General features: G+C 37.6%; 4 protein-coding genes and 2 long non-coding RNA genes across 6 annotated transcripts; 4 read left to right on the top strand and 2 right to left on the bottom strand.

Annotated features, from left to right (window-relative positions):
• Positions 1-2,629: 2,629 nt before the first annotated feature.
• On the bottom strand, positions 2,630-5,954 carry LOC141541355 (uncharacterized). The gene is made up of 3 exons (XR_012481760.1): positions 5,821-5,954; positions 4,733-4,798; positions 2,630-2,801 (listed from the first exon to the last, which is right to left on the bottom strand). It is a non-coding gene; the product is annotated as an uncharacterized LOC141541355 (long non-coding RNA).
• A 4,536-nt stretch (positions 5,955-10,490) lies between these two features.
• On the top strand, positions 10,491-22,060 carry LOC141540814 (keratin, type I cuticular Ha4-like). The gene is made up of 7 exons (XM_074264765.1): positions 10,491-11,006; positions 13,720-13,802; positions 16,788-16,944; positions 18,192-18,353; positions 18,445-18,570; positions 20,217-20,437; positions 21,698-22,060. Exons 1-7 carry the CDS (start codon positions 10,491-10,493, stop codon positions 21,831-21,833), a joined length of 1,401 nt encoding a protein of 466 aa, XP_074120866.1. The 3' UTR covers positions 21,834-22,060.
• A 7,780-nt stretch (positions 22,061-29,840) lies between these two features.
• Positions 29,841-35,213, top strand: LOC141539160 (keratin, type I cuticular Ha7-like). Its single transcript, XM_074261486.1, has 7 exons — positions 29,841-30,422; positions 31,099-31,181; positions 32,319-32,475; positions 32,924-33,085; positions 33,180-33,305; positions 33,868-34,088; positions 34,796-35,213. Exons 1-7 carry the CDS (start codon positions 29,928-29,930, stop codon positions 34,929-34,931), a joined length of 1,380 nt encoding a protein of 459 aa, XP_074117587.1. The 5' UTR covers positions 29,841-29,927; the 3' UTR covers positions 34,932-35,213.
• Positions 30,311-46,328, bottom strand: LOC141539163 (uncharacterized). Its single transcript, XR_012481213.1, has 4 exons — positions 46,223-46,328; positions 36,307-36,367; positions 33,734-34,212; positions 30,311-30,432 (listed from the first exon to the last, which is right to left on the bottom strand). It is a non-coding gene; the product is annotated as an uncharacterized LOC141539163 (long non-coding RNA).
• Positions 41,166-52,506, top strand: LOC141539162 (keratin, type I cuticular Ha7-like). The gene is made up of 7 exons (XM_074261488.1): positions 41,166-41,513; positions 46,245-46,327; positions 47,313-47,469; positions 48,764-48,925; positions 49,020-49,145; positions 50,751-50,971; positions 52,036-52,506. The coding sequence occupies exons 1-7, from the start codon at positions 41,166-41,168 to the stop codon at positions 52,151-52,153; spliced, it is 1,215 nt and encodes a 404-aa protein (XP_074117589.1). The 3' UTR covers positions 52,154-52,506.
• Positions 52,507-63,445: 10,939 nt separating this feature from the next.
• On the top strand, positions 63,446-67,147 carry LOC141541354 (keratin, type I cuticular Ha1). The gene is made up of 7 exons (XM_074265494.1): positions 63,446-63,837; positions 64,032-64,114; positions 64,427-64,583; positions 65,354-65,515; positions 65,609-65,734; positions 65,958-66,178; positions 66,740-67,147. Exons 1-7 carry the CDS (start codon positions 63,490-63,492, stop codon positions 66,894-66,896), a joined length of 1,254 nt encoding a protein of 417 aa, XP_074121595.1. The 5' UTR covers positions 63,446-63,489; the 3' UTR covers positions 66,897-67,147.
• The last annotated feature ends 1,026 nt before the right edge of the window (positions 67,148-68,173 follow it).

Raw genomic sequence — 68,173 nt, 5'->3', positions numbered from 1 at the left:
ACATCTCACCCCATTTTTATTTTTCCCTTAGATTCCACTGTCACCCAGGGACTTCCAACTTAGATCTACAAATAAGATGCCTTATTCTTAAGATATGCCAGTTCTTTCCTGGGGAGGTGACTAGCTAAATATGTGCTTAAACTATGTGAATAAATATATATTATGTGCTAGTCACTGTGTAAAGTTTTGGGGGATACAAATGCAGGCAAAACACTCCTTTCCCTCAAGGAGTTTATATTCTAAGAATGAAAAGCAACACATAAAGGAAACTTAGAAGATGGAGAAATGCAGATGAAGGGTATCTATGTTGGGGCCAATTAGCAAGCTGGAGCAGAAAGAACAGGACAGAAGACTAGACAATTGAATTATGAGTGAGGCAGAGCTGGGTGGGAGGTCTTAGAATATTTTTAAAGAAAGTAATGAAAACTTTAGTTGCCTTAATTATTCCCACCTCCTCCAGACAATGGTGAGAGATTCAGAGCTTTTCCAAAGTAATTAACAAGTCTGCTCCAGCAGGAAGCTGGCCAGAGGATGAATGCACAGCAATGTTTCAGCCCAAGGTTTCTCTATCTCTGGATAGTGAGTCTTTCACATTTCTTCCTGGTCTGTAGGCTCTTCAACTTCAATCTTTGTCACCTGTCTACTTGCCAAGATTTGCCTAATGCCTAAAGCAGCAGTAATATCATTTTATTGGAAGATCAAGCAGGGTCATCCTAGGGATGTGGTGCATCCTGCCTCCTACTGGAAGCCAATGGTGACCTGGGCAGTGAAAGAAGTATCTTAATATTACAGACTGTTAGAGGTAGAAGAGACATTTAACACCATCTAGGTGTACTAATTAATTTTACAGTGAGACTTGTCAAGGATCACACCCTGAATTATTTAAGAGAGGGTAAGAGAGACAGCTCAATACGGTGGAAATAGTATTGCCTCTAGAGTCAGAAATCAATAAGTATTTATTAAGTACAGAAACTTTGAGTGTCTTCCATATATATATATATTTGTGATGATAAATTAGGCCACCTTTTGTTTTAGTTCTTACCTAACCCTTACTCATTGGTCCCTCACACAAACTGAGTTCTGGAAAAGTCCTTAATTTAGAAAAATCAAGATCACCCACTACATCCTGGGCCAACATTTGTTGTCTTAACTTTTACTCTGGAGGAGAGAATGAAGCTGATGACTTTGCAAAGCTTTGCTTTATTTATATCCAATTCAAGAATAAACTAAGACATAACCCTTGGGATACCATTGACTTTCAAGAATGAAGGATGAACAACAAATATGTATTAGGCACCATGTTAGGCACTGGTGATATAAAAGCAAGTCAAAAAAGGACAGTCTCTGCCCTCAAGAAGCTCACAATCAAATCACCAGGATTCAAATAGAAGATAGGTGACTTAGAATTTAGAGTACTGTGACTGAAGTCAGGAAGGACTGAGTTTAAAACCTAACCCAGGTGCTTATTAGCTGTGTGACATAGTTTTCTTCTCTGAACATTCAGGGGGTAAGTCAACCAAAAAAACCAAAACAAACAAACAAAAAAAAAACCCCTAGCAAATGGATCTCCCTTTCTGCCCCCTAGCCCTCAAAAGGAAATCACATGTTTAAAACTTCTAGATACATAATCTTGGAATTTAGAAATTTCAATAATAAACAACAAATTCTTTTAGCAGTTAAGGGAAAGAACTTTTAAGTATAAAGGAAAAGAAATTCAAATGACATGAGACTAATTTTCATCCACCAGAAATCTTAGAGGGAAATAGAATATATTCTAAAAAGCAAAATAGCTTATACTCTGAAAACCTGAGCCTAGGCAACAATGAAAAAAAAAAAAAAGATTTACTCCTCTCAGTCCCCTGAATCTCTCCTCAGCAAAATGTATTCAATTCCATTTTGATACATTCCCCTCTAATTTATTTCTCTTCTCTACATTTCAACACTTCTTAGATAAGACCACGTTCCTTATAGTAACAGATCACTGCAATCCTTCTCTGTTCTGGACGATTGCCTTTGGGAGTTGCTATGGCCAGTCATTTGTCATACTGTAGCTATCTTGGGTTGGGCTTCTTTGCATGTAGCTGGGCTGGTCCCCAGATGATAGATGCATAGTCCATTTCTTGGCCCATTCTTGAACCCTCTCCAGCTCGGGAGTTCATGCTAGAGCCTGCATTCCTCTGGCATCATTCAGGACCATCTTCACCCCATGATGAGGCATGATCAGGGGGCTTTACTTCTTTCCTCTCCTTCCCACTTAGTAATATATATATTTTTCCAATTACAAGAGAGTTTTCAACATGCATTTTATAACAACATTTTGAGTTCCCCTCTTCACAAGCAAATTGATTTAGATTATACATGTACCATCATGTTAAACATATTTCTAACTTAGTCAAGTTGTGAAAGAAGCAATCAGAACAAAAGGGGAAAACCACAAGAAAAAAACACAACAAAAAAATGAAAATAGTATACTTTGATCTGCATTCAAACTCCATAGTTTTTTCTCTGTATGTAAGTAGCATTTTCCATCACAAGTCCTTTGGAATTGTCTTGGATCATTGCATTGCTGAGAAAGGCTAAATCTGTCATAATTGGTCATCACACAATCTTGCTGTTACAGTATACAATGTTCTCCTGGTAGTGTTCACTTTACTCGGTGTCAGTTAATCCTCCAGGTTTTTTTCTGAAATCCACCTTCTCATCATTTCTTAGAGCACAATAGTATTCCAATTATTCATATACCATAACTTGTCCAGCCATTTTCCAATCCATGGACATCTGTTCAATTACCAATTTTTTGCCTGTACAAAAAGAGCAGTTATAAATGTTTTTGTACATATGGTTCCTTTTTCTTTCTTTCTTTTCCTTTTTTAAAATTATCTCTTTGAGAAATAGACCTAGTATCGCTAGAATCTAGGATTGCTAGAAGTGTTGCTGGTTCAAAGGATATGTATAGTTTTCTAGCCCTTTGACTATAGTTCCACATTGCTCTCCAGAATGGTTTGGATAGGTTCACATCTTCACCAACAATTCATTAGTGCCCCAATTTTTCCACATCTTCTTTAACTTTTATAATTTTCTTTTTTTCTGTCATATTAACCAATCTGATAGGTATGAGGTAATTCCTCAGAGTTATTTTAATTTGCATTTCTATAATCTATAGTAATTCAAAACATTTTTTCATGTGACTGTAGATAACTTCAATCCTCTATCTGAAAGCTTCCTTTTTATTTCCTTTGATCATTTGTCAATTGGGAAATGACAGAGGGCTGTATTTCTATATAATACAATGAGACCTAGGGAGATCAAGATTGACTCAAATTGCTCAAATGAATTCATAACTCTTATTTTATGTGAGATAGAGTATTTGTGGTAAACATAAGAAGAACAGTTTTTTCTTCAACAAATGCTGGCTAAAGAAGAGGTTGTAGGGAAGAAAAGGTAGTATAGATGGGGTACTGGAAGGCATGGGTTCAAATTCCATTTTATACACTGCTAGTTATGTGATCTTGGGCAAATCATTTAATCTCTCTGAGCGTCAATTTAGTCATCAGTAAAGTGATGACCTTGAAATTTTTCTTTAACAATAATTATGATTCTGTGATCCTACATTCTCCCAGACTGATGAGATCCTGTAGACAGGGCCCTTGATTCTAAAATTCCTGAGATCTTAAATAATCAGGACATAGCCTAGGAACTAACTTGCTTTCAGGCATAATCACCTCCAGTGCTATTTCTGTCCAGGGTTAAAAAACAATTGCTAAGCTGATCATTTCTGCCTCAAGTCACAGAGAAGTCAATAGACATATTTAATATTTAGAAGGGGACATAATTCTCATTCAGGTAGGGAGCTCACAAGCATTTATAAAACACCTACCATGTGATTCTAGCAGTTCCAATAGACTTGTGATGGAAAGAGCCATTTGCATCCAGAGAGAGAAGTATGGAGACTGAATTTGGATCAAAGCATAGTATTTTTGCTTTATTTGGTGGTGGTAGTTGCCTGCTTGTTTGTTTGTTTGTTTGTTTGTTTTATCATGTTTTTTCCCCCCTTTTGATCTGATTTTTTTTAATGCAGCATAATATGGAAAAATGTTTAAAAGAATTGAACATGTTTAATTTATGTCAGATAACTTGCCGTCTAAGGTAGTGGGGTAAGGGAGGAGAAAAACTTGGAACACAAAGTTTTACAAAAAATGAATGTTAAAATTATCTTTTACAAAACTGAATGTTTAAAACTATATTTATATGTATTTAGAAATATATATATATATATATATATATATATATATATATATAAAGGCTGACTTCAAAATTATGAGGCTGATGCAATAAACAGAGAGTTAGGCCTAGAGTCAGAAACATTTAAGTCCAAAGCTAGACTCAGACACTTACTAGCTGTATGACCTTAGGCAAGTTACTTAATCTCAATTTTCTCAACCTTCCAGTGCTGTTACTAAGATTAAATGAGAAAAAATATGTAAAGTGCTTAGCAAATGCCTGGCACATGGTAGGTATTCTATAAATGCTTATTCCTTAAACATCCCTTCCTTTCCCTAGACCAACAGTTCTGCTTTCAGTTTGGCCCCTCAATAGTAAAAAAAAAAACACATCTATTCAGTTTTTACCACATGCCATTAAAATACTTCATTATAATGTCTCAGCCATTATTGAGGGAAACAGTGATTTGACGACTGCAGATTCTAGGGCCCTTACCTCCTAGGGCCCTTACCTCCTCAGTAGGTACACAGCTAGTTACTGACAATCCCCAAAGTCCTTGACGCCAAAATTCTTGGTACTGTGAGATGGTTCAACATTGGAAAAAGATCTGGTTTTAGCAGTGGAAACAACATGAAAAAAGATGCATTGCTACCTGTCTTACCTCACCCTCCAAGGATCATGGGAATTTTCCATCTGACTTATTGCTGAAATCTATATATGTCGTTCCCCTGTCCCTCCCAAATTTGAATGTGACCTCCTTGACAGCAGGAACTATCTTATATTTTCTATTTGTATTTTCAGCATTTAATTAATGACTTTTTTCTTCCTCCCTCCCTCCCTCCCTCTCTCCCTCCTTTCCTTCCTTCCTCCTTCCTTCTCTCCCTCCTTCCCTCCCTTCTTCCCTCCCTCCTTCCCTCCCTCCTTCCCTCCCTTCTTCCCTCCCTCCTTCCCTCCCTTCTTCCCTCCCTTCTTCTCTCCCTCCTTCCCTCCTTCCTTCCTTTTCTCCTTCCCTTCCTCCTTCCCTTCCTCCCTCCCTTCCTCCTTCCCTCCTTCCTTCCTTTCCTCCTTCCCTTCCTCCTTCCCTTCCTTCCCTTCCTTCCCTTCCTTCCCTTCCTTCCCTCCCTCCCTCCCTCCTTCCCTCCCTCCCTCTCTCTCTCTCTCTCTGTCTCTCTCTCTCTCTCTCTCTCTTTCTTTCTTTCTTCCTTCCTTCCTTCCTTCCTTCCTTCCTTCCTTCCTTCCTTCCTTCCTTCCTTCCTTCCTTCCTTCCTTCCTTCCTTCCTTCCTTCCTTCCTTCCTTCCTTCCTTCCTTTCTTTCTTTCTTTCTTTCTTTCTTTCTTTCTTTCTTTCTTTCTTTCTTTCTTTCTTTCTTTCTTTCTTTCTTTCTTTCTTTCTTTCTTTCTTTCTTTCTTTCTTTCTTTCTTTCTTTCTTTCTTTCTTTCTTTCTTTCTCTCTTTTTCTCTTTCTTTCTCTCTTTCTTTCTTTCTCTCTTTTTCTCTTTCTCTCTTTCTTTCTTTCTCTCTTTCTCTCTTTCTTTCTTTCTTTTTCCTTAACCAGCCAACAGTCTGCCAAATTCTTTCAAACTGTTTTCATGAGTTCAACCTTGGCCTAAGAAAGGCAGAGCCCCAGTAACATTGACACCTAAGGATGACTCCTCAGCATCATTTCACTTTGTGAAGTCCAGGAGATTCCTTGGGTCAATGCCTACTGGAACTGCTGTCCCAGAGCAATCCTTTCTTTACTCATGTGAAAAGTCACAGATGTAGCTGCTCAGAATTTATAAGAAATACTTACTAGGACCCTCCCTGAGTGGGAGATTAGGAAAGGACATACATTTCAAAGGCAGAACTTTCTCCCAAAGAGATCAAAGTCTGAGGCATTTATTCCTCTCACCCCAAGGGAGTGAAGGCCTAGCTTCCTTCTGATAGGTGATACCAGTGAGTAGGGTGTACCTTCTGAGGCTTGTAAGGTAGAAAGCTATTGACCACCAATCACTGGGCTATGGGAGAGCAAGCAATTTTTTCTTAATTAAAAATTTTTAATAATATTTTATTTTTGCAAATATATGTAAAGATAGTTTTCAACATTCATTTTTGTAAAACTTTGTGTTCCAAATTTTTCTCTCTCCCTTTCCTTACCTCTCCTTTCCCCAAGAAGCAAGCAATCTAAGTTTAATATATGCATTTCTTTTAAACACATTTCCATATTTGTTATGTTGTACAAGAAAAATCAGATCAAAAAAGAAAAAAGAGAAAGAAAAAAACATACAAGCAAAGAACAACAACAAAAAGTGAAAACACTATTCTTTGATCCACATTCAGTCTCCAAAGTTCTCTCTCTGGAGATGGATGCCATTTGAAGAAGCAATTTTTTTAGGGTGTGTAGGATGATAAAATTTTGAACTAGCGGGAATATTAGAAATCATGTATTTACATTAGAATTTCTTCTGGCTTATCTGGATCTATGAAGTTCCAACTACTGAAACTGATGATCTTCTATTGGCTATTTCTGTTTTTAATTTACTGAAGTCCATGGGACTTCTTAGGCGTTCATGAACTTGAATAGAAAAAAAACAACACTTTTTTTTTTTTTCTGAGGCAATTGGGGTCAAGTGATTTGTCCAGGGTCACACAAATAGGAAATATTAATTATCTGAGGCCATATTTGAACTCCAGTTCTCCTGACTTTAGGGCTGGTGCTCTATTTACTATACCACCTAGCTGCCCCCAAAATATTTTTTTTAAACATTTTCTAAATGAAATTTGACATTTACTTCAATTTAAAAAAAATATTGCTAAAAAAAAAAGAGGTTCACAGACATTTCAGATTTCCCAAAGGGGTCCAAAACACTAAAAAAGTTCTGAACCTTCAAACCATAGTGGTATACAGTTCCAGAGCTGGAATTGTGCTATCTTAATTCTTTACTTTTCTTTGGTTATGAATTCATTCTTGCATTTTACAAAATCTGCAAAAAAAACCCCCAATTGTTTCAGTTTAAAAGGCATTTATTAAGTGGATAGGAGCAAGCTGCTATATAACATATAATAAAGAAAGAATATTGAAGAACAGAAATAAAACATGTTGTCAGGTAAGTGGATGATAGGAAGATGAGATAAACTGGTCATATGGTGAGGGTGAGAGATGATAGTTTTAGAGTGCTATACTGATATCGTGAGATGTCCATGGAAAGTGAGGAAAGCCTCCTCCCTGCACATTGAAGAGGTGCCCCTTTCTCTCCCCGCCCCATTCCAAATTGATGGGAGGAATGAAGGACATTTATTAATGTCCTTCAAATATTTATTAAATACGTACTATGTGCTAAGCACTTTATAATTATTGTCTCATTTGATCCTCACAACAACCTTGGGAGGTTACGATAAGGAAATAGAGGCAAATAGAAGTTAAATGACTTGCACACCATCACATAGCTAGTAAGTATCAAAGAATGACTTTAGACTCAGATTTTCCTGATTCCAGTCCATGTTACTCTCTATTCACTGCTTCATTCAGCTACATGGTAGGCTACATCTTAGGAGGTGGGAATACAAAGGCAAAAATGAATGGCAGTCCCTGCCCTCAAGGAACTTTCATTCTTCTGGGGCTACAATATTTAGTTCAATTCAATTGATTCAATAATTTGTGTTCTTCACCAGGATACAAAGTCAAAAATGGAGCAGTCTTTACCTTCAAAGAACTTATATTCTACATCTTTGGATGGAAGTTGCATTGGGAATCTTCTGGTTATTATCAATTTTTTTTACAAGGCAATTGAGGTTAAATGATTTGCCCATAGTCATATACCTAGTAAGTGTCAAGTGTCTGAGGGCAGATTTAAACTCAGGTCCTCTTGATTCTAAGGTTCTCTATCCACTGCTCCATCAATCTGCCTCCTTTCTTTGGCTATTGTTAAGGATCAATATTTTACTAAATATCATGATTCCTATATATAACTTAGCCATTTGATGAAGATGTGTACCCCTTCTGAGTAGCAGCCTTCCTTATCTATTTTTTGGGGGGCTCAGATAATTTTGACAATCTGTCCACTTCTATTTTCATGCTTTTCCTTTATAAAGATAACATAGAAAAAGAAAAGCAGATTTTTCAGACCATAGTGGAAGATATTTAAATTGATCATCTCTTCAGCAGGCAGAAAAGAACATTTAAGAAGAAAATACAAGGCAATCTGTAATTTCTGGGGTTTTGTGTTTAAATAAGAAACATGGTAGAGTGGAAAAGAGCTGGCTTCAGAGTCAGAAAAATTGGATTCCAATTCTACCTCTCTCTCCTGGCCGTGTGACCGTATGCAAATCATTTAACTGTCTCAGTACCCTAGGCAGCTCTTTAAAATGATCAGATGTTGTGATGTGGATTTTTAGGAATTTCCTCATCTGGGAGTTCCCTAGATCAACAAAATCACAGCTCTATTTGCTTTTCATGATTCCAGAGAGCATCCGAGGAGAGCCCACACCCATAGTGGTCCTTGTTAGAGTTGAAGGTATGAGGTGCTGGTGGCAATTCTTTGTGTTGCTTATGGGCTCATCAGATAAGTTTCTCTTCTAGGTTTTAAAATTGTGAGTAAAGATGCTTTCAAGGATGATATATTTAAAACTAAACAACTACACTCAGACACATTGTACCTTGACTCCAACATAGAGATATCATTTTGGTCCTCTATGAGAACTAAAGACAACAATTAACCAATATTTAAAACTATAAGGGATCTTGGTGGGGGTGGGGTGGGGGCAGGAAAAATAACCCCTCATTTTACAGATAAAGAAACTGATACCTGGAGATATCTAATGACTTGTCAGAGATCTCAAAGTAGCAGAGGTAAGATTCAAACCCATGTCCTTTGATTCAGATGCAGCAGTCTTTTCACTGTATCATCTTCTTCATTCTTTAAATTCAATTTATAGCCATTAGTTATTTATGTATTGTAGAGGAAGATGGGTAGGACTGGGCGTCAGTCAATCAACAAGCATTTATTACTGTAGCTAAGCATTGTGCTATAGTCATACATTTAGGGCCACCTGGGACATTTTGTTTCACTTCTCTGATACTCAATTTCTTCACTCCTCTATCAAATGAGGTAAGTAAGCTGACCTTTATGTGATTTCCAAAGTCCCTTTCAGCTTTGGCTCCTTATGATTCAGCCAGAACAACTCATTACATAAAAGAGGTAGTTTGTCTGTTCCCAGGTCTAGTTTATGGTTGGTTTATGGCATGTGTGGGTTCATTGGTTCCTGTTGCTTATTTATTCCAGTGTTTGATTTATACCTCTTTTTGTATCCTCCCCATCCCCATTTCTCCAATATGATATAGATGACATAGAAAATCATTTCCGATTACTATCTTGATGAGTCACCTTCCATGTCCTGGAATTGAGTTTTATTTGAATTTCATCTTTATCCTTCTCCCAGTTGGATCTGACTTGGATTCTTCATTGATGTGCCATAAGATTGAATTTCTTTATTGTTCTGTGGGACTATAAATGATACATCTTTCTCTTTTCCTTGGTATACTGATATTCTATTCATCATTTCTTTTATTTTCACAGGAGACTTGATGGGTCTTGGAGCATCTATAGTAAATTCAGCCCTTCAGGGGATAGTTTCATTCCTAGGGTGTGTCTCCTCTGAGACAAAGTTAGCAGCCTTTGTTTCTATCTCTTTGACCAGAGGTTTGCCCAGGATGCTGAAGAACTGAGAACAAAGTTCAGATTTGGGGGTTCCCTCAGTGCTTCCTTGGAAAATTCTTTCCTTCCTGTTTCTCTTCCTTCATTCTCCAAATCTTTCTAAGCTTTTTTCTTCCCAAGGATCCTAATGCAAGCAACAGATCACCACTCCATGGGAATACACCCCACCTTCTCTGGAAGCTTAGAAAGACAGATGAGTGGGTTGTTTAATCTGAAGACAATGCCACACCCAGATAGACACTGGATAGTCATGCAGGGAAGCGGAGCTCATCTTTGGGCTTGGGTGATATGTCTTTGAAGAGATAACATGAAACATTTCTTTCAGCAAGAAATGCCAGTAATAGGGAGTCCCCAGGTAGTTAAATGGCCCTTTTATGAGATAGGGAACTGCTCATGGGAGACTAAAAACTGAGTAATAGGATGTTCTGATGACAATAGAAATGAGGATTAATAGGGGGAAACCTATTGTATTGCATCTACACCCACGATAGTGTATAAAAGGTCAGTGAAGGAAGTCCAAATTTCACACTTGGGTAGCTTGACCTTGGAATCCAGTAGAAGTACTATTTCTAAGACCATGACTTCTAGCAGCCGTGGAAACAACTCTTCTAGGGGTTCTCTTAAGAGTTGTCTGAAGTCTTCTGGCAGAAAGGCTGTTTCTATAGCTGGTCATCCTGGAAGCTCTGTGCCCAAAAGCTACCCTTTCCCTAGCATGAAATCCAGTCCATCCCTGGCAAAAAGCTATCGATCCAGTGACAGTCTACCCCAGACCTTTGGGTCCCCTTCAGAGCAGTCAAGACTCCGAATCTTACCTAGATGCCACTCAATGCATTCTCCTCTGGGAGCCCACAACATCCCTGCCAATGTTGGCAACTGTAGCTGGTTTGGTGATGTTGCTTTCAATGGCAGTGAGAAAGAAACCATGCAGTTCTTGAATGATCGCCTGGCCAACTACCTGGAGAAAGTAAGGCAACTGGAGCGGGAGAAGGCAGAACTGGAGGGAAAACTCCAGGAATGGAGCCAGTGCCAAGACCCTAACATGTGCTCCAAATATACCTCTTATTTCAAGACCATTGATGAGCTTCAATGCAAGGTAAGGAGAGAAGTCCAGAACCAAATGGGAGAAAGAAAAGATGAGAGGAAAATTTGAGGATGGGGCTGGGGATCCTCTGAGCTGATAGAGAAAGGAAAAGCAGCATTGCTTATACTTAATATACTTAAACTTAAATAATGTTTCTTTACCTTTTTTTAGTGTCATAGACTTCTTGGGTTGGGGAAACTTGGAATCATGTTTTTAAATTTATAGAATAAAATATAGGAGAACTAAAAAGGAAACCAATTACACAGGATATTCCCAAAGTCTGAGTACAGTAGTGATCTTTGTACTAAACTTTTGGTCATCTTATATTGATGAGATGACAACTACATATACATATATATGTATGTATGTATATGTATGCAATCTAATATATCTATCTACATGTGCACATATATATGTACATACATTTATATATAGATATGTATATGCATATATACACAGATGCATGCACATAATGAACATATGGATATATTTATTGCATATATACATTTAATTTATATATTTATATGTGTACATATGTATGTAGATATATATTGTTTATGTATACATATACACACATACATAAATATGTGTCTCACAAAGAGGGTCACAAAGGGCCCATTTCAATCCTATCTGACTCTTTGAGTATACATAGACACATGTATATACATTATTATTTGGTTGTTTCAATCCTGTTTTTCTCTTTGTGACCCCATTTGGGGTTTTCTTGGCAAAAATATTGAAATGGTTTATTATTTCATTCTCCATCTCATTTTATAGATGAGGGAAATGAGGTAAAAAGGATTAAGGGACTTGCTCAGGGACACACAACTAGTAAGTATCTTAGGCCAGATTTGAACTTTTAAGATGTAGTGGAATATTCTGCCCCTTCTTACCACTCCCTCTGCTCCATTTAGTCATTGCCCTCTTCAGTTACTACTATGCCTTTTTAATTAGAGGAAATCTGTCTTATATTGACAAGATGACAGCATGCATTTATTTGGTTATAATTGGAATCTTATATTATTTAAGGCCACCACATCCATTCATTCATCAAGTACTTCCTAGGCACTAACATGTTAGGATTACTAAGTGAGAACTGAGGTTGTCTGGACAGTGACAAGGTGAGAATTCAGGTTTTCTGGACAATTACAAGGTGAGAACTCAGGTTGACTTGATAGAGGGGGCAAGCTCATTGGCTGGGGTGGTTCTTCCCAGAAGCCCTTGCATTATCCCACGCTCATTCTCTGGGAGAATAAAAGAGAGGACTCTCAGAGAAAGAAGAAGACTCTCTGCATTACATCAGGCCTGACGGGGCTCTCTGCAGGAAGGGAAGTCACTTCTAAGGACAAGAGTTAACAGCAACTGCCTGGAGACAACGGTTCACTACAGGAAGAAGAATCTGTCTGAGAGATTTGAGTAGACACAGCAGATCTGTGACACAGCAGATCTGTGACACAGAGACGACAGCTCGTTACACTAACATATGCAGACCATTTTTGCAAATACAAAGATAGAAGAGACATGTTCTCTCCATCCTCAAATTTTCCTCACTATGGTATCCGGATCTTTGCTTTTTCCCACTGCAGATCTATTTAGCATATTTATTTGTATACTTGGTGTATTTTGTCCTCTTAATCGCCATTAGAATATAAGTTCCCCTAGGGTTAAGAATTGGATAACTTTTTATCTTTACTGTCCTGGTCATGGTGTTTGGCATAGAGTAGGAACAAGTAGGTGGTACGCTCCTGTTTGATGGACATGCCCAATGGAGAAATTTGCTTTGCTGAACTCTGCATATTTGATGTGAGGGTTTTGTTTTTTGTTTTGTTATTGTTTAATTTGGGGGATAGGAAAAGTGATATTAATACATATTTTAAAAAATAGTCTTGTTTCTCATTTACATGGAAGCTATGTTAGAATAATTAAAAAAAATCTTCATTCCATTAGTTTATACTTTGATCTTGTCGGTATATCAGCAGCTCAGTAGCATAGATAGAACACTGAACTTAACACTGAGTACAGAAGCCCTGAGTTAAAATCCTGCCACTGATACTTATTAGCTCTGTGATGGGGGCAGGTGGGTGGCACAGTGTATATAGTGTTGGAATCAGGAAGACTTGCTTTCCAGACTTAAACCTGCTCTCAAATACTTATTGTGTGACTCTGGCGAAGTCCCTTAATCCAGTTTATCTCAGTTTACTCTTCTGCAAAAATGAGCTGAAGACAAAAATGACAACCTATTGCAATATCTCTGTCAAAAAACCCCAAAATAAGGACATGAAGAATTGAACATGACTGAAATAACCCAACAATACACAATATACATACATATGCATATGTGGCTGCCATTTTGTCAGTCTAAGATACTTCTGTCTCAGTTTTCCCATTTATAAAATGGAGATAATAAGAGCACCTACTTCCCAGAGTGAAGATGAGATGCTATTTGTAAAAACATTTTGCAAATCTTAAAGTATTATATAAATGGTGGCTATTATTATAATTTGGGGTCATAGTAATCCCTTTCTCTCTCAGCATTGCTTAACACAGATGTAGGGAAAATCTTTGGAACTAACTCATGACTAATAATGGAAAAGCAAGGAATTTTAAAATAATGGCACTAATTATGCAAGAGATTTTCCTCTATTCGTAACAAATACCTTGTTAGGGAATTAGAATGTATTCCCCTCAAAATTTTATCTTCAAGTATGAACCTTCTCATTTCTAGATTCTGTGCTCAAAGGCAGAGAACTCCAGGTTGGCTGTGCAGGTTGACAATGCTAAACTGGCTACAGATGAATTCAAGACTAAGTAAGTGTGCCTGGAACCAGGCTGAGAATGAATTACCAGTTGTTGACACTCTTAGAGATAACACAGCGTGGTTGAAAGAATACTGGCCTTGAGATCCAAAGATTTCAGTTCAGACCCTTGCTTTGTCACTTATTAGTCATGTAAATATGGTTGTCATTTATTTCTCCAGCCTCTGTTTCATCATATGTAAAGTGGGAATTATAACACTGACACTATGCAGGAAGGTGCTTTGTGAAGTCCTATATAAATGTGAATTATTACAAATCCCTTTGAATTTGTTTGGCATCAGGAAAACTAAGTATTTATAAAAAGAAAGATGAGAAAAAAAGAAGAAAAGAAGGGAGGGATGAAGGGAGGTTGAGAGAAAGGGAAGAAGGAAGGAACAGAATTTCAAAAATTTATGCACATAGTATCCTCTAAGTATATATTTTTTTCTTATCAGGAAGTTAAAAATTAAACTCAAGAAATTTTCTTAAGTAGAGCTATTTGGAAGATTTATTGTTGAGTCAGTCATTTGTGTTTGATGCTTTGTGATCCCATGAACCAACTGTTCATGGGGTTTTCTTGGCAAAGATACTGGAGTGGCTTGCCATTTCCTTCATCCAATGGATCCTTTTGTCAGCTAGAGGTTAAGTGACTTGTCCCAGGTCATATATCTGAGGCTGGTTTTGAACTCAAGTCTTCCTGACTCCTGGCCTAGCACTCTATTTCCTGAGTCATCAACTGACTCACTTAAAAGATAACTGATAAATCAAAAGTATCATAATTTTAGAGCTAGACCCTTCTAGTTTTTTACATTAAACTCATCAGAACCAAACCTCTCATTTTATAGGAGGGAAAGAAGAAAACACTTATTAAGCATCTATTATATGCCAGACACTACTAAGTGCTTTACAAATATAATTTCTTTTGATTCTCACAAATTATATCGGGAGATAATTGCTAGTATTATCTCATCTTACAGTTGAGGAAACTGATGTTAAGTTACTTTTTCAGTGTCAAACAACTAGAAATTGTTTAAGGCAAGATTTGAACCCTGACTCTAAATTTGGTGCTATACCTACTAAGTCATGATGCTTCTTTTGAGGCTTCAGACGTCATTAAATTCAATTCTTCATAGAAGCAGGAAAGAGTTTCCATAATATTCCCTAGTCATCAAGAAGACACCACAGTGATGGGAAACTCATGAATTGCTTCTAAAGGCATCCTGTTTTATTTTTGGATAGCTCTCTCTGTGTGTCGCTCTTTTTGTCTTTGTCTCTCTGTGTCTTGTCTATCTTGTCTGTCTCTGTTTCTCTTTGAGTCTGTCTCAGGGTCTCTGTCTCTGTGTGTGTCTCTCTCTCTGTACCTGTCTCTCTTCCAAACTGAAATCTCTCTCTGCAATTGTCTCCAGGAACTTCTGATTCTGGCCTCTGTTTTCTCATTATAACTATTTGTATACTTAAAGACTGGCAGTTATGTAATGGATAGAGCACTGAACTTGGAATCAGGTGTTTAAATCTGATCTCAGACACTTCTTAGCTGTGTAATTCCATGCAAGTCTCTTAATGCTGTTGCTTCAGTGTCTTCATCTGTAAAATGAGCTGGAGAAGGAAATGCCAAACCATATTGGTATCTTTTTAAAAAATTTATAATAATAACTTTTTGTTTTTCAAAATAATGCAGATAGTTTTCAACATTCACCTCTTGTGTTCCATATTTTTCTTCCTCCCCAGTTTCCCTCTCTGCTATACATCAAGCAATCCAATATAGGTTAAACATGTGCAATTCTTCTAATCATTTTTCTAAACATATTTTCACATTTATCATGCTGCACAAGAAAAATCAGATCAAAAGAAAAAATGAGAAAGAAAAAATCAATCAAGCAAACAAAAACAAAAAAGATGAAAATATTTGTGATCCACATTCAGTCCTCTTTCTGAATGCAGATGGCTCTCTCTATCACAAAGTCTATTGGAATTGGCTGTAATCACCTCATTACCACTCTGGTATCCTTGCCAAGAAAACCCCATATGGGGTCATGGATAGTTAAGTATAACTGAAAAACAATAGACAACAACAATAATACTTAAAATTTGCTCTCATGTCTATCGTATTTCTTCTCTTCTCTAGGCTAAACCCTCCATTGTTTCAGGAAATCCTGTATCTGGTTAATCATCAAGTCAGTCAGTTAAAAAGTATTTATTAACATTCATTTTGTGCTAAGCACTATACTAAGCTCTGGAGCTACAAAGAAAGGCAAAGGACAATCCCTGTTTTTAAAGAGCTCACATTTGAATGAGAGAAACAACAACAACAAAAAATACTGGATATCTACAAGATACACATATAGAAGATAGAAGACAATCTGAGATAATAAGACAGTTGGTGTATATGTGTGTAGGGGTTGAGAATTGGGTTTAGTTTTGAAAGAATCCAAGGAAAGTAGATGAGGAGGAGGGGAGGATGTCATGGACAATTCAAAACATAGGGGAGATACAAATGCAAAGGCATTGATTCTGGAGATGTATGCATAAAGTAGTAAATATAATAAACCAATGTAGTTGGATCATGGAGTGTGTGGAATGGAATAATGTATAAGAAAACTGGAAAGGTAGGAAGGAGCCAGGTTATGAAGAGATTTAAGTGTCAAATAGGAGTTTATTATTGATCCTGGTGGTAACAGGAGCTACTGTAATTTATAGAGCTGGATTTGGGAGGGGTCATTGTATGTTCCTTGATAATAAGAGCTATAGTTCATCCTTCTTGGTTTTCCCCATCATTCGTGACCATAGTAGGAGCTCAGTAGTTATTTGTTGATTTACTTTTTTTCTTTCAATTTTTGAAATATTTATATTTAAAAGTTTTCAGTTCCAAGGTTCTTTTTCAAATAAAGAAAACATCCCCCCTCCCACACACATGGTAAGAGATAGAGAATAAATTAAGCAGTTATTTGGAATGGTTACCATTCTAGATTCTGATCTTTCTTTATAAATATATATATAGGTACAAGAGTGAACTATACCTTCGTCAGTTGGTTGAGGCTGACATAAATAGCCTTCACAAAAATTTGGATGATCTGAGTCTAGCTAAGTGTGACTTAGAACCCCGGGTGGAGTCCCTGAAAGAAGAGATTCGATATCTAAAGAAGAACCATGAACAGGTATGAGATATTCAGGAATGATACAAATTAAGAATGTATTAGATACCAAAACCAGTGTAATTCAGTTTAGCTCAAGTCAATCCAATTCAATCCAATCTAATCCAATCCAACCCAGTCCAGTCCAGTCTAGTTCAGTCTAATACAGTCCAATGCACAAACATTGATGAATTAGTCACTATGGATAAAACTGTATTAAAGGCTGGTGATAAAAAGAAAAGATAAAAAAATCTCTGTCATAAAGGCACTTACTGTCTACTGGGGTGATGCAACATGTAAACAAAGAAATACCTACATAATAATTTGAGGAGGTTGGATTACCAACTAATAGAGTAAGAGAAGGCTTTCTATAGGAGGGGAGTTGAACTTTGAAGTTGGGATGTTAAGGAGTGGAAGTAAGGAAGTTGTGTATTTCAGATTGGGGGATAGGGGAATAAGCAACTCTGTGTAAAGGGTTGGAAACATGAAATGTTAGGCAGTACTATTTAGGAAGAGCAAGCTCTGTTTACCTTCTATGGATGAAGTGATTGGTCTCTATAATGGGGATTTTCCCCCTGACCCCCAGTACTTGTATTTGTATTCCTCAGGTATAAATTGTATTGACTAAGTATCCATTTGTATATGTTGGCTGCCCAAAGGGAGCTGTGAAAATAATAGAGGGAAGGGTGAAAGGACAAGTTATGATTCAAGAAAGACACATGCATGCATATACATGGCAAATAACATTCCTTTATCATAAACATAGAACTAGAGGAAACTTATCAACTATCAAAGTTATCTAGGAAAAAGAAATAACTTGTCCAAAATATCACTGCTGGTAAATAGTAGATCTGCCATTTGGATCCAGATCTTCTGAATCCAGACCAAGTGCTTTTCCTACTGAATCATGCAGTCTCTTATATTAGGGCTGGAAGGCACCCTTGAAAACATCTAGGTTGACCCTCACCTTTTACAGATAATGAAACTGAGGTCCAGAGAGTGAAAGTAATTGTCCAAGGTCACATAATACTAATTAATGGCTGCAATAGGACTCTGGTTCCCCCAACTTCAAGTTCAATGAAGAAAAGGGAAAATAAATGAAGAGTGCAATATTTACATTATGCAGAGGAGGGTAATGCTTTCTTTATGTATTTGGGGACTATGTATATTGAGGACTGGCTTACTTGATAGGGAAATTAGATGCTTCTTCATGAAACAGACAATCTGTGAAATGTTGGCTAAATCAGTGCTTGATCTTTATGCTTCTCCAGGAAGTTCACAACCTACAATGTCAGCTGGGAGACAAGCTCTGCATTGAATTGGACACAACCCCACCTGTGGACCTCAACAGGGTGCTGGGTGAGATGAGGTGCCAGTATGAGGCCATGCTGGAGACCAACAGGAATGATGTGGAGCAGTGGTTCATCACTCAGGTGCAGGCAGTGTTTTCAGAGTCCAGGAGGCTGCTAGAAGCTTCCTGCAGGTGCTCCTACCTAATTTTATCTTTATTCTTCTGTGTTTCAGTGCGAGAGCATCAGTCTGCAGGAGATGTCCTGTTCAGAGGAGTTACAGTGCTGCCAATCTGAGATTCTGGAGCTGAAACGCTCTGTGAATGCTCTAGAAGTTGAACTTCAGGCTCAGCACAAAATGGTGGGTCAAATAGCACTAGATTGTTTTAATTTTTTGGAAATTCTAGGTAGAAGGAAGCTCTCTGGAAGAAAAGCCTTTGGCTTTCTGGATGAATCAATTATAAAACTGCTAAAACAATATCCTTTCTCCTTCCATTCCTCAGGGCTGTTTTGATTTGCTTTTCTCTTTTGTACAAATTGTTGATTTGGAACAGTCCTTCATTAACAGTTTGTAATTCTTTTGAGAACTATTTGTTTATATCACTTGACTATCAACTGGGAAATGGTTTTTGGTGATATCCATCTCTTTCTCTATCTCTGTCTCTTTTGTTAATTATTTATATATCTTGAGAACCAAACCCTTAGCAGAGAAATTTAATATAAATTTTTTCCCTACTTGACTGCTTTCCTTCTTAATTTAGCTACATTTTTTTTTTTTTTTTGTCTATAGGGAGGATTTTTCCATTTCATGCAAAATTATGTTTTATCTTTTGTGATTTCCTCTGTAATTTGTTTGGTTATTATTATTTTTTTTTTTACTTATAGCTGTGAGAAGTATATGATTTCCTGCTATTTTTTAAAAAATGTATGATTTTAAATATTTGGAAACATATCCATTTAGAATGTATTGTGTAATATGCTATAAGATATTGGCATAAAAGTGGAAGCTATGTGGATAGAGCACCAGGTCTGGAGTCAGGAAGACTCATATTTTTGAGTTCAAAATTGCCTCAGACACTTAACTAGCTGTGTGACCCTGGGCAAGTCACTTAACTTTGCCTCATTTGTTTCTTCATTTGTAAAATGAGCTGGAGAAGAAAATGGCAAATCATTCCAATATCTTTGTTAATAAACCCCCAAAAGGAGTCACAAAGAGTCAGATACAACTGAAAAATGATTGAAAAAGGCATAAAACTAATTTCTGCTAGATTATAGTTCCTCCAGTAGTTTTTATGAAATAGGGAATGCTTTCCTAAGTAATTTATATTTTCCTTTTTATAAAAAACTAGATTATTGATTTCAATTATTTCATTGTTTGGGATTCTTCTTTATCTAATCTGTTTCATCTATTCTGCTTTTTATTTTTAACTAATGTTAGATTTTTAAAAAATAACTGTTGCATTATAATATAATTTGAAGTGTGGAAATAATATTCCTTTTTGTTCCTATCTCTCTTTATCACTTCCCTTGATATTCTAGATCTTCAGTTTTATGAAATGAATCCAAAGCATCCCTTTGTAGTTTGCTTAATACAATGATTAAAATTATAATCTGATATTATTGTAATCTTTATTATATTGGTGCCACATTCTTTCTTCCATTTCTTTCCCCTAGTCACTACCAAAAAATGGTCTGGAATACTCACTGTATCAGCCAGAGACTTTTCTAAACAACCTACTTATTTTAAATTTTGTTTACACTTCTCATTTGTTAAGCTTTAAAGGGTAGCATACTAGGGTCTGAAGTCAGTCTGAAGTCTCCTATTTTGATACTTAGTAGTTGTATGACTGGACAAATAATTTAATTTCTATGGACCTCAAGCAAATTCCTAGGACTTATCTTTTCAATTATAGGTGAGCTCTGATCTGGAAAGCATTCTCTTGTTGAGAGTCTTCCATGTTGGTGAAATCATAGAGTCTTTACATGTTTGTATACTTCTCATTTCAGAAAGATTGTTTGGAAAATTCATTGACTGAATCTGAGACTCGTTATAGCACTGAGCTGGCTCAGATGCAGTACCTGATCAGCAATGTGGAGGAGCAGTTGGCTGAGATCCGGGCTGACCTGGAGCGCCAGAACCATGAGTACCAGGTGCTCCTGGATGTTAAAGCCCGACTGGTGTGTGAGATCTCTACTTACCGAAATCTGCTGGAGAGGGAGGACAGAAAGTAAGACTTTTTTTGTTGGTTTGTTTGTTAGACATGCACTTAAATAGATCTTGATGGTTCACACTTTTTAGGCAGAAGTGAGATTCATATGAGTTCTTCATCAAATTGATGTAGTGAGAAAGACCTTAGCTTAAAAAGGTCAGGGTCCACTGCTTCATCTGGGGCCATTGCCAGTTTTCCTGATCTATGACTTGGCTCTGGATTTAGGTGATTCTGGAGAAGAGACTAGGGCTAATGACTTTGTGCAATTCTGTCACACTTAAATACAATTCACTTTCAACTCAAGACATCACCTTTCTGATGTCATTGGTCCTCTTCGAAAATGAAGTAAGAACAACAACAACCATTATAGGAAGATAGGTTTATAAAGAGAGGTAAGTGAGGGACATCAGAGGATATCTTCTGGTCCAGCCTTCTCATTTTACAAACAGGGCAAATGAGGTCAAGGAGGTTGTATGACAAGGTCATAGTAAAACAGGTGGGAATTGGACTATATAATAAATACTCATCTACTGTACCACACCATCCTCCAGGAACTGATCAGGTTATAGATGCCTTGTTAGTTTAGGAAAATGTTCTACTCTTTGTGACCACATTTAGGGGAGATAAGGGTTTAAGTCCTGCTTGTAACATATACTGGCTGAGTGACTTTAGACAAGTCACTTAAGTAATTAATTTTCCTCAACTGCAAAATGTGAATAATAATAACACCTACCTCCCAGGGAGGTTATGAGGATCAAGTATGATAATATTTATAATGCCTTTTATATAGTACTTGGGCACACATAAGGCATTAAATAAATGCTTGCTTCATTCATTCCTGCAATTTTAGTTCCAATCTTTCTTCCTAAATTTTTATTCTGTCCAAAACAGAGCAATCCCTGTATTGCCCTTTCTCTGTGCCTCAATTCCTCTTCTTTTTGAAATGGAGTGGGGTAATTTATTCTTGTACTTATCCAGGGAGAAGTTTTCTTTAGAAAGCAATATGGTGCATATCAAAGCGATTCAACACTTTCATTCTTTTCTTGAGAAGGATATATTGAGAGTAGAAAGTGTGAATTGAGCTCCTGGACACTGTGCTTGGAATCTTAAGGTCAAAGATTTAAAATTGGAAGGGGCCTATGGAATCCTATCTAAAATCTATCTTCTTTTACATTATATACATATTTAGTTCATTGGATTATTCTTGGTTTCTTTTTTTAAACATTTGGGATTTCCATGCCAATAGCTAAAAAATTTCTTTCTTTTTATCTCCCACAGGCTTCCATGTAACCCGTGTGCAACTTCCTCATGCCATACCTTGGGAGTTCCTGCTTTGAGCTCTTCTCCTACTTTTCCAAAGAGCCAAGGAGCTGGAATGACTAGCAATAGAGCCTCTATACAGGGGCAGTTCTGATGTTTTGCCATTTCAGAAGAGAAAGAGCAAGAGGAAGAAAGATTTCTTCTGTTGTTGCTATGGTAGAACATATCCTGTCAGGAAGTGTGCTCTTTTTGAATGCTTCACAATGAATCTGTGTTCCCTCCATGTTACCCAGTCTCTAAATCAGCCTATATTTTGGCCTTTGAGGAGTTTTCTTTATGGTGTTATCTTTCATCATTCCTGCTTCTGAGGCAAGTCATCTCTCCTGCCTTAATCTAATAAACAATTACTGTTGCATATATATCGTGAGTTTTACTGATGTTTGTTTGCTTCAGTGTATTGAGCTGTACCTAGATTGTCAAAAGCTCTTTCACAGCATGTTGGTAGTTATTATAATTAGAGCAGAATTCTTAGGCCAATCTAGACAAATACAATTCAAGAGGCTTTGATTAAGTGTTTATTATAAACACCAAAGGTCAATTGCTTGCAATCAATGGGGCAAGTAAGACAAGCTGGCTGAAAGAGTAAGGCATCCTGAAAAGGGTTGAGAGTGACATGTACCAGATGCATCAGGCTATCCACCACTTTAACCACTACATTCCTTCTGATCTAAGTAAAAACATCCAGAGTCTTGCTCCTCCAAGAACTGTATTATTTTTCTATTTGTGTCTCTAGCATTTAGCATAATGTTTTGTGCATAAAACATATTTAATAAATGTTTTCATCAATTCACTAATTAATTAGTTAATTTCAACTCTTAATGATAACTGGGCAGGACATAGTTATGTACACATTTATCAAAAACAGTTTTTAAATGCAATAGGAAAAGAACCTGAAGAGATACCAAAATAATAAGATAGAAGGCTCGAGCTATACAAGAGTCTTACTCATCATACTTACTCTATACAACGATGGCAGAATTACTTGTATATTGAATTAGCGTTAGTCTTACAAAAACTCAGTACCAGCATCATGGAAGTACTTTTTTGGTACATAAATAGGCTGCTATATGGCACAGATCTGGAAGCAGGAAGATCTAAGTTCAAAGCCAGCCTCAGTCACTTATCAGTGAGATGATTTTGGTTAAGTCCCTTGTATTCTGTATCCTTAGTTTCCTCAGGGTTGTTGTGATGATCAAATGAAATAATGTTTATAAAGGGCTTTGTAAACTTTAAAGTGTTATATAAATCTAAGTGATGATGATAGTCAATAATATTTGTGTTGCTTTGTTGGTTGTAACCAAACAGAAGCACCAGGCAAAAATTTTTGTACTTGCTTTTTTGTGCACTAATGTGCTATGGTGCTTTCTTTGCTGTACTAATATTCCAGTGTCCAGAGCACCATTTTATCTCTGAATATTTAGCTGCAGATATTTGTGTCAAACTGATGGCATCATTTTCTCAGTCAGAGCAGGGAAAGTTCCTTTCTCATTTATTTCTGTATAATTAGGGGAAAGAAAAACTACATTAACATGGATGCTGTGTTGATAGATGCATCAATATCCTTTTCCTCTATAATTTTATTCTTTTTTGGAAAATTCCATCTATCAAATATTATCCATATTACTTTGAATATTTTTATTATTTCTTATGGCCCCACAACATTCATATATTTCAATTTGTTCAGCCACTCCCAAATTTATGAGCACTCACTTTCCCCAGATTTTTGTTGCTGTAACAGTATAGTAATGAATATTTTGGTTTATATGAGACCTTTTGTCTTCCTTGGGGCATATGACTAGATGTAAGATTTCCTGAGTCAAAGGATAGGAATAGATACTATCTTTTCTCTCTTAGTTTCAAATCGTTTCCCAGGGTGATTGGATCAATTTGTAGCTCTTGTAGTATTCTTGAATTCCCAAAGCACTTCTATTATTTGGATAGATTTATTCAAATAATCTGGGTTTGTTTTTAGAAATCTTTTTGGGAGAGTGTAACAGCAATGCATTTCTGTAGAATTACCAGATGTGGGAAGAGAAAAATTGACATACTCTCTCTACACTGAGAAGGAATGGGATGTGGAAGATGAACCATTAGTCCCAAAGAAGTAAGAGAATCATAGAATCTCAGAGACTGGAGGAATCTCAAATTATCTAGTCCAGTGTTTCCCAAACTTTTGACATATGTGTACCCATTCTATAATTTTCGTAATGCTGAGTACCCCTCAACAACAACAACAACAACAACAAAAGGATGTATTTTAATAATAATCAAAATATATTTATTTTTTCTTTTTTGATACATACACAAAGTAATAATAAATAAAAAATAAAATTATTCATAATAAAATATAAATCCATGCCAGAAGGTTTGCTGCATGCGGAAGAAGAGCAATTGTTGGAATTGGCTTCAGATGGGTTCTTGAAAAATAAACATAAGGAGTGTATTTTAACATCATTCTGGTTACAAATACAACATGTGTATACTGTTTTAACAGAAAAAGTTCTGAAATATATCTTGCCTTTTCCAACTTCATATTTATGCTTTTTCAGCATTTGTAGACATTAAGTCTGAAAAAGGAACAGGCTATTGCACATGGAGCTGCATCTCAGTTTAACATTAACAACCAGGGAATCAAATGATGGTCTGTTATCTCAGCACAATTTCATCCTTCTATATAAAAATAATCAAAATCAGTGGGACTTACTAAAGTACATAACAAACCTTTCCTATAAGAAAAATCGCACAAAAGCTAAAAATACACAAGTGCCTGGAGAAACCACTATTAACGAAATAAGTTGTCTCTGTAACAAAGTGCGGTATATTCACGCTGTGTCACACGGGACCATGTCATGCCTCACAAGATTGTCTTGACTTGACTCATGAGAATGTAGAATTAAAAGCAGCTAAGCACGGTGCAGTACATATCCCCACTAAAATGCGTACCCCCACCAAACTCTTCCCGTACCCCTGGGGGTATGCGTAACACACTTTGGGAAACACTAGTCTAGTCCAATACTATCCTATAAAGAATCCCCAGACAATAGGTGATGATACTACAACTACTTAGCTAACTTAGTGTTTGTTTTTCATTCTTCAAAGATTTTCATGCTTTATTTAGGAATCAGAGTGTGGCCTCAGGAGCTAAGCAATTTCACTAGTGAATTAGAGTCAGGGTAAGAGGCAGTGCAGAACAGTGGAGAAAGCACTGTGATTGGAGTCAGGAAAAACCTGGCTTCAAATACATACTCTAAAGCTCAATAGTGTTTTTAATGACTGACAAACCACTAATGTTGACTTTCAGTTTCCTCATCTGTAAAGAGGATATAATAATACCTGTAATACTGACCTCACAGGATTGTCATAAGGATCAAATACATTATGTAATAAAAGTACAATGTAAATGTTTGCTATTGTCATTATTAAAATGAAGCTTAATTTTCTGTATTATTATTGTTATCATTTTTAAAGCAATCTCTAAACAAGTTAAGACTTATTTCTATGAAGGTTGAATAAGAAATTGTTTATCTTTTCCATTTCCCAAAGGCTAATCCCAAAGGATAATAGATTTAGACATGGAAAGAACCTGAGATGTCACTGAATTTAATCCTTTCATTTTACAGATAAGGAAACCTTAGCTTAGAAAGTTAAGAGCAAGGTTTTTAAACCCCCCAGTCTAGCATCTTAGCTAGATTTAGCTTACCATCAGATGAACAACTCTATTTGAGCTCCAGAGAATCAAACCTCAAGAAAAAACCTTCAAGCATAATGTTTTAAAAATTATTTAATATTTTATTTTTCTCCAATTACATGCAAAAACAAATTTTAATATTACTGAAATAACTCTCTGTCTCTCCTCCCTGAGAAGGCAAGCAATTTGATTTAGGTTATACATATGAACACAAAAAATGTAATGAAGGATGTAGTCTACTAGTTATTCTACAGGCTCAGGATTTATTATTTATTAATAATTCCTGGAAGGCAATGAAGAAACCTCCAGATTTCACCTATTTCTGAGCCCATTGGTTTGTGGCTCAATTGTTCTGCCTTAGTAAACAACTATCAATGAATCCTGAGTATCTATACCCATAAGCAGCTGGAGAAAGCAAGTGGGTTTTTTGGGGAATTTAGATGATTGAACATTAAAAAACAAACAACAATCCCATTTTCAATGGACTTACAGAGGGAATTTGTGTCAATTTTTATTTCCTAGAAAAGAAAAGGTATGGAAACAGTCTGAGTAGCTAAGGGTGGAGAAATTACCATCCTTATGATGGCTAGAACTATCAATTCAATTCAATTCAGTCCAGTTCAGTTAAATTTGAGTTAAATCAGGTCAAGAAGCCTTGATTTAGTGCCCATTTTGTTCCTGTTACTTAGGCACTAGTGATACAAAGACAAAAATGAAAATAGCCTTATCCTTCAAGACCTTACATGTAGAGGAAGCAGCTTGGGCACAAGACCTACGTAGGATTCTGATTTGCTCTTGTTGTTCATTTGTTTCAATTATGTCCCCATTTGGGGTTTTCTTGGCAAAGATGCTGGAGTGGTTTGTCATTTCCTTTTGCTTATTTTACAAATGAGGAAACTGAGATAAACAGGATTAAGTGACTTGTCCAGGATCAAATTGCTAGTAAGTATCTGAGACCAGATTTGAATTCAGATCTTTTGGATTCCAGGCCCAGTTCTCTATCCATTGCTCCACGTAGGTCCACTTGAGGGCTCTCTAGGATCCTGATATTCATCTTCATTTCCTCATGTTTCTTGGAGGAAAGCCATGCTTGGTATGTTCAAGCATTTCTTGATGATCCCTAGATTTCCTTTCCTTCATCTGGTTTCTTATGATATGGATTAAAGAAAGAACATGCCTGAGCACAAATATGGTGTATATCCTGAAGGAGTACAAGAGAGGAAGAATCAATATCATAGTTAAACCAGTTTCCAAAATTTGAGGTTAAATGCCCATTTAATTTGAAAGTAAATAGCTTCTCTTCTGTCCTACAAAGCTGTCTGAGATGAACTCCAAGAATGACTATATTTCTTCTGAAGATGATCCTTCTGTAATTGACTTAATTTCCTTGCTTTATTGTCATTTTCTATTATACCTGCTTCCTTATTTTTATAAGAGGGAGTTGGACTAAATAATCTCCAGGGCCCCTTCTAATTTTAAATCTATGTATGAGCCTATCATTGAGCATTATGGACATGGAGATGAACTAGGTCCCCACCTCCTTCCTGGAGACATAATCCTCACCTTCAGGAACTAATAAAAGATATAAAAGGCATGCATATATTGGTGGGAATAAAGACCGCCTGTCTCATTTCCCCCTGATGCTATTCTGCAGCTTTCTGCCATTCCTCCTAGCTCATGTGTTATCTGCTGGTCCCAAAGTGATCCTTTTAAAGGGTTGCTGTGGGGGAGTAGGCTAAGCAGAGTTCTTGGGTGTGGCTTATCCTTGGTTCCTCCCTGCACATGTGGTTGCAATTTCCATAGCGCATCACTGTCTTCCCATTCCTTTGAGAAGGACACTAATCAGCTGAGTATCAACCCTTTACAAAGCAGCCAACAGCTGCTATATTATTATGCAAAACAGTCTTTGAGTTCAAACCTCATCAAATCCATAGACCCAGCGTCAGTTCAGCCACCAGGGAGAGGAGTCACCTCCAGACATAAAGGGCAGTAAATTTATAAAGTAAAATATGCTGTTTGGTCAAAGATGAGAGAAGCGTGGTCTTCAGCCAGTGAAATTATTCTGATCAGTCAATAAGGGCCACAGCAAGATCCTATTTAGCAAATCAAAGGAAGCACTTTTAATTGTCCATTCTCAAGGTTTATGGAGAAACTCATTGTGGGGCAGGATAGGTCAACAAAGACGTGTTTGAAGATGGAACAGATTTAGATTATATAGAGAGACCTCCAAGAATGAAGTGAACTTCTGAAGTGAGCTACCATAAAGAATTATTCTCAGTCAAATGATCCTCTGACCTGACACAGAGCCATTAGTAGCAAAGAATGGGCTTCCAGTGCAATCCAAATTTGGGCAGAAGTGTTTTCTAAAAAACTTTTAAAAGTAACATTTTATTTTCCCAAATACATGTAAAAATAGTTTTCAACATTCATTTTTGTAAGATTTTTGTGTTCCAATTTTTCTTTCTCCATCCCTTACTTCCCTCAACCCAAGATAGCAAGCAATGTGATGTAGGTTAAATATGCACAATCCTTTTAAACATATTTCCATATTTGCCATGTTGTACAAGAAAAACCAGACCAAAAGGGGAAAAAGGCCATGAGAAAGAAAACAAACAAACCATACCCCAATATACATTAAATCTTCATATTTTTCTCTCTGAATGCAGATGGCATTTTTCATCTGAAGTTTACTGGAATTGGACCGTCTTAATCCCTTTAATGTAAGCATTCTTAGCTTGGGGGTTTGTGAACATTTAAAAAAAAATGAAAACTATATTTCAATGTAGTTGACTTCTTTTGTAATCTCATTGATTTTATTTTATGCTTCTAAATATGTTTTGAGAAAGAGTCTAAAAATTTCACCAGATGGCCAAGGAGTACATGGCACAAAGAAGCTTTAGACTTTCTGTTTAAGTGTCTATTTATTCAGTTCTAACACTCTGTACTTCACAAAAACAGAGTGCTTGGCTCTTATGGACAGTGGTTTACATATTTCATTCTGAATATTCATACTTTTATACCATTGAAATCATTTTGTCTAAATCCTGAAGTACCTCCAAAATTCCTCTTCAGAATTTTGGGAAGGGAACTTCCAAATCACATTCCCCCCAATAGCAGAGGACAGCTCTGACTGACAGTGGTGATTTGTCTAAACCTTCCATTCTAGACACACAATTTTCTTTTTACTAGCTCTGTGACAAAGGTACTTTGCGTAATAATGTCCTGATTTCCAAAACAATAAGATCTTCCCATAACCTGGGAAACTAATCGAATATAATACACTAAGACAGTTATTTTACTTAGATAAGTAAAGGATTTATTAAGCACTCATGCACTATGCTAAGCAATACAAATATAAAAGAGATGGCCACTCTCAGAGAGCTTATGTTTTTAATGGTGGATGGAAGACAAAACATCAAAAGATACTAAAAAGAAAGCAGTGGGACATAGCTTCCTGATTTGGGGAAAATTAGGAAAATCCTTTATTTCAATTTCCTTTTGTTTTCCTGGGCCATTCTACTATTTTCATTGTTGATATCTACATCTATTCATCTTAAAACGTTTTCTGAGGTCCTCTGTTATCTTCTTCCTATGTATCCCAAAGGATTTTGCTTTTAGTGAATATTGTTTATAATGGATAGCTCCAGTGATTAAGCTTTCCAGAAACTTCTTGAGCTTTCCTTACCTTCTTTAAGACTTTTCTTTTCCTTTCTCCAGTTACTGCCTTAGGAGCAATGTTCTCCAGAAATTCCATTTAAAAAGTTCACAGCTTTCCTTTTATTCTCCCCACAGCCCATTCCTTTCCCTGTGACTAGATACTTCCAACTATTTCACTAGCAGGGAGTCTGAAACTTAAACAACTTATTGAAGAAGGATCAGTGGTAGATTTTTAATAGTAAAATGCTCTGGCATTTTCTAGTCCTACTGTAAAAACTGGAAGAGAAGGTCATGCTAGTGAATTCTCCTTATTGATAGATTCTTGGATTCCACTAAGGTATCACAGCCTGCATATCCGAAGACACGAAGAGATTTGGATATTTCAGAAATAAGTATTACCAAAGAACTCTTGTTCTCTGGCAAATAAGAGAAAACTTGTGAGTGCAAAATGGTGGTGGTGGTGGTAGGGTTGTGCAAATCAGTAATGTCAGCGAGAGCTGTCCAGCACATAAGAAGGATTTTGATCATAAAAGGTAAAGCAATATGAATCTTATTTTTAAAAAGTTATTATTTCATCACTCCTGCCCCCCAACACAGCTTCATATGAGTAAAAATTTCTTTAATGAGGTGAGGAACTCTTAATAAACAGCAAACTCAATAACTGACTAATGGGATGATTGTTTGACAATAGACAAATCACCTGGGAAGAGAGGTCTGTGCATGGAGCCAACACCCACTTGAGGGAGGTATAAAAGACCTAGGAAGGAAGGAGATCTTCAGACTGTGGCAGCTTGACCTATCCACCTCACCTGAAATACTCCTCCAGCTTCAGCACCTGAAACCATGACTTCTAACATCATCCGAGGATCATCCTGCTATCCTCTGGGCAGCAAGCTTCCTGGAGCAACGAATATCTCCATCTCTTCCATTGATGTTGGTGGAAAACCTGGGGCACAGGTCAAAGCTGCCTCCATGTGTTTTTCTGCAGCGATGGCCCATAACAACCGAGTTCGTGTTGGAACGACCTCTCTGGGTCGACCCAGTCTCTGTCTGCCAAACAGCTGTTGGTCAGCCTGCCCCTTACCAGGGGCTGTCAACATCCCTGCCAACATTGGGAACTGTGGGAATTATGGTGAAGGCTTCTTGAATGGTCATGAGAAGGAGACCATGCAGTTCCTCAATGATCGTCTGGCCAACTACCTAGAGAAGGTGCGGCAGCTGGAGCAGGAGAATGCTGAGCTGGAGACCAAGATTCAGGAGTGGAGCAAGTGCCATCCTTCTTTTGTGTGCCCGGACTACCAATCTTACTTCAGGACAATAGAGGAACTACAACAAAAGGTAATGTTTTCTAGGAAGGAAGGAAGGAATAAGCATTTATTAAATGCCTACTATGTACCAGGCACTGTGCTAAAAAATGCTTGACACATTATCTCTTGATCCTCTCAACAACTTTGTAAGGGAGAGATGCCATTATTCTCATTTTGTAGTTGAGGAACTGTAACAGACAGTAGTTAAGCGACTTGCCTAGAATCACACAGCCAATAAGTGTCTGAGATTAGATCTGAACTGAGACCTTTCTGACTATAGAGCCAGCTTCCTATCTACTGTGCAACCTACTTGCCTCTAAGGCATCCACCATCCAAAATCTGGCCTAAAGGGAATGAGTTAGGGAACATAGGAAAGAGAAAGACAAAAACTCTGAGTTAAAAGGTAAGGAAAATGAACATTTTTTTTGGGGGGGGAACCATATTTCAGTAAGCTTGGGTGACAGTTCCATAGCATGGTGATATCCTAGCTTTCATCCATAGCCCCCAACTAGCCTCCAGGGCAGAGGCTGTTGAAAAGCAAAGAAATTTTGAAAAGAGCACCTGAAGGTTGCATATTCTCATGGGAAATATAGTTCCTAAAAGGAAGCCCTGAACTTCCATTATGCTTTGGGACATTATGGGATCAGTCACAGAGAACAGGTGGTCTACAAAGATATCTATAGGAATATCTCATTGTTTCCCCTCAGATTCTCTGTACCAAGGCTGAGAATAATCGACTGGTTATTCAAATGGATAATGCTAAATTGGCTGCTGATGACTTCAGAATCAAGTAAGTCTGACAGAGTTGGGGCTTAGAACTTCCCTTCCATTTATACCCTTTACCCTCTTAAGCATATACTTTAACTCCTTCATTTCTAGTATTAGAAATAAGGACTCCACATGGATTGGAATTGGACCTGTAATTTCATTTCTATAGGAAACTCTCAGGTAAGCAAAGTCCCTCTACCATTCCAGATTGCAGATTGGTACCTTCTCTGAAACTTTATATAGTCTGAGGGAGGATGAGCCAGAATGTATAAGAGATGGGACTTAAACTCAGGATTTCTGGCTTTGAGGCCAGCTCTCTTTTGTCTTCACTAGGGTATTTTTGATATTGGAGACAGTTTTCAAATAACAAGAAGAAAGCCTTGAATCAAGTAGATGTGTGATCTAAGTTGCTTATTTGCTGATTTATTTTTTTTGAGTTAGAAGGCACATGCATGCTTGTATGAGTTTTGTCTTGGAATAGTTATGCCATAAGGATAGGGTACTCTTGTTATGGAAACTCCCTCCTCTGCTACAAGTTGGTCATTCATTCAGCTTAGTTAGCTGAGGGTACTGAGCTTTTCTTGGTCACATAATGACCAGGAACTAATGATAAGTTTTGAATGCAAGTGTTTCTGACTTTGAGGCCAGTCCTCCTCTCCATGATACCAAGCTCGTGTATGTGTGTGTGTGTGTGTGTGTGTGTGTGTGTGTGTGTGTATGTGTGTGTGTGTGTGTGTGTGTTTCTGTGTTTATAAGTGAGGCAGAATCAGATCAATTTTAGAATAAGTTGAGCAAAATTAGTTTCTAAATTTAAAAAGGAACCAAAGGTTCACTGATTCTGAGTAGAAATAAGTAGAATGAGAGAGAATTCACCATTGGAGCCCTAGTGTGTCATAAATGAATAAACCAACAGGAAGAGAAAGGGGAAGATATGAAAAGAGGTATTTCTAAACTTTAGAAAAGTGATGCAAATCAAAGATTCAGTTAAGTTTAACAAACATTTAGTAAGTACCAGGATAAATAGGACTTTGTTCTTGTCCTCAAGAAGCCTCTAATCTAGTCTGTTAAGGAACTTTATTTTCAGTGGGTTCCAGTCTGATCTTCTCTTGGTTTAGTTTTTGCTTGCTCTATTATGACTTTCTTCTCTCAATTTTTCAAGGTATGAAAGTGAATTGTCCCTGCGCAAGCTGGTGGAAGCTGACATGTGTGGGATGCATAAGCTCATGGATGGCTTAACCCTGGCCAAGTGTGACCTGGAGGCCCAAGTTGAATCACTGAAGGAAGAACAGTTGTCTCTCAAGAGCAACCATGAGCAGGTTTGGTCACACCAAAAAGCAATGATGAAACAAAGGGGTCTTAGCCATGTATGGTATTGAGAGTGGGGAGGAGTGGGTGTGGAAGAGAATTCTACAGAAAGAGAACTCTAGTTTTTACAACTGAACCTGACTGAAAGACTCAGCAATAATGAAGTCTTGGCTCTTTGAATCTCTGCTCTCAGAGAGACTCTTAAATCATTTTTTATCCCCTAAAACATGTTGGATAATTGTGTAAGAAGAGTTCTCACCAGTTTGTGCTGAGCTTGATTGACTGTAACTAAAGGTTCTAGCATATTTTAGAATGTATCTGAGCAAATTCTTCCTATCATGGATAAAAGTTCTTCAGTTCCAAGGAGATTTTCTCTTTCTCTGATGCTGTCAAGGGACAAAGGAGGATGCTACAAAGAGCATTTCATTCACTGAGCATTCTGCTTTTCTGTCTTTCCAGGAAGTCCACAACCTGCAATGCCAACTGGGAGACAAGCTCCATATTGAGCTGGATACTGCTCCACCTGTGGACCTCAACCGGGTACTGGGTGAGATGAGGTGCCAGTATGAGGCCATGGTGGAGACAAATCGGAATGATGTGGAGCAATGGTTCTTGGCTCAGGTGAGGGCAGTGGGGATCAATATTAGGAGGTAGCTGCTAGCTTCTTGAGGCTACTTATAATTGAATCTATCCTTGTGTCTCCACTGTGTTTCAGAGTGAGGGCATCAGTATGCAGGAGATGTCCTGTTCAGAGGAGATACAGTGCTGCCAATCTGAGATCCTGGAACTAAGATGTTCAGTGAATGCTCTGGAAATTGAACGCCAAGCCCAGCATAAATTGGTGAGTCTCCTCCTCCATTTTTAGCATGCTTCCAATTAGATTTTCTTTTATTTTTAGTTCTTAATTCTCTCCCCTACTTCTTGAGAAGGCAAGAAACAACCAAAAATATCATTACAAATAGTATAGAAATGTAAAAACAATTTAGCTCCCTTCCAAGACATCTGATATTCCATTAACTGTTTGATAGCCTTACATGTGAAGAAGGCATTTTTTCTCCCATCAGGATGGAAATGTTCAACCTGTACAACTGAAGTCATAGAACTGAAATCTTATGGAAGGGAATTCATAGATCTTCTAAAACAATTCACTTAAGTCCTAGGTGTTCTGGATTTAAATTAAATATTTTCTTAAATTGGAGGAATTCCTAAATGTGTTAGGTCATGAACAATTCAATTCAATTTCATTCAATTCAATAACTTTTTAAGTACCTTGTAAATATCAGGCCTTGGGTGCTACCAGAATGTTGCTCTGATGGTCTGATTCTGGACATTGTCTCGGATTTCTGATGAGTTGTTTTTCTAGGACCATTGTTCCATGATTATCTTGGGGCTTCTCATTTTAGAAAGAGTGTTTGGAAAACTCCTTGTGTGAATCTGAAGCTCGCTACAGCACTGAGCTGGCGCAGATGCAATATCTGATCAGCAATGTGGAGGAGCAGCTGTCTGAGATCAGGGCTGACCTGGAGCGGCAGAACAGTGAATACCAAGTGCTTCTAGATGTCAAAGCCCGCCTGGAGTGTGAGATCTCCACTTACCGAAATCTGTTGGAGAGTGAAGATTGCAAGTAAGTAGGATGCTGGCACTTTTTGGCACATACATGAAGTTCTTGGATATCCCTCAGTTCAAAACAGAAGGGCTTAAGAGTGGGAAGCTTGTTGGTTTTTGCTTTGTATATTTGTTCCATGAATCTAGTGAGGAAAGATTGATTATGGTTTAAATTAATAAAAAGGCCACTTCAGCTGAGATAAGGGCACATGTTTGCCAGATCCCTAAGGAAATTGGGTTGATGTAGAGAGAAGTCGGAAAAGAAATGAATTTTCTAGACAGATTGAAATTTTCTTATGTATTTTGCAGATTGTGAGGGATAGGAACTTTTCTGTTTACACTTTTTGCAGTTCTCCTTGTCAATATTCCTCTGTTTTGGAATGGAAAGCCTTGCTAGCAAAGGAGTAGATTCCCTAAAAGTGAGCTTTTCATTGAAAGTCTTTGTTCCTACTTGTTCTGTATGTGACAGCTAATTCTTAGTATCATAGATTTATGCTTAGAAGAGACCTTAGAGGCTTGTTTTATAAATGAATATACATTGTATCCCTTGTTTTACAGTTGAAAAAAAGATTAAGTAACTTGAGCATATAGCTAGTAAGTATCTGAGGTAGGATTTGAACCCAGTCTTCTTGACTGCTGAAAAGAAATTGGAATCAGATAGTGAAGGGCTTTAAATGCCAACAGTCACCTCAATTTAATCTTGCTGGATGGACTTTTCCCTTTCAGACTTCCATGCAATCCCTGTGCGACACCTGCCTCCTGTGTCCCTCCACCCTCTGGTCCTCGGCCCAGCTGTGCTCCCCGAACCACCTGTGTCCCTCCTCGCTCAGCCTGTGGCACCAACATGTCCGGTAGATTCTGAAATCTGTGCTCCCAGCGGAGAGTCAAAGGTTGAAAACCTCCTACAGGGCCACCTTTATCTTGCTTGCTTAAATTTACTTTGAGTGCCCAGATTCTTCTGCAGCTCATCAAGAAGATCAAGTGGGCAGCTGAGAAGAACAAATACTTCATCTGCTGGAAACTCCTGCAATTTATTGCTATTTCAGTTACTGCTTTTTGGGAAATAATTCTTGTGGGATGTTGAATCTGCTTTGCTGCCTTAATATCTTTTGATATGCTCTCATTATCTTGCAAATAAACTTGTTTTCTGCAGCATCTAATGTCTCACTGTGTGTCTTTTGGTGGGTTTATTTTTTAAGTTTGGTAGCTGGGTTAAGGCTAAGCATCCTATAGATACTGAAATCTCTAGGTTGCATCAAATGACTCTAGATGCAAATAATCAATGTGTTATAGGAAAAAGAACTTGGGCCTCAGAATCTGAATAGATCTGGATTTGATTCCCAAGCTCAACACTTCCTAAATGTAGACAAATCATTTAACTGCTATGAACCTCAATTTTCCTTAGCTATAAATTGGCAATATTTTTCCTCCTCATGTCACAAAGTTGTTGTAGGTATAAAGAGGTATGGACTAGAACTTGTGATTTTATTGTTGTAGGAAGTCCATTATGAGTGAGTGAAAACTCCCTCTAGTAAAAACCTTTTGTAGAAGGTTGCCTGAAAAAGAAACTGACCTACGGTGAGGTGACTCAAAGTAGCATATGTCAGAGATAGGCCTTGAACCCATATTTTCCTGGATATGGGGATATCTATTCACCATATCATGACACATCAACCATCCCTAGATGCAGAATTCTCAGTGTTTGTAAAGCTCTAGGAAAGCATGAGTTATAGTAAAGCTCTATGGAAAGCATGAGTTGATATAACTGAGTAAAGAATTTCCCTGCTAGGGAGTGGGGATTTCCTATGTGAAGAAATTATATATCCAGCTCAAAATAAATTATATTTCCATATTCTATCCTATCAGTCAGCAGTATTCCTGTTGAAATATGACATATGGAAATAATAACAAATTGAGAAAATGCAATAATCATGTAGGTTGTGGAGAAATAAGTGTCCGCATGTTTTTTTTTTTTTTTTTTTTTTTTTTTTTTTTTTTTTTTTAAAGAAGGTTCTTTCCTGATAAATCTGGGAATTTTTTCTTGATTAATATAAAACAATAATGTTCTTTAAGGTGTTCAGAGCACTTTGTATATCCTACTTAGGAGATATTAGAGGGATCAGGACCTGTTTCACTTGTGACATTTGTCTATCGCCACCTGATTAGCAAATATCAGAGGTAGAATTGGAACCCAGGATTTCCCAAGTCCAAGTTTGTCATGCTAGCTGCTTACTTACCATGTTTCCTTTATTCTTATGAAGGTCCCCCAATCTTCCTCTCTCACCAGTGCTTGTAGACCTAAGGGGGAAAAACACCAGTATCAGAAAGACTGAATTCTTTTACATGCCTACACAAGGTTTTCTGGCATGAGCTGTGACATTTTATCCAACAGCAAAGTAAGGTCACGTAGCCTAAACAAAGACAAGATCTTGTTGAGAGCTGCCTTTCTTGGGTTTACCTTACAAGTTAATTGTCTTTTTGGAAGGGTGAACCTTTCATGGAGACTTCAAGATGAAATCACCTCTCTTGAAACTGGGAGGCCCAAATCACAGAGCAGGAGAGACTCCCCAGGCACTTGGCCTATTTCCCTCTAAATTTAATTCCTTTGTCTAAAGAGGATCATTCCCAATGACTCCTGTGTTTGTATCTCTGGCACTGACCTAGAAGTGCTGGTGCATTAAGAGCTGCAGATCTTATCATGGGGTTGGCGGATCCCTGCTTGTCTTTTTGACAGGAGTCTGACCTGCACCCAAGGAGGCTTACTGCCAAAGGGAAGGGAACAGGCTGTTCTGCATCTTAGACTCCTGTGTTACTGGGACGCTGCCATATCAATTTAGGAATGCAGTTTTGATGAACGTGTTGATACTAAGAAAGACACAATGTCCTTTTGGATAAATTGATCCTTCCCCCACCAAATGCTATCGGACAGGTTATCGTGGGTCCCTGTCTCTGAGGACAAAAGCAGCAAAGGATAGCGGAAATATGCTAGCATTTCTCGTGCCTCAGATTACTCTTATCTTTGTCTAGGAATGAGACCAGATGGATCAAGGCTTAATTTTGATATTCCGTCATTTTTAGTCCTATTTGACTCTCTGTGACCCCAGTTGAGGTTTTCTTAGCAAAGATATTGGAGAGGTTTGCCATTTCTTTCTCTAGTTCATTTTTTAAAAATGTATTTTATTTTCCTCTCAATTACATGTAAAAACAATTGTTAACTTCTGCTTTTAAAATTGTTGAGTTCAAGATTCTCACCTTCCCTTTCTTTCTTTCCTTTTCCTGAGATGGTTATAAATGTGCAAGCTTATAAAATATATTTCCATATTAGCCATTTTATAGAAGAAAACTTGAACCAAAAAGAAAGAAAGAGAGAAAGTGAAAATTAGTGTGCTTCAGTCTGCATTCAGATTCTATCAGTTTTTTCTCTGTAGGGAAAAAAGCATTTTTCATCATTAAAGCCTTTCTGTTTGTCTTGGATCATGGTATTGCTAAGAAGGGCTAAATCCTTCACAGTTGTTCACTGTACAATATTGCTACTATGTATAATATCTCCTGGCTCAGTTCATTTCACTCTGCATCAGTTTATATTTTCCAGGTCTTTCCTAGTTTTTCCTTTCCTTTCCAAGTTTTTCTGAGATCGTACTCATTATTTCTTATAGCACAGTAGTATTCCAATATAATCATAGAACACCCCTTGTTCAGCCATTCCCCAATTGATGAATTTCCAATTCTTTTGCCACCATAAGAGTTTTTATAAATACTCTTCTACCAATAAATGCAATATAATCATAGAACACACCTTGCTCAGCCGTTCCCCAATTGATGAATTTCCAATTAAGAGTTTTTATAAATACTCTTCTACCAATAAATTCTTCTTGTTCCACCACCCTTTTTAAAAAATCTCTTTGAGATACAGACCAATAATTCTCCAACTCATTTTACAGAAGAGGAACTGATACAAATCATGCCAAATGATTGCCCATGCTTATAAAGATAGTAAATATGTGAGGCCAGATTTGAACTCATAAAAATAAGTTTTCTTGACTCTAAGCCTGGCTCTCTGTCTACTGTACCATCTAGCTGCTGAAGGACTTTTTGTTGTTGCCATTTGTCCTTTTTTTCTTGAGGAAGACCATAATATCAGGGTATAAATATATATATGTGTATATATATATATATATATATATATATATTTGGCTGAGGCAATCAGGGTTAAGTGAGTTGTCTAGGGTCACACAGCTAGGAAGTGTTAAGTGTTTGAAGCCATATTTGAACCCAGGTCCTCCTGCCTTCAGGACTGGTTCTCTATCCACTGTGCCACCTAGCTGCCCCTGTACTTTATAAATAGGTGCCTACGACACTGAAAGGCAAGGGGAACTTGCTCCAGGTCATATAGCCAATTGGTGTCAGAAATGGGGCTTGAATCCTGATCTGATTTACTTTAAGGCTAGTTCTTTATGGACAGTCTTCAGATTTTTTGGTTTCAGGTTCACTTGATACTCTTAAAAATTATTGAACTCTTGGACAGAAAGTAGTCAGGGGAGATTCTTGAGCAGGGAGTGTTTAGGGATATTTTGGCACAAATTTCATTTTAAGTATTTTTTGGTTATGCTCTCCCATAGAGCCTCCATAAAAGATATGCCCAACATATCAGAGGCTTTCTCTCAATCTCTTTACATTTCAATCCAGTGCATAAACTGTCCACTTGTGACTCTTTGCTCTTATTGCATGATATCCTCAGCTGCTTTTCTAACCATTTATTTCCTTTATGATGTCTCTTATGCCACTTTTTACATGCAGATTATTATTGGGAATGTTCTACAGCCTGCTTGTAATATCCTTAATAGAGTTAATGACTTCAGGTGTGATTTCAGAATCATCTTTGACTTCTTAATCCCCACCTAATAAGTCATCAAGTTCCATTGATATTTCCTTTGTTTGTCTATCCCTTATACTCCTTTCCTGCAATTCCACAGCAACAAATTTAAGTTCACTGATTTAGCATTTCTCTATCATTTTCCTACAGATCACATAATTTAGAGCAGAAGGAATTGTAATCCTCTAGTCCTCCTCATATGCAAAAGGAATTTTCATTTAAAATTCTTGACAAATGGTCATCTAGCTATTGCTTGAAGACTTCCAACAAGGAGTAATCTATTATCTCTTGATGTAGCTCATTTTACTTTTGGAAAACACTAATTGTTAGGAAGCCTTCCAAAAATAGAATTAATTAGATATTAAGACTGAATTTACTTCTTTGTGAGTTTCATACATTGACTCTGTTTTTGCTCTCTGGGAGTTCCTTAAACCAATGGATGTTTGGGGCCAATTCCTGGCTATCTAGATCAGTATTGAGGGCTTTCATATTATGGCATATAATAAAGGCTTATTGAATTGTGCTAAACTCAGATGATGATCCAAAGTTAATAGTGGAAGTGGGGGGGAGGTGGGTAGAGACCCTTAAAAAAGACTTTATCTGTTCACCTTTGAATCCTGGTTTATCATCAAGAGCATTGCAACTTTAGAGATTATTCCACTGCCTCCAAGCCAAGAGTCAATGTATTCATCCTGGGAATGGGGTTAAAGATGGCATCTTATTTAGCATAGCAAAGAAGCTAGATAGTTAATTATCCTTTTCTGGAGTTTGTGGAGAAACAAGCTGATGGCATATGTTTGTTATGGGTCAGAGTAAGATAATAAAGCTTTTGGATGCTGTGAGTATGTCTGAAGATTAAGGAAATTCAAATTTTGTGCAGGAGTCTTTTTATTAGTGGACTATCAAAGAAGATGTGTTTTTCAAAGGTGTGAGAGTCTTTCAAGAGAAAGGAGATCAAAGTCTAAGAGTTTGGATAAAACAAGTTGAAGGAGGACACAGTCCTAAGAGAGGGGCAGGTGGGAATGTAGGTAATAAGTAGAGATACTGAGAAAGAAAGACATGGGAAGCTTTGAGAATAGACACCATAAAATATTAATCATTGTTGATCTTAGCCAACTCACAAAGTTCTAGTAGATGAGAACACATTCTCCTGGGAATCTGGAACTATATTTTAAAATACATTTGTTTTTTCCCCCTCTGACTCTCAATGTCCATTTTCTTTTAGACTTAATAATTTTCAAAGTTGACTTGTCAAATGTATTTAGAATTTCACCCCCCCCCCCCATAATTCCAGATGAATGCTTTCTCTGGCACTTATCAATGTTCTACTCTAGAGCTAGTTTTGAGTGCAAGGTTTTAGTCTTGACTCTGTCATTCATTAACCACATGGTCTTGGGAAAGTCCCTTCATGTCTTTAAGCCTCAATATATTTAGATGTGATACTCTTTAAATTATCCTTCAACTTTAAATCATTTCAGTTTTGTTTAAGATTGCTCAGAAAATCTTTTTCCTGAATCTGGGAATCCATCTTTGAATGTCCTTTATATGACCTTACACACAAGGTCATTGAATGAGGAAGAGGATATTTATAATTCTTTCTTCCAACTCCAATTGCCTGGACAACACTATGTGTTTTAGACTCTTCTAATTTTTTAGACTTATCAGGGATCAAAGGATTTATTCAAATGAATTTCCTGGGGCAGGAAAATGATTTGAAGTAGAAATTATGTGGCCCTTTGGTGTCCATAAGAGGACTGCATGACTCCTTACAATTTTACAAACTTGAATGGGAGGTCAAAGAGTAATTCAAAGGCTGAATTTAGGATGTTGAGTTTATAAGTCTTTGAAGAATGAGGTTTTTGCATGCATTTTAGGGCCATGTGATAGTAAGCAGTTCTTTGTTAGACAAAATCTTTTTTTATGATCTAATTAACTCTTTATAGGAAACCATATTACCCACTAATCAGGATATTATACAATAACATAAATAGTGAGTGGAATGCTAGTTTTGTGCACCAACACCCTCTTCTAGATGTATATATATAATAGGTCTAGGAAAAAAGGAACTGCTTAATTTTGAGTAAATACAACCTAGACACAACCCAACACTTCTGTTCTGCTGCCATGGCTGCTAATTTGTGTAGAACATTTGGCTCTTCAGGTTTCATCAGGGGTGGAAGACTTTTGGAACCTCAAGCTGCCTCCATGTGCTTTTCTGCAGCGATGGCCCACAATAATCGAGTTCGTGTTGGAACAACCTCTTTGGGTCGCCCCAGCCTCTGTCTGCCAAATAGCTGCTGGTCAGCCTGCCCTCTACCAGGGGCTGTCAACATCCCTGCCAACATTGGGAACTGTGGGAATTATGGTGAAGGCTTCTTAAATAGTCATGAGAAGGAGACCATGCAGTTCCTCAATGACCGTCTGGCCAACTACCTAGAGAAGGTGAGGCAGCTGGAGAGGGAGAATGCAGAGCTGGAGACCAAGATTCAGGAGTGGAGCAAGTGCCATCCTTCTTTTGTGTGCCCAGACTACCAATCTTATTTCAGGACTGTAGAGGAGCTCCAGCAGAAGGTAATATTTGGGGGGTGCTTTTGCTTTGTAGGATCTTAGGATGTAGTGTAAAAATATGGCTAAATCATACATTCATTTATGGAGGGAGATTTTTTTTTTTTAAACATAAAACAGAAATAGCCCATTTGGGATTCTGGATATAGGGCTTTTCATACTCTTAAGGTAGATACAAATGAACCTAAATTTTCTTGAAAATTTCTTGAAAAAGGCAAGATTTGACTCAAGAAATTGAAGTCAGAGGCTTGGAAATGGCTGACAAGTAGATTTCAGCTAGATGGAAGGACAGACTTTTAAAAGTGGAATGCTATGCTTTAGGAGACAATAGGGTTCCCCATGGCTAGAAGTATTCAGTTAGAAACTGAATGACCACTTATTGGGTATTTTGTTGAGGGATTTCTTCTTGGGTGTAGTTTGGACAAAATGGTCCTTGAAATCTTTTCCAAGCCTGAAATCGTGGGACCTTTAGAGGACTCACAGATGTTATAAATTTATCTCCATTGACTTAGGACATTTGCACAGGGTTCATATGTCATAAATAATAGGATTTAGAACTGGAAAGACCTCTCTTAATTCCCTAAAACATCATTCTTGTTTATAATATGTGATCACAGTTGGACTAGAAAATCTAAAGCTTATTTTGCATGCATGTGTTGATGGTCACTTTTTGAGTCTTTGATTATACATTGCACCAAATGTATTTCTACTGAGAATCACAGGAGTTGGTGTTCACAGACTCACTTTTATCTAAAGTAGAACTTTTATTATTCTGAGTGAACCTCAATTTGTTTTAAGCATTAGTTACTTCATTTGCAGAGGGTTATGAAGCTTAGCAACTAGAGTTAACTATATGCTACTTGGAGAATAGTTTTAGTGGTAGAAATGAGGAAAAACTCCCAGATAACTCAAATGGTCTCTTACCATTTGCAGAAGCAGACTGTTACAGCAGAAAGTTGAACTTGAATAAAATTTTTTTTGGATTGTACCACTGATATTTTCAGTGCCCATTGCAGAAAGTTCTTGCATTTATTCACATCAATAACTTCTGTACCAATATCTCTTCTACACTTTATAAATCTCTCTCTCTCTCTCTCTCTCTCTCTCTCTCTCTCTCTCTCTATATATATATATATATATATATATATATATATAAATAATTTTTTTTTTTTTTTTTTGCTGAGGCAATCAGGGTTAAATGAGTTGTCTAGGGTCACACAGCTAGGAAGTGTTAAGTGTTTGAAGCCATATTTGAACCCAGGTCCTCCTGCCTTCAGGACTGGTTCTCTATCCACTGTGCCACCTAGCTGCCCCTGTACTTTATAAATAGGTGCCTACGACACTGAAAGGCAAGGGGAACTTGCTCCAGGTCATATAGCCAATTGGTGTCAGAAATGAGGCTTGAATCCTGATCTGATTTACTTTAAGGCTAGTTCTTTATGGACAGTCTTCAGATTTTTTGGTTTCAGGTTCACTTGATACTCTTAAAAATTATTGAACTCTTGGACAGAAAGTAGTCAGGGGAGATTCTTGAGCAGGAGTGTTTAGGGATATTTTGGCACAGATTTCATTTTAAGTATTTTTTGGTTATGCTCTCCCATAGAGCCTCCATAAAAGATATGCCCAACATATCAGAGGCTTTCTCTCAATCTCTTTACATTTCAATCCAATGCATAAACTGTCCACTTGTGACTCTTTGCTCTTATTGCATGATACCTCAGCTGCTTTTCTAACCATTTATTTCCTTTATGATGTCTTTTATGCCACTTTTTTACATGCAGATTATTATTGGGAATGTTCTACAGCCTGCTTGTAATATCCTTAATAGAGTTAATGACTTCAGGTGTGATTTCAGAATCATCTTTGACTTCTTAAACCCCTCCTAGTAAGCCAGTTTCAGAAGGCCATTTTGTTTAACCCTAGTATAGACAAAAAACATATTTTCCAAATTATCATATGCTTCAAACTGGAGAAGCCAAAAGCAGATTCCTGGTGAGCTTAGTGAATAAGAATGAGAAGTTTTTTTAAACTTCTGGAGTGTAACTGGTCTCCTGAGAAAATATAGTATTCCATCATAGTCTTTTGCTCTAATTGCTTATTTTTGTTTTTTCCTAACCTATCCATTACAATTATGCCTTGAGGGAAGGTGGCATCTTTTTGTGTGATATAAAAGAAATATACTAATGTCCCCATATTTCTCCCGATGCAATCCAATCTAACAAATATTATTATATATCTACTATGTGTTGAATTACATTGATTAAAAAGCTGGAAAACCCCTCCTTTTTCTAAAAGAATTTACATTTTACTAGAAGGAAACAAAATATAAACAGATTTACATATACAATTTAAATTGGAGAATGAAAAGAAGCACAGAATCAAAGATTTAGAATTGAAAATTTCCTTAGAGCCTTTAATCTAACTCTGATTTTACAGATGAGGAATCTGACATTGAGACATTAAATATTTGCTGAGGTTCATTATAGCTAGTAAGTATATGAAGTAGGATGAACTTAAGTCTGTTTGATGCTAACTTCTGTTTTCTATCTTGCATTCTTCTTAGCTGCCAGCTGAGGAGATTAGGAAAGGCTTTTTGATAATTCATAGAATATGATCTGGTGCTGAGGGAAACTAGGAATTTTAATAGATATAGGTAAGGAATGCCATGAATGCCAGGCTAATGCCTCTTTGGGTGGGAAGGATGGTTTTATGCAAAGACAAAGAGATAGAAGGTGAAGTACCAAGTTTGGGAAACAGAACATAGACTTTTTAGCTGGAATGCATATCATATGCATAGATATAATATGTCTATTATATTGTTGCATATTGCAACTGTGCAGCGATTGTGCTGCATATACAATATGCAGCAAGTCTAGAAAGATCACATAGCCAAAGTGAACAAAAAATCCAAGTTAAGAAGTTTATATTTTATTTGGGGACTTATTTTATTTATCCTTCAATCTTTTTTTTTTTCAGAAGTACCATTGTGTATATGGCTCAGTCCCCAATATACAAGGGATATGAAGATGCCTTTAAAAGTTTTCAATATAATTCAACAAATATTAATTGAGTACTTACTATGGGCTGTCTACTGTGCTAGGGTTACAAAAGGAGTTTGTCCTTGCTCCTAAAGAGCTTAGAAATTTTAATAGCAATTACCCTAAAAATATAATAGATGATAGGATGTACTAAAGGCATAGGTACATAGTATGAGAGATTTGAGCAGAAAGAAGGAGCAGATTACTTCTTATAGGATAAGAATCATCCCTGGAACTTCAAAAGTTAAAAGAATTTTAATAGGCAAAAATGGAAAGGGAGATGTTTCAGGTGGAGGGCAAGTGGTGAATTAACAACTACTAATAATGTTAACATTTAGAAAGTGTTTATTATATGCCAGGCACTGTGCTGAGAAGTTAATAATAATCAGCCCATTTGATCCTTACATCAAACCTGGGAGGTAGATGCTGTTATCTCCATTTTATAGATGAATTTGAAGCAAATAGAAATTGTGATTTAAGTCACATAACTCATGTCTGAAGTTAGATCTGAACTCATATCTCTCTAATTTCAGGCCTGAGGAAAGAATAAGAATAGCATAAAAAAACGGTAAGCACTTTATTTGGCCTGGGTGTATAGGGGAGGGGTAGTTGAATGAAATAAATCTGCATAAGTGACTATATCCTGATCACCGAGAGTCAAGGGAAGGAAATAAGCATTTATTAAGTATCTACAGTGTTTGTTCCAGGTTCTATGTTAAGCACTTTACAAATGTTTCATTTGATTCCCACAATAACCCTCTAAGCATTATTATATTATATATATTATGTATTTTATATATATATATATATATATAAAACACAAGATGTTATTATTATTATCTCCATTTTATAGTTGAGGATACTGAAGTAAGCAGAGCTTACGTGATTCACAGGGTCACACAGCTGGTAGGAGTCTAGGACTTAGATTCCCAGCCTAGCACTCCAGATCCAGCCCTGTATCCTCTAATCAGAGCTAGAAATCCTAGGCCATGGCATTTGTCTTGGTTGATGAAATATAAGTTCACTGAGGGAAGGAGCTATTTCATTTTTGTCCTAGTTGCCTGTTTTGTAGTTTGTAGTTTGTAGTGTGTTTGGGGAATAGATAGTGCTTGTATCTTGTATGTAGATAGTTGTATGTTGGTTAACTGATTGAATTTTATTTGATAGGGAATGGGGAGCCATGGAAGGTTTTTTTAAAGAGGGAAAGTTGTTTTTAATTCAATAAACCAATTAACAGATATTTCAGTTTTTTTTTTTTCCTGAGGAAATTCCTTGCCCAGGATCATACAACAAGGAAGTGTTAAGTGTCTGAGATCAAATTTGAACTCAGGTCCTTCTGACTTCAGCTGCCTCTCAACAGATATTTATCTTAATTGTTCATTATGTACCAGACATTATGTTAGGCGCCAGCCATACAAATACAAAGAAGATAGAAATTCCTATTTGCATTTTAATGAGGGAGTTGGTCAATCAACAAACATTGAGCTCTTATTATGTGCCAGGTAAGTATGCCAGGAAAAATAAAGCAAATTAACTGAGTTCAATTTAGTGCTTGTGCAATTGAATTGAAATAGCCCATGGGAGAAATTATGCTCTGGAATTGCATGTGAAATTTGTGAAAATGTAAAAGCTTCATACCTAAGTCTTCAGGAGATCTGGACACAACATAAGACTCACCATGTCACCTCTCCATCTCTAGATCCTGTGTACCAAGTCTGAGAACACGAGATTGGTCGTACAGGTTGACAACGCCAAGCTGGCTGCTGATGACTTTAGAACCAAGTAAGTTGGGCTGGAAGTAAGAGAGCAGGAGAGTCAGGAGTCATTATTGTTCTTCTTTGGTCCCGTTGGCTAAGAATGTAATCAACTCAGGTCTGAATCCAACTTTTATTACAGGAGGCAAAGTAACACTCCAACCCAAAGGATTGGGAAGTAGTCAGAGACTGAGAGAGCTGAAGGCATCTTAGAGACTTTGCTTTTCTCCTCATTCTCTATAGAGTGGAGGAAACAAAACCAGAGACCCTTTAATGACATAGAACTGGAGAGAAAGAAAGGCTCTGGTCTCCTCTCTTAATTCTTCCCTCTTTCTCTAGGCTTCCTCCCTTGAGTTGTCCAAAAGTACATTAATGGCAACCAAGGTGACAGAAATTACTTTTCTTACCTTTCAAATGTGGAAAATCAAGTACAGTTTGAGCAACCTGATTAAAGGTCACAAAAAAGAGGGACAATGACAGAAGTGGACAGAATGTTGGAGTCATAAAATGAGGGGATTGGATTGAAAAAGCTTTGAGTTCTCTTCCAAGTTCTGATACTATCATTCCTTGACTTGGAATTATTACAAGTTCTTGGTCTCTTTTGAATCATGGACCCTTTGGCAACCTAGAGAAGTCCAATACTACTTTACTTTTTGCCTTCCTTCATAATGAAATGATAAATCTCAGTTAAAAATTAGTGAAAAGATATAATTCTTTCCCTATCCAAATTGATAGACCTTTTGGGGAGTCAGTGGACCCCACATTGAGGACTATTGCTCTAAATCACATCACTTCTCATCAGAGACAGGAACTCTCTTTATCTATGTGAATACTGAAGATTATACTCTTGTATCTTATTAGATATGTTGGTGAAATACCTACAGAATAAATAAAACAAAAATAAAAAGCTTAAATGGAGAGAACCAGTAAGGTAAGGTAAAAATGATGGCTCCCTTGGGTCACCTTCATTTTCTGATACATACATGAATTCCTCTCTTCTACCATATTGAAAGGTATGAGACTGAACATTCTCTCCATCAGCTGGTAGAGGCTGATATTGGAAGCCTGCGTAGGAACCTGGATGACCTCACTCTGGCTAAATGTGACCTGGAGGCCCAACTGGAGTCCCTTAAGGAAGAACTGCTGAGCTTCAAGAAGAACCATGAGCAGGTAGGCTAACACGTCAAATACAGGCCTTGAGCTGAGGCTATTTGAAGCTATCCATTCCATTTGGGTGGAAAATTTTAGGCTTCTTTTCTAGAAGAAATCTCTGAAGGCCAAATAATGATTGCTAGCATATAAATCCTAAGTACCTTATATAGTGCTTTAAGGTTTACATAGCACTTTACAAATGGGATCAAGTTTTACTTTCCCCAATCCTCCCAATGTGTGGGGGAGATTTGCTTACCCACAAAAAAGTGATATTTTACAATCTATTTAGATCTAATGAGATAATAATTTGTAAAACAGTTGGCACAATGCCTTTCACTTATATATTCATGTAAATGTTCTCTATCATCAGCATTATTAGCAGTAGCAGCAGCCATTATCACTAACAAGAGGGGACTACTTGAAACCATGCTTCAGAGAATATACTGGGACATATAATATCTTGTGATAACATCATTTTTCAGTTGGACTTGTGAATTCTCCCATGCAGAGAACTTCAATGTGTACATTCTCTCTAACCATGAACATCAGCAACTCCTCTGTAACTTAGTAGTCATAGAGTGTTGTCTGGGGCACAGAGAAGTTGAGGAACTTAACCATCATCATACCAACCAGTCTGAGTTAGAGCTGGGACCTGGACCCAGGTCTTCCTGCCTTATACTAAGGGCTGCCCTCTCTCCTCTATATCATACTATCTTTTAGGGACATCAATAATAATTAATAATTCTAAGTCCCTCTGTAACATAAAACTATGCTGGTGTGATGGATCATTTGAGACAAGATGGATGGTCATTGAGCTGAGAGGATGCTGCAGCCCAGGTGATATTATTTTGCTGGATTCTATCGGAATTCTGCTTCCTTGTCTTTGTATATTTACTCTTTGTATGTTAATATTGTTCTCACGTTCCATTTAGTGCCAAGCTTTGTCAGATCTAGTTAACAGCATTGCTTGGTTTATGTCTGAAATTGGAAATGCCTATTATGGCGTGATGAGATCACTCAAGCAGTTTCTAACCAAAGCATTGGATGGGATTCTGTTTCTGTAGTCTAAGGTGGGAGGCCGCTCCAGAGCCCTGAGGTAAAAAGATTTCTCTCCAGGAAGCCCATCTCTGGCCACAAACTTGTTTGATAGCTTAAACATTTCTCTGAGCAGGTTCTTCTTCTCGTGAATGTTGGGTAAGAGCTTTTCAATTCCTGGGAGATTTTCTTTCTTCATGATGCCCTCAGGAGGCAAGGGACATTTGTATAAGAAAAAAGCCTTCTTATATTGCACCTTCTGCTTTTCTGACTCTAGGAAGTTCACAACCTGCAATGCCAGCTGGGAGACAAACTCCACATTGAACTGGACACAGCCCCACCTGTGGATCTCAATCGCGTTCTGGGTGAAATGAGGTGCCAGTATGAAGCCATGGTGGAGACCAATAGGAATGATGTGGAGCAGTGGTTCTTGGCTCAGGTGAGGGCAGTGGGGATCAATGTTGGGAGGTGGCCGATGGCTTCCTGAGAGTACTTGTAACTGAATCTGTCCTTGTGTCTCTACTGTGTTTCAGAGTGAGGGCATCAGTATGCAGGAGATGTCCTGTTCAGAGGAGATACAGTGCTGCCAATCTGAGATCCTGGAGCTAAAACGCTCAGTGGATGCTCTGGAGGTTGAGTTGCAAGCTCAGCACAAGCTGGTAGGTTTTTTCCCCCTCTAACTCCTATATGGTAAATTCAGTATTTTCCCTCTATCAACTGTCTTGAATTGAATAAATTCCTAATTAAAAAACAGGCGATCACTTCAAACCTCATCTCTATTTAATTTAGAATAATATTATCAAAAATATATCCAATTCAATCAGTTATGAAACAAGCTATCCCAGGGGATACAAAAAAGAAGGGCTTTTAATCTAAAGGGGGGACAGCAAGCAAAGGAATATATATTTACATTCTATTTATTAAATGCTTTTTAGGGAAAGGGACTGTGTAGGGGACAGAGAAAAAAGAAAGGAAGTATCTCTGAAATAACTGACATATTTAGAGCAAATTTTAAGTACTTTGCATCTATTAATTCATTTGATAGGCAGATAGTTGGAAGCAGAGGATAGAGTGCTGGGCCTGAAGTTAGGAAGTCTTGAGTTCAAATTCTACCACTTCTTAGTTGTGTGATCCTGGATATCTCATTTAATCCATCTGTCTCAGTTTCCTCAACTGTAAAATGGGGATCACAATAGCACCTACCTCCTAGGGTTGTTGTGAGGATGAAATGAAATAATATTTGTAAAGGGCTTGGCACAATACTTGACACATGGTATCAGGTGCTTAAATAATTCTTGCTCCAGTTCATTTCATCCTCATGTGTGCCAAGTGTTATCATGCCATTCTACAGATGATATTGAGAAAGTATCAGAAATCAGAATGTAAACGTAGATCTTTCTTTTCCAAATTCAGTATTTTATTACTTACCATGATGCCTTTAATGAATGAATACGTTCTTTGAAGTAATATTTATTGGCAGAGTGTTATGAAGCATTATCTTAAAAGTCTATGATGAAAGGCAAGTTCAGACTCAGGGTTCTTCCAACTGAATTACAGAGCAGACATTTATAGAGTACCTCAAAATTTACAAAGCACTTTGCCCATATTTTGTCATTTGATCTTCATGAGAAGCCTGAGAGAATCGGAAACTAGATTGCTTCAGAGTTACCTTCATAAGACTAGATTTAGAGATAGAAGAGGCTGCAGACAAAGGTCATCCAAAACAACTTCCCATTTTGCAAATGAGAAAACTGAGGATCAGAGGTTGAGTAATTTGCCCAGGATCAAACAGATAGCTAAATTGTAGAGGTAAGATTTGAACCCAACTCTTCTGATTCTAAATACCTTGTTCTCTTCCACTATCCAATGTTGCTTAATTCCCTAGGCGTTTGCTAATATTTTGGAATTAGTTGGGGGTTACTATAGAAATAGAGCGTGAAAATTGATGGCTTCTCCTGCTAATGACCTTCTTCTTCTCTTTGTGTCTGAGACACTGCCTGAGATTTTGGCTGAATCAGAGACTTTTTTTTAAGTTGGAAATGCATTGTGGAGTGTAGTGGATTGAGTCCTGGACTTGGCCTTAGGAAGAATTGAGTTCAAATTGTGATTTTTACATTAATTCCTTTTGTATTAAGTCACTTAACCACTTTGGGCTTTCTTTATCTGAGAAAGGGAGAGAATCATTCTCTAGTACCTATCTCATGGGAGTAAGGGGGAAATGGTGCAAGAAAATGCCAATGTCTCATTGTTTCTTCTCATTTCAGAAAGAGTGTTTGGAAAACTCCTTGTGTGAATCTGAGGCTCGCTACAGCACTGAGCTGGCCCAGATGCAATATTTGATCAGTAATGTGGAGGAGCAGCTATCTGAAATCAGGGCTGACCTGGAACGCCAGAACAATGAGTACCAGGTGCTCCTGGATACCAAAGCCCGGCTGGAGTGTGAAATCTCCACCTACCGAAATCTGCTGGAGAGCGAAGATTGCAAGTAAGTATTTTCTTAACTAGACAGTCTCAAAGCAATATTAACAAATGAGGGCATGGTTGTTTATTTGGCACCTGAGTGCTGTCTCATAGTAAGAATACTATTTTCTGAAAGGGATCATTTGTCCTGCATGTTTTAAAAATGAGGAAATGAAGAAATGCTGGGATTTGATCTCAGGCTATATGACTCTAAATCTAGCATTTTTTTCTATACCACCACTTTTTACCTCCAGTTGTCTTCTCCTCTTGCTGACTAATTGCAAAGGAAATCATGATTCTCATGGGAAAATTGAAAAACTATGACTATTGTTTTGGCCAGCATTATTTGGTTTTCTGTAAAATTTGTGACAAGGTCTCCCACTGCATCCAGGGACATCTCTAGTCATCCTGATCTACATTTGGCTACTGCACTCAAATGGCTCTGGAGGGGAAAATGAGGCAGGTGACCTTACACAGCCCATCCTCACTTAAATCCAACTTACTTGTATGTCACGACATTACCTCCCTGATATCATCTTTGTTTTTGACACTAGCCACTTCCTTCCTTCCTTCCTTCCTTCCTTCCTTCCTTCCTTCCTTCCTTCCTTCCTTCCTTCCTTCCTTCCTTCCTTCCTTCCTTCCTTCCTTCCTTCCTTCCTTCCTTCCTTCCTCTTGTCTCTTTTTTCATCTCTGTCTCTCTTTGTATCTCTTTCTCTCTGTCTCTGCCTTTGTCTTTGTTTCTGTCTCTGTCTCTCTGTCTCTTTCTTTGTCTTTTTGTCTCTCACTTTCTGTCTTTCTGTCTCTGCTTGTCTCTGTCTGTTTCTGTTTCTCCTTGATCCCATTTTATTTTTCTGCTTAGATACCAGTTAGGAGTCAGGACATTTAGGTTATAGGCTTGGCTCTGCTACTATTTAGCTATAATACCTTGCACAAGGTCTTTTGTCTCAGCTTCTTCTTCTTTTTAAAATGAGAGGGTTCGATTAGTTGATTTCCAAGCTCTTTTCCACTCCTGATGCTCTAGGATTTCTAAATCTTTTAACTTTTGTTTGTTTCACAGCTAAATGTCTAAAACAACTTTTCCCCCTACAGGCTCCCCTGCAATCCATGTGCTAACCCCGTATCCTGTGTCCCTTGTCCACCTCCTGCTGCCTGCACACCCTGCACACCCTGCCTTCCAAGTGCCCCACGATCTATCTGTGCTCCCTGATCATCATCTCAATGCTGAAAGTCTGACCAGACCAACATGCTTGCCTTATGGAAAAAAATCTTCATTTCCTGAGGTTTTGTCTGATGGACCACTAGAAGAACCACTTAATACCTTATGGAACCTCTGAGACTCCCAACTTTCCTATCAGCCTGAACTTGTAAACACACTTGATTTGTGTTTTAAAGTCTGGAATATTCTCTCCCTTAATATAGAATGCCTTTATCCCAGGCTACATTTATATATATTTACTTTCAAGGTATATTCAGCCTCCTAACTTCTATCTTTTACTACTTCCCTGTCTTCTGTAATACAATCAAAAATCTTATTAGTTAATAAACTTTTTTCCCACAGCATAATTATATCAGTCCTCATTGATCTTAAATAATTAATTGCTGTGTGAGTGTGTGAAGTGTCATATGGGGACTGGTGAGTGCTTCTATAAAGTTGGTGTTTGTTTGTTTGGTGCAGAACACAAGAATAAAGGTACTGAAGTCTGTAAGAAACAAGAAGGAAGAAGATGTGGATAATACATTATACAGAGGAGACACATTTCCTCCTAGGATTTAACTAAGATGTATCCTGATTTTTTTAAAGTAAGAGCAGTAGAAATGCAAACTGAGGATTATTAGAGTAATTATTAGGGTAGTAGAGCTTTTGGCAAACTGAGCAGATGGAGCAGATACCCTACAGGAAGAGCAGACATTATTCTTCAGTCATATTCAACTCTCCAAGACCCCATTTGGAGTTTTCTTGGCAAAGATATTAGGACTGGTTTGCCATTTCCTTCTCCAGCTCCTTTCACTGATGAAGAAAGTGAGTCAAATGGGGATAAGTTACTTGCCCAGGGTCACATAGCTGGAAAGTGTCTGAGGTCAGAATTGAACTCAAGAAGACTCCAGGCTCAACACTCTATCCACTGCGCCACCTAGCTGCCATTTGTCTCCATAGGGCAGAACTAGAGCAATAGATGGCCTTTACAAAGATGCAAATTTAAACTTGATTTAAGGAAAATCTTCCTTACAATTGGAGCGATCCAAAAGTGCAATAGATTTCCTTAATGATGGGCTCCTCTTCACTTGAGATGTTTAAGGAAAGGTTTGTTGCATATTTTGTAGAAGTGATCCTTGGAGAATTATGGGGTAGACTATAGCTCTGAAATTGAGCAGTTTTATAACTGGTCTGTTCCAGTCTACCAGACCAAATGGGCTCTCTTAATTCCACCTATGCAGAATATTTCTCTGGGTCCACTTGCCAGGACCTTTCCAATGATTGTCCTGCTCTTTCAGACCATGCATTAAAACAGGTGAGTGAGAAGACCTCAAAGAGTCTTCTGTCATCTGCTATGAATCAGGTCTTCTTGCTCTGTGGTCACAATTATGCTTTAAATAGCAAGTTTCAAGGGGTGAATGCTCCAGAAAAGCTCTCCTGGAAGTTTATTTTTTTCACCATTGCTTTTTGTATCTTCTAATCATAGCATGTTGTTTAGAAATTCCCATCCTGTGGGATATTTTTCACATATAATCCCTGTGGCTGTAGAATCATAGAATAATGCACACTGGAGAATCTTAAATGGCCATCCAGTTTTTTCTTTCCAATTCCAGGGAAGATCTCCAAACATCAGAATTTTCTCTGGCCAATGGTCATAAGATATAGCTGTTTTGAGCAACTTTGGGACCAGTGTTTAGAATATGCTGGCATTGTGAGAAAGTTATGACAGTGCTTTATATTTAGTCTTTTGTTAGGCTTTTGCCTAGTTTACCAATCCAGGTATTTGGAACAGTGTGATGACACATCTCTGAAGCTCCTACTAAGAATGAATAATTACAAATAGTCTTAATTTAGCATCCAACTAAATCACTCCTCTTCCTTTGTACTTAAATAGCTCCTTTCATCTGAGTTCAAAGCTTTTACCCAAAGGAACCTACTCATCCTCCCAGCATCATGACAGAGTTGTTAGGTAAACATGATTATTCTTATTTAAGGAAGAGAGAGTGAGTCAATGGAGGAATGAAAAGATTCCCATGTTTCTCTAAAATGAGTCAGTAGAAGCGATTGACCTGTATTTCTCAAGGTCAAATCCAATGCTACCACTACAAAATTAAAAAAAAAATACAATCTCCCCCCCCTAAAACATATAAACTGGAGTTTCGATGACATACTTTTGAAGACATACATATTAGAACCATTAATAATGGTTCTAATAAGGGGGGATTAGAGAAGTAGATTAGAAAAAAGTTCCAGTGTAAGTCTAAGGATTAAAATACAATGGAATTTCCTGGCATCAGAACAAAACACAGAGGGACATTTCCTTGGAATTTGGCATCCATGTTCAGTTGATGGTGCAAAATGCAAGCAAGCAATAAATAAATTCCACTCTGCCCAACATTTCCCTAGCAGGAAGATGGGGCTATAATCATTTTGGTATCCTGACACTAGTTGGCAGCCCAAAGTCTTTTCAACTCTTTTTGTGTCATGGACCACTTTGGCAGACTGGTGAAGCCTATGGGACTTCTTCTCAGAATAATGTTTTTAAATGCATAAAATAAGACATGGTGATATAATATAACAATAATTTTGTGGGCTCCTGATTTTAGGGGGGCTTCTTTTCTAGCAATAAGTCAGTGATCCTAAATCTTCTGGGTTTGAAATCTGCCTCAGGAAATTCCTGCTCCCAATCTGATTCTGAATAGACCACTCCTCAGTCAGATAACTTCTGGCCTCAGTATAGTCCCACAGATTAAACTCCTGAAGCAATAGGGAATAGACCACTCTCTAGGCTATAGAATTAGCATATCAATGATAGAAAGCTGGATAAAGCGGTCTCCTCTCTCTGAACTTTGCTAGATTCTTTTGGAACCTGTAATTGTAATGGTGTTACAGTTACAAATAAACTTTGCCCCTTATTAGGAAATGGGTTTGAGCCTGCAAATTCTTTTGAGATACCTCATGACATCGATCAATGACCCCAAACTTTTGGTGTCTCCTTCCCAACCTCAACAATAGAATTATAAAAAAACCCAATTATATGGAAATAAAGATATGCTTTTTTTATTCTAGCTCAGGGATTCTCTGAAATCTGTTTACAGATTGATTCCTTGGGAGTCTGTGTACCCATGCTAAAAAGCCCTGCTCTAGAGAGACAGACATTTTTTAAATGAGAGAAGAGGGACAATAATAGCAAAGAAGGATATAGTGACTGAAAATTCCATACTCCCTGCTCTGTTATTAATAGCTAAAAAACTATGAAATCACAGAATCTGAACTGGAAGAGACCTTAGAGATTAGAATTTTAACCCATAAGAGAATAAGAATTCCTTCTACAATGTATTTACAAAGTGGCCATCCAATTTTTGCTTGAATGGTTCTAATAAGGGGGGATCTCTTGTGACAGCCTGTACCATTTTTGGGCAGCTATAATTATTGAATTTGAAAAATCACCCCAATAAAAACCAAAAACTCAAACCAAAAAAAAAATGCTCAACTAACCCATATAGAGTATAGAGAGTATGGTCCATGGAGGTCATGAAGAGCTGAACACAACTAAACAAGTGAACAAATCATTAAAACTTTTTTCTTTAGGTCTGCTCCAAATCTACCTTTATGCAAGGTTCACCGATACTGGTTTTATTTTTTGTGGCCAAGCAAGACAAGTCTAGTTTTTCTTACTCATGAGATTTCTTTAAATACTTGAAGAAAGCTATCATTTCTGAGCTTTCTCTTTTCCAGCATCAACATTTTCACTTCCTCTGCTATCCTTATATGGCATGATATTGTTTTTGGTTTTTGTATCCTCAGTGCTTAACACAATGCCTGAAGCACAGCAAGTACTTACTAAATGATTGTCCACAATGTCCTCTTTAGGGCAGGTTAGTATCTGAATGGGTGATATCCTTACCCTTCTGCTAAGCTAAACATACTAAAAATGGGGTTAGGGTGGGAGAAGGAAGGGTGGGAGAAGGAAGTGTAGGAGAAAAAGGGTAAAGAATTCACTGAAAGGGAGAGATGTATATTTATTATTCTACCTTTATACCTAGTCTTAGATTATAGGATATTGTGGCTCTGGAAAATTTCCCAGGGAAAAAGCTTTCTAGGATATGAGAAAGTCACCAATTTGCAAATTCCAATAAATTATATAACTCTTTCTGGATTTTAGTTTTCTTTTCTTTAAAATGATGGTCTAGATAGCTTCCCAGTTCATCTCTAAGTTCATTGCTCAAATCCTGACTATGGTTGGGAGTTCAAAAGGTTTTTCCCAGTTGTTCTTCACCATTTCCATCACCATGATCATCATGATCATCATTATCATCATTATTAGCATGATCATCATTGTTGTCATCTTCATCATCATCATCATCATCATCATCATCATCATCATCATGGCAGCAGTCATTTGTTTAGCATTTGAAATGAGCTTATACATGATCTAATTTGACCTTTATAGAGTTTATACTACAATTCTCTCCATTTACTCTATTTTATAGATGGAAAAACTGAGGCCTCAAGAAATTAATTGGCTAACACTTAACACCTTATACCAAGATAAGATAAAAATGGGTCCATGATTTAGGCATAAAGAATGAGATCATAAATAGATTAGAGGAACAGAGAATAGTCTACCTCTCAGACCTGTGGAGGAGGAAGGAATTTATGACCAGAGGAGAACTAGAGATCATTATCAATCACAAAATAGAAGATTTTGATTACATCAAACTAAAAAGTTTCTGTACAAATAATACTAATGCAAACAAGATTAGAAGGGAAGTAACAGATTGGGAAATATTTTTAAAAGTAAAAGTTCTGACAAAGGCCTCATTTCCAAAATATATAGAGAACTGACCCTAATTTATAAGAAATCAAACCATTCTCCAATTGATAAATGGTCAAAGGATATGAACAGACAATTCTCAGATGATGAAATTGAAATTATATCCACTCATATGAAAGAGTGTTCCAAATCACTACTGATTAGAGAAATGCAAATTAAGACAACTCTGAGATACCACTACACACCTGTCAGATTGGCTAAGATGACAGGAACAAATAATGATGAATGTTGGAGGGGATGTGGGAAAACTGGGACACTGATACATTGTTGGTGGAGTTGTGAAAGAATCCAACCATTCTGGAGAGCAATCTGGAATTATGCCCAAAAAGTTATCAAAATGTGCATACCCTTTGACCCAGCATTGCTGTTATTGGGATTATATCCCAAGGAAATACTAAAGAGGTGAAAGGGACCTGTATGTGCCAAAATGTTTCTGGCAGCCCTTTTCGTAGTGGCTAGAAACTGGAAGATGAATGGATGTCCATCAATTGGAGAATGGTTGGGTAAATTATGGTATATGAAGGTTATGGAATATTATTGCTCTGTAAGAAATGACCAACAGGATGAACTCAGAAAGGTTTGGAGAGACTTACATGACTGATGCTGAGTGAAATGAACAGAACCAAAAGATCGCTGTACACTTCAACAACATGAGGATGTATTCTGATGGAAGTGGATATCTTCAACATAAAGAAGATCCAACTCACTTCCAGTTGATCAATGATGGACAGAGGTAGCTACACCCAGAGAAGGAACACTGGGAATTGAATGTAAACTGTTAGCACTACTGTCTATCTACCCAGGTTACTTATACCTTCGGAATCCAATACTTAACGTGCAACAAGAAAATGGTATTTACACACATATTGTATTTAGGTTATACTGTAACACATGTAAAATGTATGGGATTGCCTGTCATCTAGGGGAGGGAGTAGAGGAAGGGAGGGGAAAATTTGGAAAAATGAATACAAGGGATAATGTCATAAAAAATTACTCATGTATATGTACTGTCAAAAAATTTTATAATTATAAAATTAAAAAATAAATTTAAAAAATGATAAAAAAAGAAATTAATTGGCTAGTCTAAGATCACTTAGCTAATGAGCATCAGAGGCAAGATCTAAACTCAAGTTTTCCTGATTCCAAATCCAGCATTGTCCCTTTCCCAACTCAACACTAAAGTCCCAGGTTGAGTACCCAGACATTTAATTTCAATAAGGCAGATATTTGCAAAAGACTGGCTCTTCACCTTCTGTCTTACACTCAGTTTGATGTACCAGCACTGAGTAGGAAGCTATCTTCCTTGTCTACCTTGAGAACCAAACCACTCCAGCCTCCTACAGCTTCCTTGTTCTGAAAGATGGACAGTCATTTCTGGTCATTTACTCCAAGCTACTCTGCCGGATTGAGCCTGTTTGTAGGAAGAATCCACTCCTTAGAAACCATCTTAATCCATTCCTCCCAATTTTATAGATAAGGAAACTGAGGTCTAGAGAAGTTTGATGACATTGCCCAATGGGAGTCATAGCTTAAGAATTAGCAAAGGAGGAATTTATATCTAGGTTGCCTAATTCCATATAATTGTTTAATATCCCTCATCTCCCTTACTCTGACTCTGGCAGCTAGATAGATAGTGTGCTGGGCCTGAAATCAGGACCATATGACTTCAAACCCAGCTTCTAACCACCAGCTTTGTGATCCTGGGCAAATCATTTAAGCTCTGTTTACGTCATTTGTAAAATGGGGATAATAATAGCATCTACCTCATGAAGTTTTTGAGATAAATGAATGAGAGAATATTCTAAAGGGCCTGGTACATATTAAGCACTTAATAAGTGCTTAATTCAGGGCAGCTGGATGGTGCAGTGAATAAAGCATCAGCCTTGGAGTCAGGACCTGAGTTCAAATTCCACCTCAGACACTTAACTCTTATTAACTGTGTGACCCTGGGCAAGTCACTTAACCCTAATTATTTCATGGGAAAAATAGAGAATAAATGCTTAATCCCTTCCTTTCCCTTGCTCCAGTCAGCAGATTACTTCAATGTTCTTTGGCCATTTCTATATTCATACCCTCTTTTATCCCATACTATGTATTGAAGGATTTTCCCTTTATTTTAAACTAATTTTCATGTTAAAAAATCAGAGGAGCTACAAGAATTAATAAGTATGATTGATAGCATCCTTTTATCTACATTAAAAAATTTAAAATGGTAGAAAAACCAATAATGGACATTATTCTATTTTGGATTCCTTGAAGGCTGACCTAAGTAATTAGCTTACTTTTTTAGCACACTATATATTGGCACTTCTTTTAAAGTTATCAGTAAAATATCAAAAGAATTGTGCAAAAGAGAAAAAAGAAAAAATCCCATTAGGATGCTATTAAATAATCTTAAACATCATAAAAAGAAGTCAGGTCCTTTGCAAAATTATGTGGGAAGTTTTATTTATATTAAAATGATCCTACCTCTGACATATACTCTCAGTTCACTGGGCAATTCTCCAAGACTATTATTATTATTATTATTATTTTATTTTTTAGACCATTATTTGCAAGAAAAGGTACTATTCTTCATCAAAAATTTTACTCACTTGGGATTTTCCTACATCAGTAAAATCAAAGATGCAGTCTATATTTTTATACAAATGCATACATTACATTGTTTTTTAGATTACATGAAGTAAACAAACACATACTTCCAAATATCCCTTTCATTCCTTTAAGTTGCTCTTGGTTCCTATATCTCTTGGAGGTTTTTACCTTGTTTGTTCTTTCTGCCTGAAACACAAGCTATTCAGAATCCCTGATCCCTCACCCACTGCAGTGGCCAATGTGCGCACATGTGCAAGTGTGTGTGTGTGTGAACGAACTGATTTCTTACCCACTACAGGAGCCAATGTTTATCGGTGTGGGTGTGGAACTGGGAGTGATAGCTGAGCTTTTCAATCTCAGCTCAGAAACAACTTTCCACTTCTCCTTGCCCAATTTTTCTCATTGATTAAAGGAGCAAAAGCGCGTGATTCAGTTAGTGTTTTGAGCATCTTAGAAAAAGAGATATTCAGAAAATGGCAGAATTATGTCTACTTACTGTTCAGATGTTGAAGGTTTCATGTCAATCTTTGTCTTTAACTCCTCTCATCATTGTCTTTTGCTGTTATCCTAATAAAACCAAGGAATCCAGAAAACAGCAGGCTCTTTCTTCTCTTCAGTAAAGATTGTTTCCAGGAGTTTGCTGTTCACTTTTTACCTTGTCAGACCCCAAAACTCCCATGCTCAGCATTCCATGTCCCTTTTAGCCTTTCCTCTGCTATTCATAAGTATTAAAAAAGTAACAATGAGGCTTTGAAAGAACTCTTAACTTCTAATAACTGCTTGGCTGTAGACACCAGCATATTTTCAGCTTCCAATTCACCTTCTAACTCTCTACTGAGATCTTTAACCTTTGCTGGACTTTTAAAACCTTGTAGTACCTGGAATTTCTGTTAGCATCTTCTCCCAGAGGCCACAGACATTCTGTGGTTTCTGTGATCTCAAATCCTTTCAAGAGATGGCTCCACTGTTGTCTCCCTGGGGCATTGAGTAGCTTGGACCACCCTGCTGCCAAATGATAGATGCACTTTTGGACTTTTTCTTCTTTGACTTTTCCAGTAGAATATATTTATCAATGGTTTGGACATTGCTTCTTTTTGCTAATTAAAAATCTTCAGAAAAACTTTTCATCTGTTTTTTATCTTCTCCTGGTTCATCCAGCAGTATGTTCAAATATACATACATATATATGTATGCATATGCTTTGCTTCTTGTCAGTTCATCTTTCAGTCTTATTGTTCTGGCTCCACACATTTCCAGCAGATCAAGGTTTTTCAGAGGCTACAGTTAAGGCAGGAGATATCTTTGTGTAAATGATGCCAACTTTTGAAAGACTTCAGATATTTGGTCCAAACATTTTATGCAACATTGCCCATTCCTTTATCCCTCAAGTAGAAGGGACGAGTGCTGGACAGGCTTCTCCTTTTTGGAAAGTCAATGCTCTGGAATATATTTGGGTGGCTGTAGAGAGCTGTGGAAGGACAAGATCTGGACTCTGCCCCATATGGAGTTCTTCTCCCTTTTCTGAAGCAGCCACCACTGTAGGTCTTCCCATATGTCACAATCCCAGATGCTTTTAGATTTCTGAAGGAGTTGGGATGCTTGGAAGCCCCTCTTTAAGATGGATGCTTTCAAGTAAAGCAATCTCATTTCCTAGTTTTGAAAAGCCTTGGGAGCATTTCACTCAGAAAATAGTCCTTCCCACCCTTTAATTGTCTTGGGGAAGAAACACAGAAATAATAATTCCATTGTAACCACAGCTGTCCTTTGTAGTCCCATTTGTCTTTCATCTGAAAAATATGCCAATAATCAGTGATAATAACACTGACCTGTGTGGTGAGAAAACCTTTTAATTCGTGGGATAAACAACTTTCAGGGGATAGAAAACAGCACATTTGGTCCTTTGCCATGGAGATAGACAAAGTACAAGAAGTGCAGTTTTATATTGTAAACCAGGAAGAAATCTAAAATAAAAATAGGGATGCCTGTGAAGTAAAACAGGTATGTTGCAACTTGAGTCACAGATGCTGTTTAGTCAGGAAGTATTTTTCCTAAGCATCTTCATGTGCAAAAATGTAGCAGCTCTTTTTGTACTGGCAAGGAATTGGAAATTGAATGGATGCTCATCAATTGAGGAATAGCTGAATAAGTCATAGTATATGAATGTAATGGAATATTATTGTTCTCTAAGAAATGATGAGAAGGCTGATTTCAGAAAAGCCTGAAAAGACTTATATGAACTGATGCCAAGTGAAGTGAGCAGAAGTGAGCATTATACACAGTAACAACAAGATTATAATATGCTCAACTGTGATGGACTTAGTTCATCTCATTAATACAGTGATTTAAGACAATTTCAATAGACTTGGGATGGAAGATGCCATTGGCATTCAGAGCAAGAACTACAGAGACCGAATTTAGATCAAAGCATAGCTTTTTCATCTTTTGTTTGTTTGCTTGCTTTTTTCTTTCTCCTGTTTTTCCCCTCCTTTTGGCCTAATTTTTCTTGCATAATATGATAAATATGGAAAAATGTTTAAAATTATCATACATGCATGAAAAAGAAATGTTTGTCCTATATGTTATTTTATGCTCAGACTTTGAATCCCCAAATCCTAAGAGTCCACCAAAAATATCCCCAATTTATCTTGTATTTTATTTATTTAATTTTATTTATTTATCTGATTATTATTCAAGAATCCAGTTCCTTGGAGATAGGAGGCTCTTTATAAAGGTTATTGAAATAATTCTGTTAGGTTTTCCTTTCCCCCGTCAGAGCCTTACATTTAAATAAGCGGTTTGTTCTTTTGATCCTCTTTTTGCCTCCTCCTTTGGCAGTCCATTTATCTGGATTGTCTCCATGTTTTGCATTCATCAAGTTGTATTTCACTCCTCTATTTCAAAGTGAGTGTGTTATAATCGAAACATAGCCAGATTTAAAATCAGGGGATCAGGGCTGGAATTCCAGCTTTGCTTCTTACTACATCTGTGAAAGTGGGCAAGTCACAACCTATCTGCATCTCATTTTCCTCACTTTGAAGATGAATACATTGGCCTTGATGACTTTGGAGCAATCAATTAATAAATCCTAATATTTTCCAGGTGTTTTGCCAGGTACTAGAGCTAGAAAGACAAAAATGAAATGATCCCCTGCATTCAAGAAGTTTATATTCTGCATTCTTTTCTGGTCTAAACGCCACGAATCTAAGATGCTATGTACTTAGATCTCAAGTTTTCAGTTTTCTTGGGCCTCTGACTTATATCAGAGGGCCCACCTTTAAACCAATCTATTCCTCAAAATTTTTTTAGAAGTTTACCATGGAAGTCTTAACTATTCTAAATCTTCAACATACTATGGTCTTCTTTCACATTCCCTTGAAATAAATCAACATATGCATGCCCATGGAAAAAGGTGGCATATGTTTAGTGCTCAAATTTCTCAAGATCTTGGATCTAATAATGCTCTGAAAAAGAATTGGGACAAAAGCCCATCACTGCGATGTCCTACAAAGTCATTTCCCCTTCCAAGTGACACAAATGGAATGCCACCTTAGGGAACAACACCTACTTAATGAGGGCAAGTATTTGGGTATGGAGAATATTTTCTCTTTGAAGATGTACCACAAAACTCTTATTTCATGGGTGTAGAGCACAACAGAGGAGTCCTGAGTTAGCAAGAAGCTCAAGTAAAGTCTTTTTATGAGGTGAGGGACTCTTCTGAGGAAGGTAAGGAACAGACTGATGGGTAGGGCTTTTGAAAATCAGTGAAGAAGTAAAAAGAAAAAAGACATTGGATACTCTGTCCACACCCAATACTAGAGAACTATAAAGGTTCCTTGGTAAATAGAAGCTCCATAACCTTGCTGGCTCTGGAGACAAGACTTCTGCACCCAACCAAACAATCCACCATCATACCACCATGCCTTACAACTGCTGCTTGCCCAGCATCAGCTGCCGTACCAGCTGTGCTTCTAGGCCCTGCCTGCCTCCCAGCTGCCATGGCTGCACCCTTCCTGGAGCCTGCAACATCCCTGCCAACATAGGTTCCTGTGGCTGGTTCTGTGAAGGCTCCTTCAATGGCAACGAGAAGGAGACCATGCAGTTCCTGAATGACCGCCTGGCCAACTACCTGGAGAAGGTTCGGCAACTGGAGAGGGAGAATGCTGAGCTGGAGTGTAGGATCCGGGAGTGGTGCCAAGAGCAAGTCCCCTACGTGTGCCCAGACTACCAGAACTACTTCAGGATCATTGAGGAGCTCCAGCAGAAGGTAAAGATGGATAGGTATTTTGTAAATCTTTTAGTGTGTGTCTGAGAAGTCACTTATTGATTTCATAATTTGGAAGTTGGGGCAATGTCCAACCTTATTTCTTGGATATTTTCAACAAAAAAATTTTTTTTCCTAAATTAAGATTGTATCTATATTTTGAAATCTTGTTCAATGTGTAACTCTTCATTCCAAAGATCCTGTGCACTAAGGCAGAGAATGCCAGGCTAGTGGTTCAGATTGACAATGCCAAGCTGGCTGCTGATGACTTCAGAACCAAGTGAGTTGTTCAGAAGAGGGGTGCTTTTCTCTTTCCTCTTTTTCATTTAGTAAGTAGACAGATACCTTAAATATTGGTATACCAGGGGTGTTCCTGCCTTTAAAGGGACTGAAAGATGTCTCCAAAGAACCTCACCTTTTTGGCTAGATAGAATAATCTAAATCCATTAAGAAACTTCTTGTTCAGAATTACATTTTGACATATTGACTAACAAGAGAACTTAAGTATTCTTGGTCTTTTCTGCATAGTTTGCACAAAGGGGGAAACATGCAACTTGTATATTTTGGTTACAATTGTATCCTATGATCACAGGTATGAGACTGAGTTGTCCCTGCGCCAGCTGGTAGAATCTGACATCAATAGCCTACGCAAGATCCTGGATGAACTGACGCTGTGCAAGTCTGATCTAGAAGCCCAAGTGGAGTCCCTGAAAGAAGAGCTGATCTGTCTCAAGAGGAATCATGAAGAGGTTAGGATTGTTGGGAAGAACAAAAGCAGACTGGTTACATCTCACTACAAAGAGTGGGATTAGGGATAAGGAGGGAAGAGGACTTACTTTTAAATAAGGTGACTAAATAAGAGTTCCAAGGAGCTTCCACATTTAAAGGAAGATAGTCATGAAAATTATAAGTTTACTGTGGAAGACATTTTGATGATGTTGGCAAACTCATTTTCATCCCCAGAAGCTTAACCATATATTTTCTGAGAGGAGTAGTAGAATAATCTCCTTTCAATTCAATTCTGGGATGTGCAAAAGTTGGACCCATAGATTCTTTGAGCTAAACTACAAGTTAAATTCAGCTGATCATTATCAGTATTTAGAATCTCATATGTGTCAGGTACCATAAAAGTAGCTGAAAATAGAAGGGAAAAAAAACCCAACAAACTGCCTCTTCCCAGCAAGGACCTTATATTTTATTGGGAGAGAAAGCATGTTTATATCAAAGCAGACACAGTCAAGAGATAGATTGAATTTAGTAGCATTCAAGAAGCAAAAAATCCCAGAAGCTATAGGAACTCATTATCACTCAAGTATAAGAGCAATGTAATGGTGATCGGGGCTCCAATATGGAGAGATGAAGCATGACCTTCTGTTAACTAATTTGTATTAGTTATTCTGGTTCTGTTATCTCCTGTAAAATATGCTTGAAGACAACAATTTCTAAGGGCCAAGGTATTTTTTTTTCAGAAACAAATATTTTCTGAGCTTGTTTGACCTAACAATTTCTGTGTCCATAGGAAGTTAACACCCTGCGCTGCCAAATTGGAGATCGTCTCAATGTGGAGGTGGATGCTGCCCCAACTGTGGACCTCAACAGGGTGTTGAATGAGACCAGGTGTCAATATGAGACCATGGTGGAGAACAACCGTAGAGATGTGGAAGAATGGTTCACCACTCAGGTGAGGTGCTCATGGAAACTTCATAACCTGAGGCTTCCTGGGGTCCCAATGATCACATTCTCACCTCTTGGTTCTCCCCTTGGAATATTTTAGACAGAGGAACTGAACAAGCAGGTGGTGTCCAGCTCCGAACAGCTACAGAATTGCCAGGCAGAGATCATTGAGTTGAGACGCACTGTCAACGCCCTGGAAATTGAGTTGCAGGCCCAGCACAACCTGGTAGGTTCTGTTTGGGTCCTACCTTCGCCAATTGTTTTAATTCTGACTGAAGAATTTAATTCCTGATAGAGAAGGAGAGAAAACCTGAATCCTTATATATTTATCATATATCCTTTAATATTTACAAAAGCTAAGAAGTGATGATAGTTGAAGCATTGTTGGAATTTAGAAAACTCTAAAAAATATTTCTCCTTCTGACATTTATTTCTCTTCTCCATGGCAGAGAGATTCTCTGGAAAATACGCTGACAGAGACTGAGGCTCGTTACAGCTCCCAGCTGTCCCAGTTACAGTGTATGATCACCAATGTTGAAGACCAGCTGGCTGAGATCAGAGGTGACCTGGAGAGGCAGAACCAAGAGTACCAGGTGCTTCTAGATGTTAGAGCCCGACTAGAGTGTGAGATCTCCACATATCGGGGTCTCTTGGAGAGTGAGGACTGCAAGTAAGTACTGGTCAAGTATCACATGTGCATTCTATATACAGACAAACACAAATATGTGCAAAACACATTATTCAATTGAATTGTAATAAAAATCTCTGGTTTAAGGGTATGCTTTTCAGGCAATAACTACCCTAATATAACTCAGGAGGAGCAGTACTATTTTCATTGAAAAATATAAAATGATCAGGGAAAAGGATGTCCCTGAAGTCACCTAGTCTCAATTTTCCAAGTCAAATGTTATGACTTTTGCTTTTCCTACTGAAGCCAATAAGCTATGCTTGACAAGAAGATAAATTTGGCAGTGTGGTATATGTACTAAAAGAGGGGCTTTTTCTATGTGTTTGGAGATTGTATTTTCTTAGCATGCCCATAAATTGACTTTACTATGTAGCAGCCAATAGCCTTTGTGGAAAGGCTATTCATTTTCAAGCTTCCATTTTGTTTTCTATAAGACACACAGTGCTGGGTGCTTGTACTTTCTCATCATACTGTTTTATATTTTCTGGTTTCAGTACTGAATTTGCCCATAAGAACTCATTTCTATTGTTTTTGTCTTCCCAGACTTCCTTGCAACCCCTGTGCTACAACCAACGCTTGTGGAAAGCCCATCGGTCCTTGCCCAATCAGTAATCCTTGTGTCCCCTGTGCTCCATGTGTCCCCTGCACACCTTGCGTCCCTCGTTCACGCTGTGGCCCCTGTAACTCCTTTGTGCGCTAAAAGTGTCATAGTATGGAGGTGAAAGGAGGAAAGGGTCAAGTGCTTCTAACCATCACAGAGCCCTATTCACATCAGTGGAATGCTGGAACATGGGGAGGAAACACATTGGAAATATCTACACCCTTAAAATGGACAATTCAGTGCCACTTCCAAGGATACTGGTTTCCAGAGATCTGGAAACTCAAGTATCAACCTCTGCCCCCTTTTTAAAAGTTGGATTTACTGTTCTCTCCACTGCCTCAGAATCTTCCCAAAACACAAGAGATACTCTCCTCTGCAACTTCCTAATAAACTGACTTTCTTTTGGCAAAGCAAACATGTTTCTCATTACTATTCATTTACTGCAATCTGCTCATCATTTGAGTGCTCCATAAAAAGCCACTTGAAAACCCTGTCATTATATGGTTCCACCCTGAGATGCTAAAGCTTTGCAATAGCTGGGTTATTGTGTTAGTCAGTACAATGTAAAACTGACCACACAGACAGTGGAACCTGATTTCTGAAACACAATTCCTCTTGTCTGGGGCCTCTTTTTGACTGGTTTATCTAAGAGAAAAGTTGAGGAGAAACACTTACCTTGTCTATCAACTTGTGAAATAGAGTCTAAAATGCGGGAACTAGGGGTCTTAACATACAGAATGTTAGACTACACAATGTAAGAACTGCAGAAGCAGAAACCGTGGTGATCCTCTAGCCCTTAACCACGTTTTTGCATCCTGAATCCCCTTTATCAATTTACTGAAGCCTATACCCCCTTTGAACTGCCATAGATCTTCCATAGCTGTTTGGAATACTAAAGAATATTAAGAAACATGAACTGGAATTTATATAGATTGGCTATGAATGTGAATATTTTTGGTCAAGTCTTTTCAGTTGAATTTAGGCAGTGTTTGTCTCAGTTGGCTTTAACTCTCTAGGACTCAGTGAAGTTTGCAATCTATTAGCCTTATGCCAATTCCATTTTGGTTAACAGGGCATGAACAAATCCAGGTTTTTTCCCAATGCATTCTAGCTATTTAATTCTTTAGCTTGACACAGAGCTCCCCCTGACCAAGAAACACTTGATTCTGTCATTCTAGCTTTCTCCACAGCTCCAAAGAGTTGTTATAGGCTACACAATGGATGCAGAGCTGTTACACTAATTCTATCAAGAATTGTATCAATTCTTAGCTACACAAAGGAGAACAATTTAGAGTCACTGGTGGGAATAAAACTTTGAGAACTGGCTAAAACAAAGTCCTCAGTCAAAGAGCATCAGATGTGGTTGTTTTTGTTAG

This window comes from Sminthopsis crassicaudata, chromosome 4 (assembly GCF_048593235.1).
Source record: "Sminthopsis crassicaudata isolate SCR6 chromosome 4, ASM4859323v1, whole genome shotgun sequence".
NCBI lineage: Eukaryota > Metazoa > Chordata > Mammalia > Dasyuromorphia > Dasyuridae > Sminthopsis > Sminthopsis crassicaudata.
The sequence above is the reverse complement of the archived record's forward strand: the minus strand, read 5'-3'. Positions and strand labels throughout refer to the sequence as shown.

Excerpts from the sequence above, each read along its gene's own strand:
- LOC141539160 (XM_074261486.1), top strand. The coding sequence starts at position 29,928 with ATGACTTCTAACATCATCCGAGGATCATCCTGCTATCCTCTGGGCAGC. Across the intron at positions 33,086-33,179 it reads AGCAATGGTTCTTGGCTCAG|AGTGAGGGCATCAGTATGCA; the intron begins GTGAGGGCAGTG and ends ACTGTGTTTCAG. Across the intron at positions 34,089-34,795 it reads TTGGAGAGTGAAGATTGCAA|ACTTCCATGCAATCCCTGTG; the intron begins GTAAGTAGGATG and ends TTTCCCTTTCAG.
- LOC141539162 (XM_074261488.1), top strand. The coding sequence starts at position 41,166 with ATGGCCCACAATAATCGAGTTCGTGTTGGAACAACCTCTTTGGGTCGC. Across the intron at positions 41,514-46,244 it reads TAGAGGAGCTCCAGCAGAAG|ATCCTGTGTACCAAGTCTGA; the intron begins GTAATATTTGGG and ends CTCCATCTCTAG. Across the intron at positions 49,146-50,750 it reads TGCAAGCTCAGCACAAGCTG|AAAGAGTGTTTGGAAAACTC; the intron begins GTAGGTTTTTTC and ends TTCTCATTTCAG.
- LOC141541354 (XM_074265494.1), top strand. The coding sequence starts at position 63,490 with ATGCCTTACAACTGCTGCTTGCCCAGCATCAGCTGCCGTACCAGCTGT. Across the intron at positions 63,838-64,031 it reads TTGAGGAGCTCCAGCAGAAG|ATCCTGTGCACTAAGGCAGA; the intron begins GTAAAGATGGAT and ends TTCATTCCAAAG. Across the intron at positions 64,115-64,426 it reads GCTGATGACTTCAGAACCAA|GTATGAGACTGAGTTGTCCC; the intron begins GTGAGTTGTTCA and ends CTATGATCACAG.
- LOC141540814 (XM_074264765.1), top strand. The coding sequence starts at position 10,491 with ATGACTTCTAGCAGCCGTGGAAACAACTCTTCTAGGGGTTCTCTTAAG. Across the intron at positions 18,354-18,444 it reads AGCAGTGGTTCATCACTCAG|TGCGAGAGCATCAGTCTGCA; the intron begins GTGCAGGCAGTG and ends TCTGTGTTTCAG. Across the intron at positions 20,438-21,697 it reads CTGGAGAGGGAGGACAGAAA|GCTTCCATGTAACCCGTGTG; the intron begins GTAAGACTTTTT and ends TATCTCCCACAG.